The sequence below is a fragment of the Schistocerca serialis genome, chromosome 5 (genome assembly GCF_023864345.2).
Source record: "Schistocerca serialis cubense isolate TAMUIC-IGC-003099 chromosome 5, iqSchSeri2.2, whole genome shotgun sequence".
In the NCBI taxonomy this organism is placed as follows: Eukaryota; Metazoa; Arthropoda; class Insecta; order Orthoptera; family Acrididae; genus Schistocerca; species Schistocerca serialis.
In genome coordinates, this window is record NC_064642.1 from 50,645,528 (window position 1) to 50,717,616 (window position 72,089).

Sequence of the window (72,089 nt, forward strand, 5' to 3'; positions counted from 1 at the left end):
CCAGATACTGTAGTCCAGTTACAGCAGCACCTTCGAAGAAAAAGGGACCAAAAACTTTATTGGCTGAAATGGCGAACAAATGTACAACGAAATGAAACTTTATAGCTCCCTTAATTTGCCGACAGATAGTGCTTAGCTCTGCCTTTTGTCGTTGCAGAGTTTTAAATTCCTAAAGTTGTGGTATTCTTTTTGAATCACCCTGTATTTCGCAGCACACGGTTCATCGTACATTGTTCAACATGGAGCTCCGTAGCAGACTACCCCTACTTGTTCACATGCTGACCCAACGACGTCGTCAATTAACACTGGAGTGCGCACGGGACAATCGGGATTCGAACGTCGATCAATGTAAACGTGTCGGCTCATCGAGTGAACCACATTTTTGCTACACTAATTCGATGGTCGTCTCCACAAACGCCGTCATCCAGGTCAACAGCAGCTCGAAACGTGCAGCGTGCAACGGACGCAGACTGATGGCAGCAGTATTATGCTACGGGAGACATTCTCCTGCGCTTTCACGTGACCTGCGGTAGTAATCGAAGACACGCTGACAGCTGCGAACCACCTGCACCCCTTCATGCTTGATATCTTCCTCGATGCCAAAGTCATCCTTGAGCAGTATAATTGTTTGTGTCTCGGAGCCAGAACCGTGCTACAGCGATATGAGTAGTAGTATAGCGCAGTCACTCCAATGTTTCGGCGACCAGATTCGCCCGATGTAAATCCTATAGAAGCCATTTGGGACGATTTCGCAAATCGGCGTCCAGTTATTTACGCGAATTAATCACCTGTGCGTAGAAATCTAATGCCACATACTTCCACAAATCTATCAACAAACTGTCGGGTCTGCGATACGCAAAAAATGGTTCAAATGACTCTGAGCGCTATGGGACCTAACATCTGAGGTCATTAGTCCCCTAGAACTTAGAACTACTTAAACCTAACTAACCTAAGGACATCACACACATCCATGCCCGAGGCAGGATTCGAACCTGCGACCGTAGCGGTCGCGCGGTTCCAGACTGAAGCGCCTAGAACCTCTCGGCCACACCGGCCGGCCCGCGATACGCAAAATCAGTGATGTATTTCGCTCTAAAGACGGACAATGTTTTGGTTTATCAGTGTATGTACAAATAAAAATTGCTCTGTGTGTGTGTACATGCAACAAATTGACTGGTGGCACACTACCGAACTTGCCAAGGACATGACTCGCAACATGTGGCCATACAGTTGACGTTGCAGTATTTACTTTCTGTTGCAGTAAACATTACATCATCTCCAGCCTCAACGTACGCCCTCTTCAGCCGGCCACGGTGGCGGAGCGGTTCTAGGCGCTTCAGTCCGGAACCACACGACTGCTACGGTCGCAGGTTCGAGCCTCCCTCTGGGATGGATGTGTGTGATGTCCTTAGGTTAGTAAGGTTTAAGTAGTTCTAAGTTCTAGGGGACTGATGACCTCAGATGTTAAGTCCTATAGTGCTCAGAGCCATTTTTTGAATCAACGCCCTCTTCGCACTGCCCTCGACGCCCCACATAGTTTGAAAGAACTAAAGCTCGTCGGAAGATGCAGATAAGACCATCCAGTTACTGTGCTGTTTGGTCCCTTACAGACATGTTCCACTGTGAGGAAAGACCTTTTTCCTCCAATTCGTCACTGCATCAAGTTTCTTTTGTAATGTTACCTCGGAAACAAGTTGAGATGGAGCTGTCTTCACTGACAGTGGCATACACGTTAGTGTGTAACACCCCCTTTTGCCCTGATGACTGCGGCGACGCGTCTGGCACTGATTCTATATGATGGTGAAAGAACCGCTAAACCATTCTGATTTATAAATTGACGTCCATGTTGCGCTCAGTGGGACTGAATTCATGTGATGTGGGAGCGACATACGCGCTCTCATGCCCGTGGAGCTTTCCTAAAACCATTCTGACATAATTAGTGGCCAATGGGATCACTCACTTCTTGCTGAAAAAACAGAATAGTTGATGGGTGCCACAGATGAACAAACGAATGTACATTATCAGACAACGAAACACACAAAATCTCAGCGCACAACAAACGATTCCCAGGACAGTAAGTTGCCCCCAGGCTTAAGCACATACAATTTAGACACTTACGTAAGGACGAAGAAATAGCTTTTGTGGAAACCTGGTGGTATGTCCAGTGTTTCGTGCACATTGAACATTGTACAACATACAAGAGCCTGCTGAAAAGTAGTGCGTCCGCACTGTTAATCTGAAAATTGTTAAGCCTTTTTAAATAGACTAAACCTTATTAACATTCTACATCTTTATTCTTCACGTCCAAATATTTATTTCTCAGCATATTCACCCCGGCGACGGAACACGTTTCCCCCAAACGAGAGACCGGCTTGTTGATACCGTGACTACAAAATGTTTAGAATCATCATGGAAGCATTTGTCTGCCCCGATAGCAGTCTGCCTTCGGCAGTGACACAGTGCGGACCGTGTTGCCTGCCGGCCGCGCTGTGGTGCGCGCGCCTGTTTGTTTACGCCGGAGCAGCTTCGCGTGTGCGGTGTTGTGAGTCTAGAACGAGATGGCACACTCGTACAGAAAAACGACTTTGAAGTTCAGTTTGGCGAACGACTATACACGACCAAAGGCACACGAGATTGAACGTTTCTTCAGAGAAGAAGTAAAAATCGATCCACAGGAAATCGTGGGAATCAATTTATCGCTCGTTTCAAGCGTCGTCTATGTCAAGCTTGTTGACGAGGCTGCTTGCGAAAGACTTCTACAACGATCACCGAACGGGTATCGTTTCTGTCATGCCGACGGGAATGTTGGTGCGGTTACAGTCGATCACGCGGGAATGGGGATCCGCACTATACGAGTCTTCGAACTTCCGTTTGAGGTCCCGTCTGAACTTGTTACCGACGCCTTTCGACCATACGGTACAGTTCTATCCCATGTGGCCGAAAAATGGACGAGTTTTACCACGTACCCCGTTTTAAATGGGGTGAGACAAATACGGATAGAACTGCGCAAGCACGTCCCCTCTTATTTGTACATAGGAGGTTGTCGAGCGATTATAATCTATGATGGGCAACCTCGCACTTGCTCGGGGTGCGGGAAAGAAGGTCACGTCCGCTCGGAATGCCTCCAGCGACGTTTAGTGCAAACTCCACGGGATGACGTTCAGGCGCCACAACCGACGACTGTCTTACCGTTGACCTTTGTGGAAGCCCTGAGAGGCGACGTGAGGGAGACTTCCGGTGGGCACCAGCAGCTGCCCCCTATAGAGAACATGGACACCAACGGGCTGGAACTCCGACCACCGGTTCCACCACAGCAGACACAGGACACCACAGAAGAGATGCAGCTGACGGCCGCTCCAGGCTCATCCGTGGTGGCTGCCAGTGCTTCCACCGAGAGCGTGATAGGCCAGACCCAAGATGGAGGATACGCAACCCCAACAGCCGATGCGGAAGCAAGGCAACGGAAACAGCGTTCGCCGAAGAGAAGAAAGAAGCGTCGACTGACTTCTGCTGACGATAGCCATAGTCCCGAGGGGAAAGTGGACGACAACGACAGTTTCGACCTGAGACCAGTGGATTCAACAGATACCGAGATGACGATGCAGGAACTACATAGCGACGATAACTTGAACTCTCCTTCTGGTGACCGGAAGGCGGAAGTGGAGATGACAACTGTCCAACATCAGAGCGATGACAACGTTACCTCCCATCCTTCGACCAGTTCCGGATATATGCTGGGGGACTGGGCGCAAGAAATGGACCAACAGGAACAGGATGAAAATACGAACGCGACGATTGAGGACAGTCCTGGCCAGAGGCCGGGAGGGGTTGGGAAATGTTGACCAACTTAGTGTGTTGAGGAGCGCCGGGGGTGCAGATGGACGCTTAATGACACCGCCCTACAACTGATGAACACAAGCCAGGCGTACCGAATTGCCACGATAAACATTAATGGCATACGGACACCGCTTAAAATTCAAATGCTGAAAGATATGTTACGCGCTGCGGACGTGGATATTGTACTCCTACAAGAAGTGCGTTTCACATCGCCGCCAGAGTTCTACGGTTACGAGGCACATTATTCAGTGCACGATGAAAGTGGATGCGGTGTGGCGATTCTCACCAGGGAAGGAATAGGAGTGGAGGACGTCAGGTCTCTCCCTTCGGCACGCGGCATAGCGATCACTGTCGACGGCGTTCGTTTCATCAATTTATACGCACCATCTGGCTCCACAAAACGAAGAGAAAGGGCGACTTTTTACACCGAAGAGATAGCACCGTTGTTCGCTGGACGCTTTGATAACTATATAGTGGGCGGCGACTTTAATTGTGTCGTCGACAAAAAGGACCAAGTACCTCATTATGTGCCATGCATGGAACTGCGTGCGTTGATTACCGAAATGGCGCTTCTGGATACCTGGGAACTGCAGCATGGTGACAGACCGGGTTATACGTTTGTCACGGGACACTCGGCGAGTAGACTTGATAGAGCGTACGTGACACGAGCTCTACGGACGACGATACTGGATGCCGAAATCTGGCCAGCGGCTTTTACGGATCATATGGCGTACGTCTGTACGATTTCACTAACGCGTCAGAAGATATGGCGGAGTAAAGGTCACTGGAAAATGAATTGTGAACTTTTACGTGACACTGAATGTCACCGGTCGATAGAGGCGGCCTGGGAGACCTGCGTTCGCCGCCAACGAGCATACACCTCGGTTCACCAGTGGTGGATTAAATGCGCAAAACCAACGTTACGGAGAACATTGATACGATACGGGCAGGACAAATCGCAGTGGAACCGCACAACGGCTGATTTTTATTTTACAGCGCTGAGGGAGCTGATGACCCAACAACCATCGCCGGAAAGGCACACGGCCATGCGCAAGATAAAAGCCAAGTTATTACAGCTGACGAGACTAAGAATGGAAGGTATAATGGTCCGGGCGAGATTGGCGGACACAGTTGCTGCCGAAACCCCCTCCATGCACCACGTGGTACGTGAACGCCAACGACGACGCAGGACATTGATCAGGGACCTAATCTTTGAAACTGGCCAGCAAGTTGTGCACCAGCGTGATATTGCGCATGTGTTTAACGACTATTTCCGCCAGTTATATGGACCTGTACATGTGAACCACGAGACACTACATGATGTCATCTCGGAAATGCCAGATAGAGGACCACCACTGGATGCAGAGACTTTCATCACAGCGATAACAGAGGACGAGCTGACAGACGCAATTGCCAGGGGGGCTCCGAACAAGTCCCAGGACAGGACGGCTTCCCAATTGAATTTTACCGCGCCTTTGCATACCTCATGGGACGGACCTGGACTCAGATGTACAACGAACTCCTGTTACCGCAGACTGAGATACCTGCCGAATTCACGGAGGGTATCATCATCCCAATACCCAAACCACGCGGTGGCAGAAATCCAGGAGATTATAGACCACTCACTCTCTTGAACTGCGACTATAAGATTTTCGCGCGCATCCTTGGGGCTCGCCTGCGGTCTTCACTTTCTGATAGACTCCTCATAGATCAAACTTGCCTCGGCGGTAAGAGCAACGTACATACGGCGCTCAGTGACTACCGAGATATCATCGCATTAGCAGCGGCATGCCGAGTGCGTGGAGCACTCGTCGCTGTTGACTTCGATCATGCATTCGACAGAGTGGATCATACCTTTTTGCATGCGGTGATGGGCAGATTGGGAATCCCACAGGCCTTCATCCTAGTGATCATGCGACTGTTACACGGCGTACGGTCAAAGGTCTCGGTGAATGGGCGGGGCACTGACTACATTGTTATTTCAAGGTCAGTTCGTCAAGGTTGCCCCCTTTCGATATTTTTGTATGCAATGGCTTTGGAACCCTGTCTATATGGTCTCCGAAGACGGTTGGAGGGAGTGCCGTTGCCACAACTGACCTTTTATTGCCGCGCTTATGCTGACGATATGTTGCTGGTGGCACGGACAGGCGAAGAAGTACGTACGGCGTTGGCATGGATACAGCGATATGGGATGGCGGCAGGAAGCGTGCTTAATCTACACAAAACACGCTGCATGAATGTCGGTCGAGGATTACAACCGGGGGAGGAAGGCCCGCTCATCTTGGTTAAGACCATAAAATGCCTAGGTATTACGTTCCACACGGATGTACAGCGGACAGCAGCGGATAACTACCGACGCATATTGAAGCTGATGCGGACAATGGTGCTGTTACAGAAATTAAGAGCGTTGAATATGATTCAGAGGGTGACCTATGTTAACGCATACCTAGCACCGAGACTCACTCACGTAGCGCATGTCCTGCCTTTAACGCGCACAATGGCATCACGGATACAAGCAACTTTCGGACCCTACGTGAGTGTGGGACACCTGTTTAAGATCCGATACACAACGCTTACGCTACCACCTGGAGAGGGTGGACTTGGTCTAATGAACGTATATGAAAAGGCACGGGCGTTATTCGTCAGTACGATTTTCCGACAGTGGCGCGGTCAATTTCGCAATATCTCGGGTGCGTTGGCCGATGTACTAGCGCCCACTTCAATGCTGCCCCCAGTCGATGTGGGCCATATTTCACCGAAGCTGTCACATTTCAGGTCTTTTTTTTTTTTTTTTTTTTTTTTTTTTGGAGCTTAGCTATGTCAGAGATTCCTTCCCAACAACACGACTACCGACGACGCGAGACGTATACCAACTCTTACTGCGCCGGTGCCCCAGGAATACCCTGGAAAATAAGTACCCAGACAAGAACTGGCGACAGATATGGCGCGTTATACGGAACGTTTACCTCCCAACGTCGGTACGCTCAACATGGTATGTGGTGATAAATAGGAAGTTCGCAACGAATCAACGGCTGCACGCGATTCATTTGGCAGACACTCCACTATGTTTAGGCTGCGCAACAGTGGACACTGATGAACATCGTTTAACATGTAGTGGGACGGCTCCAGTATGGCACTTGGCACAACAGATATTGGCGTTCCTGTTACGCTCCGCCCCTCACACAATTTCATCAGACACACTTTTTTTCCCCCAAGAATATTATTTCCCGCTCCAAAAAACCAATGCAGTGACATGGGTGCGGGGAATGGTGGTGGGCTACGTGTATAACGAATCGGAAAAGGACAAAATTGATTTTTGGCATTTTCTCCTGGATGGACACACGAAGCTGCAACAGCATAAGAAATATAGACAAGACTTCGCTAATTACTTGCGACTTACATTTACCGACCCGCCGGCCAGATGGGGTGTGACGGGTGAGAGATGAGATAGAAGAAGAAGCCGAGACAGACATCGATCACACTTACGGACCCTTAGTTAATTTCGAGAAGACGACCCAGTCTTACACCAACGTCTGGAGAACGAGTCGATAGATGGCTCTCTTGCTCTATCGAACGTCGGGTCGTGAGCAGGTGTCGCCCCCGACACGAATTTCATTTCATTGCTACAGGAGCATGTTTCTTTTGTATTTGTACTATCCGCAATGTCTTCATGTCTTTCATTTGGGAATTTTCAGTTTTATTCATTTCCTTAATTAATTAATTTTCTAATTAGCCACTATTTGTCAACATATGGACTTTGTAGACACTATTTATGCGATAGTACAACAACATTAAAAAAAAAAAAAAAAAAAAAAGATAGCTGAGTGGTCAGCGTGACGGATTGCCGTCCTACGGGCCCGTGTTCGATTCCCGGCTGAGCCGGAGATTTTCTACGCTCAGGGACTGGGTGTTGTGTTGTTTTCATCATCATTTCATCCCCATCCGGCGCTCAGGTCGCCCAATGTGGCGTCGAATGTAATAAGACCTGCAGCAAGGTGGCCGGACCTGCCCCGCAAGGGGCCTCCCGGCCAATGACGCTAAATGCTCATTTCCATTTTTATAGAAGCATTTGTAGAAAGAGCGCTCCAGTCAGCACCACTACACGCAGAATGTTGGCTCCGATATGTTGACGATACTTTCGGTATCTGGCCACATGGAGAGGAAGAGATGCGAAATTTCCACCAACACCTCAACCAGCAGCACAGCAGAATGCAATTCACTACGGAGATACAAGAGAATGCCTTTCCTCGGCGTGGAAGTTTACAGAAAGCCTGATGGTAAACTGGGCCATAGAGTATATAGGAAGCCAATCAGTACTGACACGTACGTACACGCCTCCTCTCGCCACCACCCAACGCAGAAGAAATCCGCCCTGCACAGTTTAACTAAGAAGGCTGACAGGATCAGAGATAAGGAACACCTAAAGAGTGAACTACAAAAACTCACATCCATTTCTGGTGCCAATGGTTCTGGGATGAAACTAATAGATAAAACTACGGTAACAAAGAATGAAAGCAATAGAGGAGAGCGGAAGGAAGCACAAAGCATCGCTCTATTGCCATACGGTCAAGGTGTCGCTGAACGGCTGGGAAAAATCCTCCACCGAGCAGGCATCAAGCCGACTTTCCGAAGCAGCAGCAGAATAAAAGATGTTCTCTGCACAACGAAAGATGCAATTGACAAACTACATGGTCTAAGGCGCTGCAGTCATGGACTGTGCTGCTGGTCCCGGCGGAGGTTCGAGTCGTCCATCGGGCATGGGTGTGTGTGTTTGTCCCTAGGACAATTTAGGTTAAGTAGTGTGTAAGCTTAGGGACTGATGACCTTAGCAGTTAAGTCCCATAAGATTTCACAAGCATTTGAACATTTTTGAACAAACTACATGCTGCTAGAGTTTACGAAATCAGGTGCGAATGTGGAATAGTGAATGTAGGCGAGACGGGGCGACCCTTCAGCACACGGATATCTTAACAGGAAAGATATATCCGACTAAGACAACACACCAAGTCATGTGTGGCAGAACACCAGAATGAGTGCGGCAAACAGATTCATTTTGGTGAAGTTCGCACACTGGCGAAACAGCTCAAAAATGTTCAAATGTGTGTGAAATCTTATGGGACTTAACTGCTAAGGTCATCAGTCCATAAGCTTACACACTACTGAACCTAAATTATCCTAAGGACAAACACACACACCCATGCCCGAGGGACAACTCGAACCTCCGCCGGGACCAGCCCCACAGTCCATCACTGCAGCGCCTCAGACCGCTCGGCTAATCCCGCGCGGCGCGAAACAGCTCAAATGGCTCTAAGCACTATGGGACTTAACATCTGAGGTCATCAGTCCCCTAGACTTAGAACTACTTAAACCTAACTAACATAAGGACATCACACACATCCACGCCCGACGCAGGATTCGAACCTGCGACCGTAGCAGCAGCGCGGTTCCGGACTGAAGCGCCTAGAACCGCTCGGCCACAGTGGCGAAACAGCCTCTTACTTCCAAGAGCAAGATAAAAGAGGCAATCGAAATTGCCATGCGACCCGCCGACATGAACAGAGAAGACGGGTACAGATTGCGACGCCTTGGCTGCCAGCAAACACAGCGTTACGGGACGACAGGCGCGCCTCAGCCGGCGCGCTAGAAAGCAGGAAAACAACGCCACGTCACAACTGCCGCCTGGTTTTCCATTCGCCGGTTACCACCAATCACGAGCAGTAATGCAAACACCAATCAAAACGTCGGGTTCCACCACTGACAAGAAATAATAGAAATACCAATAAAGAACTTTTAACATCCCTCCCCTTCATTCTTAACAGCCTATAAGAATTAGATAACAGCCACGTCTGCAGCTATATAAAAAACAAAGTTTTCTTATTCCGCAGTAAACGAAAAACACCCTGAAGAAGGTCACTTCGAACAGTGACCGAAACGTCGATAGTTTTCCATATTGACAATGCGGTCACAATACCCAGAAAAATTTTATTGACTGTGGCAGTGGCCACGGAAGCCTACGTTTATGTATAACTTTGTTGACAGAGCCACAACCCCGTCTCTGCCTGCACCGCTGAAAGGTCTCTGTTGGATTCCTTTCATGTTAATTTCTTAAATCTGTTGTCATTTACGGCATAAATTCCTCTCCTAAATTTACTGTGGCGTTTCTGACTATCTGGGAGGAGACTGAGTAGTGGAACGTGTTACTTTTACACATAAAGAAGAACGATCTGTCACACTACTACACTTTAAAACACAGTTTATATGTAATTCATGTCACACAGTCTCATACGGAACCTACATCCGCTTTCTTTTATATACTGTATATAATAAGATACTGTCATCCCCCTTCCCTTCTGTGTGAGAGGATGAATGAGCAAATGTATTTCTAGTTGCATGCTTGAGGGTAGCAGACAAGCCTGTCTGCTAGAGAACAGTAGGACCAACGTCGGAACAGGTAGCTACGCTTTCTAAAAGCAGAGAGGTTTCTATCCTTAGTATGGTCCTGTCCGTCCCTTGTCACGTTGGTATAGGAAGCTGCCCCTCTGGCCACTTCCGTTTGTATTTGTGAGCCACCCTCAGGAAGGGACCAGGTCAGTCTGTCCGTGGCGAGCGCCTGAAGTGGTAAGATCTCCGGCTAAGCGCGTGTCTGCTAAGTCCGTAGGACAATGGATTTCTTAAGTTCGGCCTAACTGAATATTTAATCGCCTTTATTTCAGGTTTAGCTCTAAAATATCTAATGTTATCTTAAATTGCAACGCAGTGTGATTCGAGTGTGAAGTTCAGAATATATTCCGGTAGTTGCTTTGTCACTACTTTGTGAGTAAAGTGGAACCACGTGTTGATCAGTAACTCTAACTAGCATCATCAATCTTCAATGCGAATGTGCGTGAGATTATAACGTCTCGTCCTGACAATATTTTTCAATATAGCTACTTTTCTTTATGTTCAACCCACGTGGGGTGCACTTTGTGAGATCAGTACCACATGCTTATACAATTGTTTGACCCATCAGGTTAATAGTAAGACGTTAGTAACCAGTTCGAGGTTTTTCTTTTGTAAATTGCTTTTCGATCTAATTTATTTTAATTATCAAAATTATTGTGGAGTTACACGTTTTGTGTAAACCAAGTTGACCACGTGAAGCATGTGGTGTAATCATCAAAGTAGCCCTCAGCTATTCTTTTTGGGAAGATTTCACAGAGAGTTAGTATGAATTTAGCACACCAGTGTGTGGTAATTACATGACGGACAGGATTGTGCTACGAACGTAACTTCTTTGGGTGAAAATTGAATCGGTTGGTTGTGGTTAATTTCCTCTTGCATATGTTTCAACGTTCTTCGTGTGTTGTTTTATGAATGCAGTGTTGTATGCAGTCTCCCAATCTTGGCTCCATATTTGATGTGTTCCGTAAGATTACAAACTCACATTTTCCACAATCCTAAATAAGGCACCAGTTTAGTTATGAATCAAATTTAATATGCTGAAATTTCAGTGATCAATGTTAAAATAAATTTCCAAATATAAACTGATTTATTTCTTTTTATTTAAATTCTCTTTTTTATATATATATATCACCGGTTGTCGTATGACTATTAAAAGATTATAATTAATGTTAGTCTGGTTGGGAATTTGGTAAGCTAGACTGGATACCTGGTGAAACAGTTGCGCAGTAATGCAAGGTTAACTTCCCCAGACAGCTCACAGCTTTTAACCCGCTTTTATTGTCTATCAGTTCCGCTTACACCACAAAATAAAGCAACAACGTTATACCGCTTCGTCACTGTCAAAGTGAAGCAGTCGAAGGTGTTCTTTAAGATAGGGAAACAGATGAAAATCTGGTGGGGCCATGTCGGGACTGTGTGGAGGATGATGATCGATGACAGTGAACCAAAAGCGTCGGATTGCTGTAGATGTCGCAGAGCTCGTGCGTCGTCCGCCACTGTCATACTAAAAGGACCGGGTGCTCCATGTGTGGGCGAATTCTAAATCGATTACAACACGCTGTTTCTTATTCACCGGCATCGTTACGTTACACAGCACCATGTTACGCGCTACAATTCGAAGCCCCTTACTGAAAGATGGCTGCAAACACGTTGTCATGAAGAATAAATACGGACAGTGTTGAAACTTCCTGGCAGATTAAAACTGTGTGCCGGGCCGAGACTCGAAGTCGGGTTCCGAGTTCGAGTCTCAGTCCGGCACACAGTTTTAATCTGCCAGAAAGTTTAATTTCAGCACACACTCCGCTGGCGACTGAAAATTTCACTCACGTGCAATTTTAATGAAGTTTGTTTTATTAAAAAAAACTTCAAGAGTTTTCACCTGACAGTTCGGTGGCATTACTTTTCAGCAAGCTCTCGTATGTGGTCGTTCCAATTGCAACGTCCCGTTCGAAAAATTATGAATGACTGTGCTGGTACACCTCTTACGTTATTTGAATTTCAAACAGCTGATCAAAAACTGAACGTGCTCAGACATTTCTCTCTTTACTTATTCTGATTATCACTAAACTGACACACAATATTTTTAGCGCAACGCAATCTGACTTTCAATAATCCCTACAAAAGAATGGCCCTGACTAACAATAACCTATACCTTTCATGAATCACTTAACTCACAAAAATCTCCGTTACTCGAATTACTGCAATACAGCGAGCGCCAATACTACCAGCTAAATAAAAGATTCTAACTATTTAAGGCACTAACTACTGATACGCGCAGTTAGCAAATGAAAGATTTTCATAGAGAACAAACAATATATTTACCTTAATAGAGTTCAAAAGTCATTATATATATATATATATATATATATATATATATATATATATACAGGGATGAGCTGAGAAGGTATGCAAGACCTTTGCCTCTGAGGAAGCTACGTCCAAGACCGTCCGTGCGTGGTGAAGAGCCACATCCTACACGAGGTGACCCTGTTAACGCAGAACACGGTGGATCTATAGGAGAAAACCTTGAAAAAAAATCTCACATTCCAAATCCTCAATGCGTCTGTACTCGAGTCGAGCGGCAGCGAGGTCAGCGTTGTCCATCTAGTAGGTGCGGCTGTATTATATGCTCCAGGAACTGACAATCCCTGGTTCTAAACACCCAGTGGAAACACTGGACCAAAACTTACAAGCTATCATGATTCGTGAGAGTAATGACAGAATTACCCCAGGTGGTAACCAATCCACTCGTCGACAGACGACAACTGGGTTTTCGGATTCTGGGGAACCCGGGCCATCACGATCAGAGTTCTCAAGCAAACTTCGTCCCAAGATTCCCATGTACATTGGTACATTTAACATTAAGACCCTAATTCAACCTGGAAAATTACACAACTTAGTAACAGAGCTAGACCAACAAAAAATTAAGATCTTAGCGTTACAAGAAACTAGATTCACGGATGAAAATACAATAGACTATGGAAACTATCGCATCTTCAAGAGCAAGACTGACAAACGAATTGCCAATGGTACGCCACTCCTGGGCATGGCATTTGCGGTGCACAGAAATATATTAGGCTCAATTAGAGAGGTCTCTTCCATAAATAATCGCCTCATGACCATGCGTATCCAGTGCGCCAACAAGAAATACACATTGATAAATGTTCATGCACCCACAAACATAGACAACAAAAAACGCCAACTACAAACTGAAAAATTCTGGACTAAACTTGAAGATGTCATGGCCAAAATTCCCCGGGATGATATCAAAATCTTAATGGGAGATTTCAATGCACAAATTGGCAGAGAGAAAGAACACCAAAAAACTGTAGGAAAATATCCAGCACACAGATTCACCAACAGAAACGGACTGAGATTTATTGAACTATGCCAACAAAATAATCTAAAAATAATGTCTACATCTTTGAGAAAAAAAACCTAGAAAACAAAAGACCAGGAGGTCCCCCATACAAGAGATCGGCGAATATCAGATTGACCACATTGCCATCTCCTGTTTCGTACAGAAATAGATCCATGATGTCCAAGTCCGCAGAGGGGCGAACATTGACTCAGACCACTACTTAACACGCATTAAAGTGAAATTCACCCCAAAAAAATTCTATCCGAAGAAAACACACATGATGAAATTTGACACACGAACAATCAAAGAAACCAATCTGAAGGAGGAGTGGGAAAAGGAGCCAGCTGACTCTTGGGAAAAATTTCGAACAAAAATTACAAAGAAGGCAAAAGAACTGATCGCATTGAAAAAGAACACAAAACACCCCTGGTGGGACTCTGGATGTGAAAAAGCGCTGGAAGAAAGAAAGAAAGCCTTTCTGAAGTATAACAGTAAAAAATCCCCAGAAAATCTAGATCACTTCCACAACACCAGAAGACAAGTGGCAAAAACAATCAGACAAGTCAAGAGGAAGTACCTCAAGGAACAGTGTGAGTCTATTGAAGAAAATTTCCGTAACTATAATGTACGAGACTTCTATAAGACCTTTGCTGGGAGAATCAATGGATACGGCTCACGAAATCTATGTTTCAGAAAACTAGATGGAAAACTAGCGCTCACAAATCGGGAAAATTGTGAGGAGCTGGCAAGATACTTTTCCGGACTCCTCAATTGCCCTAAACCTTCTTCAAGATTCCCTCAAGAAACTGCTATCTACACAAATCCAGAATCCCCACCACCTACACTAGAGGAGATCCAAAGACATATTCATAGACTGAAAAACAACAAGGCATCCGGAGAAGATAATATCACTGCAGAACTACTTTAAAATCTTGGACCAAATTCCCTCAAAGAACTCACTCAAATCATCACAGACATTTGGCAGACAGAAAAACTACCAGAAGATTGGAAATGCGCCCTAATTCATCCACTGCACAAAAAGGGAGACATGGCAGATATAAACAACTATCGAGGAATCTCCCTTCTCCAAGTGACTTATAAAATCCTCTCAGCTTGTCTTCTTCAACGAACACAAGAACAACTCGAACACAGTATTGGTGAATACCAAGCTGGCTTTCGCCCTCACCGTTCCTGTGCAGAACAAATTTTCAATTTGAAGACAACACTAAAATACAAAGCAGTCAGAAACAGTCCGATCATTTGTTCCTTTGTTGATTTCGCAAAGGCTTATGATTCAATCGATAGGCAATCTCTCTTTATTATCCTTGAGGAGCTAGGACTCGATCCGAAAACCCTAAACCTTATCAAAGAAACGCTCACAAACACAACTTCTAAGATAAAATTCCTGGGTGAAATATCAGAGCCCTTCCTGATCAAAACCGACGTCAGACAAGGTGACGGCTTGTCTCCACTCCTCTTCAACCTTGTCTTAGACAAAGTCATCCGAGAATGGGAAAAAGAACTGAAGAATCAAAATTACTGGAAGCCTATACAACTAGGAAGATCTAAAGATGGTATTAAAATTTCATGCTTGGCATTTGCAGATGACGTGGCCATTCTAGCAGAGAACGAGACCACAGCAATTAAACAGATAGACATTCTCAAAGAATGCGCCGAAAAAGTTGGGCTACAAATTTACTTCCAAAAAACCAAATTCATCTGCTCAAAATTTGAAACTCAAAAACTGACTACAAAATATGGACAAATTGAGAGAGTTCCATTCTTTAAATACTTAGGCGAGGTCCTAGAACCCACAGGGGGAGAGAAAACTGCACAAAAAGTTCGACTGCAAAAACTGAAAAGAGCATACTGGAAAACCCACAACATCTACAATAAAAAGTGTCTCTCCATTCACTCAAAAATACGACACTACAATACAGTAATCAAGCCCGAAGCACTATATGCCAGCGAAACACTCACACTCCATAGAAAAGGCGACCTGGAAGGCATCCTGAAAGAGGAACGCAAAATTATCAGAAAGATTCTTTGCCCAAAAAGAACGGAAGATGGATACAGGTTACAGTCTCGGAAAACTACAGAAAAATTATCTAACCTCGCCGCAGACATCCGGAAAAGAAGACTAAAGTTTTACGGTCATATCCACAGACTCCCAACACCCAGACTCTCCCACAAAATTGTAATATACATTGAAAAATTGAAAACCATACCCTGGATACAAGAAACCAAAACAGATCTAGCAAATGCACAAATAAATTCTTCAGAAGTTATAAACAGAAATGTATACAGGCAAAAACTCAATAGTTGGAGAGTACAACCCGAGAATGAAGTTTGCAAGAGACAGGGGACAAAATGGACAGAGGAAAGAAAGAGAATTCATGGGGAAAGAATGAGAGAAGTTTGGAGAATTAAAAAATTGAATCGGAAAAGCTTTGCGTGATCCGTATGGGTCCAATCGCACATTATATATATATATATATATATATATATATATATATATATATATATATATATATATATATATATATATCAGTTCATGACATCCAGTCTTACAAATTTCCTTTTTCTGACGGACACACGTCCAGATCGTCCGCTCTCAAAACTCTGGCATCTCTCTCCCCGCACCCACCACTGCTGGCGGCTCACCTCCAACTGACCAACGCTATGTGCTGTTCACCTTCAACTGCCCAACAATACACAAGCGAATATTCCAACAATGAGTCCAACGAGCCACAGACTGCACACAGCACAGTCAGTGATTTTCAAACAGAGCGCTACGTGACGTTACCAACATAAAACACAGCCTACTTACACAATTTAAACCGCACCGTACACATACTCCCAGATATGTTATGGGTATGACTACCTGCAGTGCTTCTTCTGCTGTTGGTGATCATATAACGGTAGGAATTTGCGCAAATTATGGGCAATAAGTAACATTTGTTTCTGTTAATGGTCAGCTGCACGTTCCTACACTTACCATCGCTCCATGCTGTTATTCCTGCATTTCCATACGATTTCTCAACTCTTGTGACTTCCCTGTAAGCAACAGCATCACCCGCGAACGTCCACATGAGAGTTTCCGGTGTTGTCCAATAGCTCATATTTTGAACATTAATGGTCCTATAATTCTCCCTTAGCGTGCACCGAAATTACATTTAAGTCCGGAAATTTCTCTCCGCTAAGAATGGCGTGTTACATTCTATTTGCTAGAAACTCTTCAGTGGATTCACAGTCTGATACTCCGTACGCGCGTACTTCGTTCACTAGGTCTGGAAATGTATGGAACGCCTTCCGCATGCCACAGTACACAGCATCAGTCAGGGCACCTGCACCCAATGCCTTGTGGGTCTTGTGGAGGAACAGAGCGAGCTGGGTTTCACACGATCGTTGTTCGCAGAATCCATTTTAACTTCTGTTGAGGAGACTTTCAGTCTCCATAAAGGTCCTAAAACGCGTGTCTGTTTCAGCGCTTCATCAAATGCAGTTGACACCAAACTCAGATAACATTTAATCAGTCTTCTGTCAGACTACTGGACCGTTCTCGTCTGTCATATTACTTCGTTATATTCTCTACGATGTTATGTTTATGCTTTCGTTCATAACAGTGGCTTGCCATCGGCAACTTTCAGATTAAAGATTTTTCTTCTCGGTTTTCAGGAACTTCCTTTCACTTACTTCACCCTCGCCCAATTTATCATGTACCGTATATCCACGAAAGATCAGGAACGAAGTTTTTGGCGAAGACTCTGAACCACATCGTACAAACGAGAAGCAAGAACGCATGCGGATATATGAATGGAATACGGCACAAGCGAGTAACGTTTGGTGACAGAAACTGGGCAGTTCTATGTAAAATGCGACAGCATTCAATTTGAGGAAATTACAGCGCTGCCCACAAGACTAATAGAAGACTCTACAACAAAAAGAGTACGAGACTCAGCGCCATTTCGTAAAGGAAACCAACACATACCACAGAGAAGTAGGCAGTGGAACAGAACAGATCCACTACATGTTTATGAAAACATAAACACCGTAATGCAGCCCGCCAGGCTGGAAAAACCGATGTCTCTTAATACAGCGTTAAGACATCTGGTAAGGAATATGAACCCTACAGTACAGTGTATTACTTTTACTGTACCTGATTTCGTAGACAGCATTCATCTCAAAGTGAGTGGATAATCTGCCAACAAAAGCTAAGAAATTGCTTCGTCATCATCATCATCATCATTTAAGACTGATTATGCCTTTCAGCGTTCAGTCTGGAGCATAGCCCCTTTATAAAATTCCTCCATGATCCCCTATTCAGTGCTAACATTGGTGCCTCTTCTGATGTTAAACCTATTACTTCAAAATCATTCTTAATCGAATCCAGGTACCTTCTCCTTGGTCTGCCCCGACTCCTCCTACCCTCTACTGCTGAACCCATGAGTCTCTTGGGTAACCTTGCTTACATGCGTGTAACATGACCCCACCATCTAAGCCTGTTCGCCCTGACTGCTACATCTATAGAGTTCATTCCCAGTTTTTCTTTGATTTCCTCATTGTGGACACCCCCCTGCCATTGTTCCCATCTACTAGTACCTGCAATCATCCTAGCTACTTTCATATCCGTAACCTCAACCTTGTTGATAAGGTGACCTGAATCCACCCAGCTTTCACTCCCATACAGCAAAGTTGGTCGAAAGATTGAACGGTGCACAGATAACTTAGTCTTGGTACCGACTTCCTTCTTGCAGAAGAGAGTAGATCGTAGCTGAGCGCTCACTGCATTAGCTTTGCTACACCTCGCTTCCAGTTCTTTCACTATGTTGCCATCCTGTGAGAATATGCATCCTAAGTACTTGAAACCGTCCACCTGTTCTAACATTGTTCCTCTTATTTGGCACTCAATCCGTTTATATTTCTTTCCCACTGACATTACTTTCGATTTGGAGATGCTAATCTTCATACCATAGTCCTTACATTTCTGATCTAGCTCTGAAATATTACTCTGCAAACTTTCAATCGAATCTGCCATCACAACTAAGTCATCCGCATATGCAAGACTGCTTATTTTGTGTTCACATATCTTAATCTCACCCAGCCAGTCTATTGTTTTCAACATATGATCCATAAATAATATGAACAACAGTGGAGACAGGTTGCAGCCTTGTCTTACCCCTGAAACTACTCTGAACCATGAACTCAATTTACCGTCAACTCTAACTGCTGCCTGACTATCCATATAAAGACCTTTAATTGCTTGCAAAAGTTTGCCTCCTATTCCATAATCTCGTAGAACAGACAATAACTTCCACCTAGAAACCCGGTCATATGCCTTTTCTAGGTCTATAAAGGATAGATACAATTCCCTGTTCCACTCATAACACTTTTCCATTATTTGCCGTAAGCTAAAGATCTGGTCCTGGCAACCTCTAAGAGGCCTAAACCCACACTGATTTTCATCCAATTGGTCCTCAACTAATACTCGCACTTTCCTTTCAACAATACCTGAGAAGATTTTACCCACAACGCTGATTAAAGAGATACCTCTGTAGTTGTTACAATCTTTTCTGTTTCCATGTTTAAAGATTGGTGTGATTACTGCTTTTGTCCAGTCTGATGGAACCTGTCCCGACTCCCAGGCCATTTCAGTTATCCTGTGTAGCCATTTAAGACCTGACATTCCATTGTATTTGATGAGTTCCGACTTAATTTCATCCACCCCAGCTGCTTTATTGCATTGCAATCTATTGACCATTTTCTCCACTTCCTCAAATGTGATGCTATTTGCATCATCTTTCCTATCCCGTTCTACCTCGAAATCTGAAACATTACTGATTGTATTTTCACCTACATTGAGCAACTCTTCAAAATATTCCCTCCATCTGCCCAAGGCATCCACAGGATTCACCAGCAGTTTTCCTGACCTGTCCAAAATACTTGTCATTTCCTTCTTACCTCCCTTTCGAAGACTGCTAATTACACTCCAGAATGGTTTTCCAGCAGCTTGACCCATAGTCTCCAACCTGTTTCCAAAGTCTTCCCACGATTTCTTCTTGGATGCTGCAATTATCTGTTTGGCTTTGTTTCTTTCTTCAACATAACTCTCTCTGTCTACCTGAGTTCTAGTGTGTAGCCATTTTTGATACGCCTTCTTTTTCCTTTTACAGGCTGCCGTAACTGTGTCATTCCACCAAGCTATTTGCTTCATCCTACTTTTACACACTACTGTTCCAAGACATTCTTTAGCCACTTCCAGTACTGTGTCCCTGTACCTTGTCCATTCCTTTTCCAATGACTGTAATTGACTACATTCAAATAACTGGTACCTTTCTGAGATCGCTGTTATGAACTTGTGTCTGACTTACTGAAATAGGTTTTTGCCAGAAGAAATGAATTATTTTCCTTAGACACGTTATGTGAGCATTTTGGGTGATTGTAAGTTCCTGTGAGACCGAACTGCTGAGGTCATCGGTCCTAAGACTTACACACTACTTAACCTAATTTAAACTAACTTACGCCAAGGAGAACACACACAAACACACACTCATGCCCGGGGAAAGACTCGAACCTCCGACGGGGGAAGCCAAGCAAACCGAGGCAACGCGCCTGAGACGAAGCGGCCACCTTGCGAGCACTTTGATGACGCGTCTTCGTATAGCATGGGATTACAGACTTTAGTGGCCAGATTGTCTAATATATACCCATCATCCCTAATGGACATAAAAAGAGGACAGTTACAGAAGAGCTGCCGTATTCAAATGGTTCAAGTGGCTCTGACAAGGGAACCTCCCCATCGCACCCCCCTCAGATTTAGTTGTAAATTGGCACAGTGGATAGGCCTTCAAAAACTGAACACAGATCATTCGATAAAACAGGAAGAAGTTGTGTGGAACTTTGAAAAAAATAAGCAAAATATACAAACTGAGTAGTCCATGTGCAAGATAAGCAACATCAAGGACAATGTGAGCTCAGGAGCGTCGTGGTCCCGTGGTTAGCTTGAGCAGCTGCGGAACGAGAGGTCCTTGGTTCAAGTCTTTCCTAGAGTGAAAATTTTAATTTCTTTATTTTCGCAAAGTTATGATCTGTCCGTTCGTTCATTGACGTCGCTGTTCACTGTAATAAGTTTAGTGCCTGTGTTTTGCGACCTCACCGCAAAACCATGCGATTAGTAAACGAAAGGACGTGCCTCTCCAATGGGAACCGAAAACATTTGATCGCAAGGTCATATGTCAACCGATTCCTCCACAGGAAAACACGTCTGATATATTCTATACGACACTGGTGACGGCATGTGCTTCACATGACAGGAATATGTTGTCGACCTACCTAACTTGTACACTTGGCGAATGGGTAAAAAGATTCTTCTACCTTGCCCGATTTAGGTTTTCTTGTGGATGTGATAATCACTCCCAAAAAAGTGATGAAAACATAAGAGTTTGTCACATAAACTGCAACAAATGAATGCAACAGTTTCACAGTCGCACAGTTTTGCCTGTGCTCTATCAAAACATATGTTTTTAATGTTTTCAAATTTTTCCGTGTGTACACCGTCAAATCCTGCATATGTTCAAGCAAATCTGAAAATGTCCTGGAATTTTGGAGAGCGAAGTTGATTATGTGTGAGTGCCTGAACTTTGATAATTGTCTGAAAACAAAAAATTAAACTTTTCACTCGAGGGTAGACTTGAACCAAGGACCTCTTTTTTTTTAATCTCATTTTTGTTCGGTTTTGTTCGTTGCATCTGCTCGGGGCGGACGTCGTAAGACATCCATTGAAGTTCGCTGTTGATCGATTAACTCAGTTTTTTTTTTATTACAGAGGGCAGCTAACCCTCTGACCGAACACGCTGAGCTACCGTGCCGCCTTACCTCTCGTTCCGCAGGTGCTCACGCTAACCACGGGACCACAGCGCTCTTGAGCTCAGACTATCCCAGATGTTGCCTATCCTGCGCATGGACTACACAGATGTATATTTTGCTTATTTTTTCATAGTTCCACACAACTTCTTCCTGTTTTCTCGATTGATCTGTGTTCAGTTTTTCAAGGCCTATTCACTGTGCCAACGTATAACTAAATCTGAGAGGGGTGCGATGGGGAGGTTCCCTTGTGAGCACTATGGGACTTAACAGCTATGGTCATCAGTCCCCTAGAACTTAGAACTACTTAATCCCAACTAACCTAAGGACAGCACACAACACCCAGTCATCACGAGGCAGAGAAAATCCCTGACCCCTCCGGGATTCGAACCCGGGCGTGGGAGGTGAGAACGCTACCGCACGACCACGAGCTGCGGACAGCTGCCGTATTGCATGAGGCTACAAGAGTGACAGAAGAGTTGAAGTTATAGTTCGTATACTAAGTGAGGTAACGTCCCCAGTTACCCAATATGTTCCCAGACAGTAATCTAAGGGTGACATTGTATCGCAGCAACAATGGTGTTCAACAAGGCCAAAACAGTGAAAAAAATATAAATTTTAGAGAGAACACATAATCTGTGTGGAAATTTTTTGTACACGTGCTTCTGGAAAGAAATGAACTATACATGTGTATTTTACTGTGAAGACTAGTGGTTAGAAAATTAATCGTAGTTTTTGTTGTCGCGTTAGTCTTGTGAATATCCTTGTTTAGGGCGGCTTGCAAGTGTAAATTTTCGGTGTAGAGAAATTTATTTCTGTTTCATAACTAGCGGTCTCAGAGTACGGTGGTCCGGCCCCGGTAGCTGAGTGGTCAGCGTGACGGAATGTCAATCCCAAGGTCCCGGGTTCGATTCCCGGCTGGGTCGGAGATTTTCTCTGCTCAGGGACTGGCTGTTGTGTTGTCCTAATCATCATCATTTCATCCCCATGGACGGGCAGGTCGCCGAAATGACGTCAAATCGAAAGACCTGCACCAGGCGAACGGTCTACATGACGGGAGGCCTTAGCCACACGACATTTCATTTCAGAGTACAGTGAGAAATCTGCACACCAACTTTTAGTGTTACCTCATTCTTCTTTTTTGGTATATTTTCAAACTCAATAACGCCATTTGAGACCTCATGTCTGTTTTATACACAGTACGATATGGCTAGGGACTGTGCTTGTTGTGGGCGGACACAAAGAGAGTTGGCTATGTCCATAAACAGCTGGAAGCTGTGTTGAGTACCGTCGACAAGCTTCTAGCTAATGCTCGAAGTTGCAGTGACGTCGGGGCGCCATTGACGAGACCTGCGACACCTTCGGTGCCACTGGAATCCCCTGGTGACCCGGACGTCGCTGCGGCTTCCGATACGCAACATCTGACTGGTCCGTCCTCACTCCAGAGTGAGTGGCAGACAGTGGTGGGTTGGCGTGTCACTGGGCGGAAGACGAAAGAGGGAGCAGGCAACACGGCTGGCTCCCTGCGTCTTAGCAACAGGTACGAGGTGCTACCCAGAGTTGATGATAACTCTGAGCAGGCACGGGATGTCTCTCCTGTTGGGCCAGCGTCGATTTTCCTTCCCAGTCCCGACAAGTACAGAGGGTGGGTATGCTAGTCATTGGGAGCCCCTCAGGGAGCTAGCAGGCAAGGCGGGAAAGAATTCCACTGTGCATTCGGTATGTTTGGCGGTAGATCTCATCTGTGACGTGAAGGAGGCCCTGCCGGCGGCTATCGAGCTCATTGGGCGCAACCGACTGCATGTGGTAGCACATGTCGGCACGAATGACGCCTGCCGCTTGGGTTCTGGGGCCATCCTCGGCTCCTTTCGGCAGCAGGCTGATTTTGTGAAGGCAACTAGCAACGCACGCGTGGTGTAGGCTAAGCTGTCTATTTGTAGCAACGTAATCTGGGTTGATCGCAGTTATCTGGTTTGGAGCAGAGTGGAAAGTCAAAACCAGAGACTCAGACAGTATCGGATGCGACTTTCTCGACCTCCGCTATCGGGTGTAAAATCGTAGGGTTCTCCTTAATAGGTCAGACGTGCACTACACGCAGGAAGCGGCTAATAGGGTATCGGAGTACGTGTGGCGTGCACGTGGTATTTTTTTAGGTTAGAGGACCACTCCCTTGGGAGCAAAGACGAGTTGCCTGTTAATTCAGCCACAGAGACCTCAGAGAATTTTGGTCCTCCCAGATGAGAGAGCAGAAAAGGAAAGGTCCCAGAATTAGTATCTCTTACTGAAGGTTATAATGCACAGATATTATTGGGAACAGAAAGCTGGTTGAAGCCAGACGTCAATGACAACGAAATCCTAAGTTCAGACTGGAATGTTTATCGTGAAGATATGTTAGTCGCCAATGGTGGCGGCGTGTTTCAAAAAAATTTGTGTGAAATCTTATGGGACTTAATTGCTAAGGTCATCAGTCCCTAAGCTTAGCCGGCCGGAGTGGTCGCGCGGTTCTAGGCGCTACTGTCTGTAACCGAGTGATCGCTACGGTCGCAGGTTCGAATCCTGCCTCGGGTATGGATGTGTGTGATGTCCTTAGGTTAGTTAGGTTTAATTAGTTCTAAGTTCTAGGCGACTGATGACCTCAGAAGTTAAGTCGCATAGTGCTCAGAGCCATTTCAACCATTTCAACCCTAAGCGTACACACTACTTAACCTAAATTATCCTAAGGACAAACATACACACCCATGCCCAAAGGAGGACTCGAACCTCCGCCGGGACCAGCCGCACAGGCCATGACTGCAGCGCCTTAGACCGCTCAGCTAATCCCGCGCGGCGGCGGCGTGTTTATTGCAGTAAAAAATTCGACAAAATCTAGCGATGTTACCACGGATTCAGAATGTGAATTAATCTGGGTGAAATTTAGTATCAAAGCACGGTCAAAAATGGTGATCGGATTCTTTTATAGACCACCTGGGTCAGGATCTGTAGTTGTAGAGTGCTTCAAAGAGAACTTTCAGAATATCATTAGTAATTTTCCTGATCATGCCGTTGTAATAGTAGGTTACTTCAACTTGCCAGGTATAGATCGGGAGTGTTATGGCATCAAAACTGGTGCCAGAGACAAGGAATCGTGTGGCACTGTTCTGGATGTCTTGTCCGAAAATTACCTTGAGTAGCTCGTGAGCGTAACGTCTTAGACCTCCTGGCAACAAACAGACCTGAACTTATCGAATCAGTTAACATAGAGGAAGTGATAAGTGATCATAAGGTTGTGACAGCCTCTATGACGGCGGTTGCTACAAGGAATGTTAGGAAAGGTAGGAAGATACATTTGCTCAGCAAGGGTGACAGCATACAAATTTCAGAATATCTCAGCAGTCAGCATCAAATATTAGGTGATGAGGACGAAGATGTGAAGAACAAATAGAAAAAATTCAAAGGTATCGTTCAATATGCCCTAGACTAGTATGTTCCGAGTAAGGTTTTAAACGATGGGAAAGGTTCACCATGGTTTAATACCGGTGTTAGAAAAGCGCTACGTAAACATAGAGCACTTCATCTCAGTTCAATAGAAGTAAAAACTACACTGACAAAAAAAGGGTGAACGAAGCGAATATGAGCGTAAGGAGAGAAATGAGACAAGCGTTCAATGATTTTGAAAGTAGTATGTTCTCAACCGACGTGAGTAAAAACTCTAAGAGATTTTGGTGGTATTGAAAATCAGTAAGAGGGTCAAAATCATCTATTAATTCTCTCAGCGACCACACCGGCACCGAAACGGAAGATAACAGAGTGAAGGCCAAAATACTGAATTCGGTCTTCCGAAGTTGTTTCACTGCCGAAGATCGTAACTCTGTCCCTCCTTTCAAACGTCGTGCGAACGTCGAAATGGCGGATATTGAGATAACCGATCGCTGAATTGAAAAGCAGCTACACTCGCTTATTAATGGAAGTGCTTCAGGACCGGGTGAGATACCTATAAGATTCTATAAAGATCATACTAAAGAACTTGCTTCTCTTCTGGCAGTAATTTACCGTAGATCGTTTCAGCAACGAAAGGTACCTAACGACTGGAAAAAAAGCGCAGGTCATCCCCGTTTTTAAGAAAGCCCGTAAGACACATCCACACAATTATAGGCCTATATCGTTGACGTCAATCTGTTGTAGAATTGCCGGCCGAAGTGGCCGTGCGGTTAAAGGCGCTGCAGTCTGGAACCGCAAGACCGCTACGGTCGCAGGTTCGAATCCTGCCTCGGGCATGGATGTTTGTGATGTCCTTAGGTTAGTTAGTTTTAGCTAGTTCTAAGTTCTAGGGGACTAATGACCTCAGCAGTTGAGTCCCATAGTGCTCAGAGCCATTAGAACCATTTGTTGTAGAATTATGGAACTTGTTTTATGCTCAAGAATTATGACATTCTTGGAAAATGATCATCTCCTTTATAAAAATCAACGTGGATTCTGCAAACAGAGATCCTGCGGAACTCAGCTCGCTCTGTTCCTCCATGAGATCCACAGCGCACTGGACAACGGCGCTCAGGTTGATGCCGCGTTCCTTGACTTCAGTAAGGCATTTGACACCGTCCCGCACTGCCGTTTAAAGAAATAAATACGAGCTGACGAAGTATCGGAGCAGACCTGCGATTGGATTGAAGGCTTTCTTGCAACTAGTACTCACCACGTCGCTCTTAAAGGAACTAAATCGACAGATGTAATCTCCGGAGTACCACAGGGAAGTTTGATAGGACCGCTGCTGTTTACAATATATATAAATGATCTAGTAGAAAGCGTCGGATGCTCTTTAAGGCTATTCGGAGATGATGCAGTTGTTTATACCAAAGCAGCAACGCCTGAAGATAGTAAGAATTTTCATAACGACGTGCAGAGAATTGATGAATGGTGGAGACGCTGGAAGTTGGCCCTGAACGTAAATAAGTGTAACATATTGCGCATACACAGGAAAAGAAATTCACTACTGTACAGCTACACTATTCATGACAAACAGCGTCTGCCGTAAAATATCTAGGCGTAACTATCCAGAGCGGCCTTAAGTGGAATGGCGATATAAAGCAGATAGTGGGAAAAGCAGACACCAGACTCAGATTCATTGGAGGAATCGCAAGGAAATGTAACTCATCCACGAAAGAAGTGACCAATAAGGCGCTCGTTCGCTCGATTCTTGAGTATTGTTCATCTATCTGGGATCCCTATCAGGTGGGACTGAGAGAGGAGATAGAGAAGATCGAACGAATAGCGGCGCATTTCGTTTATCTGGCGAGAGAGCGTTACCGAGATGCTAAACGAACTCCACTGGCAGACGTTACAAGAGAGGCGTTGCACGTCACGGAGAGATTTACAACTGAAATTTCGGGACAGCACTTTTCAGGAGGAGACAGACAGCATATTACTTCCCCCCAAATATATCTCACGTATTGACCACGAGGAGAAGAATCGAAAAACTGGAGCCAATACAGAGGGTTACCGACAACCATTCTTCCAACAGAGTTGGAGGGATCAGATAGTGGTACCGGAAGTACATTCCGCCACACACCATTAGCTGGCTTGCTGAGTATGATGTAGATGTAGATGAAATATCAACCGAAAAAGAGAGTTGTATCCTGTTTTCCATGTATTTTCAATTTAGTGACGAGATCGACGAGTTCCTGCTAAGGCTAAAAGATACTAGTCGCCTAGGACGAATTAATCCTCTGTCTGTTGGTCCATTATGGACAGGGGACATCGGCTGGTTAAGTAACTGTCAACGTCAATGAAATTTACCAACAGCCGTGTATCTTGAGATGTTTCTTGCTGAAGAAATCACGGGCTTGTCCCAATCCTTGGTAAGGTACATTTAGTCTCTGTTGGTCCATTATGGACAGGGGATATTGGCTGGTTAAGTAGCTGTCAAAGGCAATGAAACTCACCAACAGCCGCGTAGCTTAATATGTTTGTTGCTGATGAATTCAATGGCTTGTCCCAACACTTGCCATTCAGTCTCTGTTGGTCCATCTTGTATATTCCGCAGAGGGAAATTCATCGACGGCTCATGAGGCGTTTAAAGCACAGTGTGGGAAGACTGTAGTGTAATTCAGTTCGAAGACGGTTCTGTGATTTTTTTTTCCAAGGATGTTACGTAGCATCAGTAGGGCCAAGTAATTTAGGTTATTGTGAATGTGAGCCAGGATGTATGACGGGCTTTCAGTAACCTCACCAGTCCTCTAACTCATGTGGTGTTAATCCCACAGAAAATGCCAGAGACTATTTGCAACAGTGGCTGAAACGAAGCTGTAAATAGCCGTACAGTCTGGTAGCTGTAGGGGATGTAGTCTTCATTTTGGGGCTTCAGATGGCTATGCCACACCTGAAGATACTTGTGGACTCTCCTCTGCCATTATCGAGGCTAGCCAGCGTTACACGGTATTAGCGCGATTCCTCCTTGGGGTGACCAACTTTTTGTGCGGTGTGCTTATAATCCGAGTGCCGCGAGGCCTGTTTACAGGAGTCTGGTTTTTCGGGCTGCGACTAGGTGGCTGGCGAGCCGCTGAGCCGCGCGCTTTGAAGGGAGAGAGACTTAAAGGCGAGCAGAGAAAGGCAGCCGCGTGTCGCCGCGGGTATTAATGGGCCGGCCGGACAAGGGAGGCCCCGGCTCTGGGGGCGTCCACGGCGGCACACGCCCCATTGTGCGCGGCCACAATGGGCCAGGTGCCGGCGGCCGGGCTGCCCCAGTGGACAGGAGCGGCTACCGCACTCCGCACACTTATCGCGGGACGCATCTGCGCGGACCGTGGCCGATCCGGAGGGAAGTGGCTCCGAGCCGAGGTCTGCCACTCAAGTTGTAATGCTATTGCAAATATAATACTGCCATTAATCTGTATACTTTTAAAAAAATTTTCCACAATAATTTTGAAAAATTAAGAAAATACAATAACGAGAGTAAACTTTTGTTAACTGTCGTTTATCTATTTAAAATAATCTCTTTGACGTAGATGGAATAGATGTATTAAAACATATTTTGTAAATAATTAGGTAATATTGAAAGACACGTAACGTGTATCCACAGGACATGTGGCCTGTAATTGAAGAAGTGCCATGATGATCTCTCCATTGGCAAAAGATTCCGGAATAGTCCCCCATTCGGATCTCCGGGAGGGGACTGCCAAGGGGGAGGTTACCATGAGAAAAAGATTGAATAATCAACGAAAGGATAAAGGTCTACGAGTCGGGACGTGGAATGTCAGAGGCTTCAATGCGGTAGGGAAACAAGAAAATCTGAAAAGGGAAATGCAAAGGCTCAATCTAGATATAGTAGGGGTCAGTGAAGTGAAGTGGAAGGAAGACAAGGATTTCTGGTCAGATGAGTATCGTGTAATATCAACAGCAGCAGAAAATGGTATAACAGGTGTGGGATTCGTTATGAATAGGAAGGTAGGGCAGAGGGTTTGTTACTGTGAACAGTTCAATGACCGGGTTCTTCTAATCAGAATCGACATCAGACCAACACCGACAACGATAGTTTAGGTATACATGCCGACGTCGCAAGCTGAAGATGAACAGATAGAGAAAGTGTATGAGGATATTGAAAGAGTAATGCAATATGTAAAGGGGGACGAAAATCTAATAGTCATGGGCGACTGGAATGCAGTTGTAGGGGGAGGAGTAGAAGAAAAGATTACAGGAGAATATGGGCTTGGGACAAGGAATGAAAGAGGAGAAAGACTAATTGAGTTCTGTAATAAGTTTCAGCTAGTAATAGCGAATACCCTGTTCAAGAATCACAAGAGGAGGAGGTATACTTGGAAAAGGCCGGGAGATACGGGAAGATTTCAATTAGATTACATCATAGTCAGACAGAGATTCCGAAATCAGATACTGGATTGTAAGGCGTACCCTGGAGCAGATATAGACTCAGATCACAATATAGTAGTGATGAAGAGTAGGCTGAAGTTCAAGACATTAGTCAGGAAGAATCAATACGCAAAGAAGTGGGATACGGAAGTACTAAGGAATGACGAGATACGTTTGAAGTTCTCTAACGCCATAGATTCAGCAATAAGGACTAGCGCAGTAGGCAGTACAGTTGAAGAGGAATGGACATCTCTAAAAAGGGCCATCACAGAAGTTGGGAAGGAAAACGTAGGTACAAAGAAGGTAGCTGCGAAGAAACCATGGGTAACAGAAGAAATACTTCAGTTGATTGATGAAAGGAGGAAGTACAAACATATTCCGGGAAAATCAGGAATACAGAAATACAAGTTGCTGAGGAATGAAATAAATAGGAAGTGCAGGGAAGCTAAGACGAAATGGCTGCAGGAAAAATGTGAAGACGTCCAAAAAGATATGATTGTCGGAAGGACAGACTCAGCAAACAGGAAAGTCAAAACAGCCTTTGGTGACATTAAAAGCAACGGTGGTAACATTAAGAGTGCAACGGGAATTCCACTGTTGAATGCAGAGGAGAGAGCAGATAGGTGGAAAGAATACATTGAAAGCCTCTATGAGGGTGAAGACTTGTTTGATGTGATAGAAGAAGAAACAGGAGTCGATTTAGAAGAGAGAGGGGATCCAGTATTAGAATCGGAATTTAAAAGAGCTTACGGTCAAATAAGGCAGAAGGGATAGATAACATTCCATCAGAATTTCTAAAATCATTGGGGGAAGTGGCAACAAAACGACTATTCACGTTGGTGTGTAGAATATATGAGTCTGGCGACATACCATCTGACTTTCGGAAAAGCATCATCCACACAATTCCGAAGACGGCAAGAGCTGACAAGTGCGAGAATTATCGCACAATCAGCTTAACAGCTCATGCATCGAAGCTGCTTACAAGAATAATATACAGAAGAATAGAAAAGAAAATTGAGAATGCGCTAGGTGACGATCAGTTTGGCTTTAGGAATAGTAAAGGGACGAGAGAGGCAATTCTGACGTTACGGCTAATAATGGAAGCAAGGCTAAAGAAAAATCAAGACACTTTCATAGGATTTGTCGACCTGGAAAAAGCGTTCGACAATATAAAATGGTGCAAGCTGTTCGAGATTCTGAAAAAAGTAGGGGTAAACTTTAGGGAGAGACGGGTCATATACAATATGTACAACAACCAAGATGGAATAATAAGAGTGGACGATCAAGAACGAAGTGCTCGTATTAAGAAGGGTGTAAGACAAGGCTGTAGCCTTTCGCCCCTACTCTTCAATCTGTACATCGAGGAAGCAATGATGGAAATAAAAGAAAGGTTCAGGAGTGGAATTAAAATACAAGGTGAAAGGATATCAATGATACGATTCGCTGATGACATTGCTATCCTGAGTGAAAGTGAAGAAGAATTAAATGATCTGCTGAACGGAATGAACAGTGTAATGAGTACACAGTATGGTTTGAGAGTAAATCGGAGAAAGACGAAGGTAATGAGAAGTAGTAGAAATGAGAACAGTGAGAAACTTAACATCAGGATTGATGGTCACGAAGTCAATGAAGTTAAGGAATTCTGCTACCTAGGCAGTAAAATAACCAATGACGGACGGAGCAAGGAGGACATCAAAAGCAGACTCGCTATGGCAAAAAAGGCATTCCTGGCCAAGAGAAGTCTACTAATATCAAATACCGGCCTTAATTTGAGGAAGAAATTTCTGAGGATGTACGTCTGGAGTACAGCATTGTATGGTAGTGAAACATGGACTGTGGGAAAACCGGAACAGAAGAGAATCGAAGCATTTGAGATGTGGTGCTATAGACGAATGTTGAAAATTAGGTGGACTGATAAGGTTCAAAAATGGCTCTGAGCACTATGGGACTCAACTGCTGAGGTCATTAGTCCCCTAGAACTTGGAACTAGTTAAACCTAACTAACCTAAGGACATCACAAACACCCATGCCCGAGGCAGGATTCGAACCTGCGACCGTAGCAGTCTTGCGGTTCCAGACTGCAGCGCCTTTAACCGCACGGCCACTTCGGCCGGCAGGACTGATAAGGTAAGGAATGAGGAGGTTCTACGCAGAATCGGAGAGGAAAGGAATATGTGGAAAACACTGATAACGAGAAGGGACAGGATGATAGGACATCTGCTAAGACATTAGGGAATGACTTCCATGGTACTAGAGGGAGCTGTAGAGGGCAAAAACTGTAGAGGAAGACAGAGATTGGAATACGTCAAGCATATAATTGAGGACGTAGGTTGCAAGTGCTACTCTGAGATGAAGAGGTTAGCACAGGAAAGGAATTCGTTGCGGGCCGCATCAAACCAGTCAGTAGACTGATGACAAAAAAATTAATAAAATAAAATAAAATAAAATTTGAAAGTTTACCGTCTAACCTCCTTGCCTAGGGACGCCAGATGAAAGTTGATGTCGTCAAGCCCTGAATCAAAATTGCGCAACGGATAACTGGGGAGGAGTGCTTGAGAGCGTTACCTAGAGAGCGTGGCCTTTCTGTACTACCGAGCGAGGTGGCGCAGTGGTTAGCACACTAGACTCGCGACGGTTCAATCCCGTCTCCGGTCATCCTGATTTAGGTTTTCCGTGATTTCCCTAAATCGCTTCAGGCAAATAGCGGGATGGTTCCTTTGAAAGGGCGCGGCCGATTTCCTTCGCCATACTTCCCTCACCCGAGCTTGCGCTCCGTCTCTAATGACCTCGTTGTCGACGGGACGTTAAACACTAACCTCCTCCTCCTTTCTGTACTATGCTAGGCAATGGGCTGGAGGGCTCCGATGCTGATGTGTGGGTCCCTGCATTCTATAGCTTTTATTTTAAATAAATTCCTTTAACTTGACTTCTTTGTGATTTTTAAGGTATGTTAGAGATTGATGACAATTGATTACGTATTTATTTTAAATATTATCACTCGATTTTACAGCGATTGCAGCAATTGTTCCAGTTTACAGATATTACAATTTTACAACTTATAGCTCGGGTATATTATATACCAATCTGCACGCACTTTTCTACGGGCAAGACGGAATTGCGTTGGCCAAATGTGTACCACTAAAGCCTCCCAATATTTTACATAGGACCTCCACTACGTCAGGAGGATAACAGGCAAACTGGGGACCAGATACATTAACACAGGGGGTCAAATTTCCTAAATTAACGACATCATTCATTTCCTTACACAATCCGAAGCTGGAAATAGAACAATTAGCACAAATATTCAAATACCTCTCTTCCATGCGTGAACATTGAGACAGACGCACTGAGGGCACGTCTGCTCACTTACCCGTCTTCTGTAACACTGCACGAATGTGGCGGGCACCCGGGGGTATTCCTGGGCCGTGGTGCAGGGGCTGGTCGAACCACTTGGCCGTGACCAACCTCTCCACCCCAAATCTTGTGACACTGGAAAGTCTTTGACTTTTACCTGCCTGTGCTGTCTCTCTGATCCCCTACCCAGGAGCAAGGTTGGCACTACTATACTACAGAACTACTTCCCAACAAAGATTTGGCCTCGCTTTACGGAAAGGTGTGAGGAGGATTACGAAAGTTCATGTGCAGATTCACATTCACGTACAAGAAATGCATAATACACGACACATATAAATACGTATTATGAAGCCTGACACATTTCTTTCCACCCGTCCACATGGGTTCTGTTGCACCCGCGGCCGGCCGCGTCGCGTAATAAAATTGGCTGCTAAGCCGCCTCTGTTTCTATTTCCCGGTGCGAGCGAGCAGCGAAACCTGCTGCTTATAGAGCGGAAACTACTGTACCGTTTCAGTATGTCAAGTACAACTGTAATTAATTATGTCGATTTTGTATGTGTATGCTGGAATGCAATTGTAAGCAAAAGTGTAAATTGAAAAGGTGTAGGGATCATAGGTGGGGCGGAACTCCGTTCTGTGGTGGAATGGAAAAGGTGGTGGGGCGCGCGATTCAGAATTGGCGCGCAAGGGGCTCAGTCAGTCGGTAGCTGGAATGCAAGCGGTGAAGACGCATTACGTTGGTCAAGCACTAGAGGCCCCGAATTTAACTGCAAGACTGGGTTTTTGGCCTCGGTCGTGTTCTACATGATTGGCGCAGTACGGCAATAAATTAATATCTCATAATTTGTAATTTTATCGTCGCCACCAAGAGGAAGACAGAGCTATGTGCATCAAGAGCCGTGCCTGCATAATGTTAGTACGCAGCACCGCCTCATGTCACCTTCGACATCAGTAACAGGCAAAGTACTTTATTTAGAAGTGTATCACAGTATTAACCATCCATCTTCAATCAGTGGAATATACAGGATGTTTCAAAAATTACCGGTATATTTGAAACGGCAATAAAAACTAAACCAGCAGCGATAGAAATACACCGTTTGTTGCAATATGCTTGGGACAACAGTACATTTTCAGGCAGACAAACTTTCGAAATTACAGTAGTTACAATTTTCAACAACAGATGGCGCTGCGGTCTGGGAAACTCTATAGTACGATATTTTCCACATATCCACCATGCGTAGCAATAATATGGCGTAGTCTCTGAATGAAATTACCCGAAACCTTTGATAACGTGTCTGGCGGAATGGCTTCACATGCAGATGAGATGTACTGCTTCAGCTGTTCAATTGTTTCTGGATTCTGGCGGTACACCTGGTCTTTCAAGTGTACCCACAGAAAGAAGTCACAGGGGTTCATGTCTGGCGAATAGGGAGGCCAATCCACGCCGCCTCCTGTATGTTTCGGATAGCCCAAAGCAATCACACGATCATCGAAATATTCATTCAGGAAATTAAAGACGTCGGCCGTGCGATGTGGCCGGGCACCATCTTGCATAAACCACGACGTGTTCGCAGTGTCGTCTAAGGCAGTTTGTACCGCCACAAATTCACGAAGAATGTCCAGATAGCGTGATGCAGTAATCGTTTCGGATCTGAAAAATGGGCCAATGATTCCTTTGGAAGAAATGGCGGCCCAGACCAGTACTTTTTGAGGATGCAGGGACGATGGGACTGCAACATGGGGCTTTTCGGTTCCCCATATGCGCCAGTTCTGTTTATTGACGAAGCCGTCCAGGTAAAAATAAGCTTCGTCAGTAAACCAAATGCTGCCCACATGCATATCGCCGTCATCAATCCTGTGCACTATATCGTTAGCGAATGTCTCTCGTGCAGCAATGGTAGCGGCGCTGAGGGGTTGCCGCGTTTGAATTTTGTACGGATAGAGGTGTAAACTCTGGCGCATGAGACGATACGTGGACGTTGGCGTCATTTGGACCGCAGCTGCAACACGGCGAACGGAAACCCGAGGCCACTGTTGGATCACCTGCTGTACTAGCTGCGCGTTGCCCTCTGTGATTGCCGTACGCGGTCGCCCTACCTTTCCAGCACGTTCATCCGTCACGTTCCAAGTCCGTTGAAATTTTTCAAACAGATCCTTTATTGTATCGCTTTTCGGTCCTTTGGTTACATTAAACCTCCGTTGAAAACTTCGTCTGGTTGCAACAACACTGTGTTCTAGGTGGTGGAATTCCAACACCAGAAAAATCCTCTGTTCTAAGGAATAAACCATGTTGTCTACAGCACACTTGCACGTTGTGAACAGCACACGCTTACAGCAGAAAGACGACGTACAGAATGGCGCACCCACAGACTGCGTTGTCTTCTACATCTTTCACATCACCTGCAGCGCCATCTGTTGTTGAAAATTGTAACTACTGTAATTTCGAAAGTTTGTCCGCCTGAAAATGTACTGTTGTCCCAAGCATATTGCAATAAACGGTGTATTTCTATCGCTGCTCGTTTAGTTTTTATTGCCGTTTCAAATATATTGGTCATTTTTGAAACACCCTGTAAGTGTTAAATGTACCTTTGTGTTTAACCGTGATCTTCCTATGTCATTTACCTCAGTAGGGTCCTTACCTAAACGAATTTATTCCGAGTATCCTGATGCTTATTGAAGCTTGAATAATAGTAAATCACTGGCAAGAGTACTGTTTTGGTAGTAAATTCTGAAAATCATTATTAAATACTAAAGTTTGCACGTATCAGTTTAAGGGCCACCGCTTTGCGTGGCCATGAGGATAAGTTTTCAATAGTATTTCTGAAACTAAAGTAACATAATTGTTTAACTGCAACAATCTTAACAGTAATTGTTCATGTTGCTTCTCCATGTCAAAGAAAGCCAGACAAATGTTGATGTTAGTAAAACGTTAACAAATAACAGTCCTAAATAAATGAAATTTAATCGTGTTAAATAATAGTTTTGGTCATATGAATGTTAGATGTAAGTTTAATTTTTTTTTGTATCCTTGCTGAAACATATGTGTGTCTTCTTTAAATAATTACTGAAGTATAGTGATAAACTCCATAAGTAACAGAAAGTGGGAGTAATAGTACTTACTGCCAAGTGACCGTAGTAAATGAAAGTAGTTATTGATTCAGTGTCGAAAATTGACTTCATCTTTTTGTGTACACACTGTGCCCGATTTGGGCTGGCGGCCGTTTCATTAAGCGAAACAGTTTATTGTTATAACAGGCTTTGTCTGATAAAAGGTTTCCAAAAGTAATTATTCTCACTGCTTTTTCGGAGGAAAATAGTTCGATACTTTACCATTGGGTTGAACACTGTTAAAATCTCTCTCCGACAGTCGATGGTTTGGAGTGTTGGTGCAGCGTGATTTTGTGGTGGTGTTTCTGGAGCTACTTACTGCACAGTTCTGACATTCCGAATCGCGGACCTTCCGTCTTTACAGTAGAACTTAAACGTTCTGGTACCGTATTGACGAGAAAGCGAAAGTAACGTTGCAAAGTCGAGTCCCACCTTCCTTTATTGAGGGCTCGGATGTGGATCGAGCAGTCAAGCTGTGTGTTTACGTGCCCGTATCGAAATGTAGACTGGCTGCAAATTCAAACGAAACATTCGGATCGGCAGAAATAGCTTGGAATGCATTTGGAAAGCTGAACAGGATTTACTGAACTAACAAGGGAAACCATCGCAATATACGAATACATAGTTCCGCGGCGATATGTACTGATAAAATTTTCTCGGGCCTCCACCTGCGTCCACGAGCTTTCGGCCGAGTTCTCCTAGGCCGTTGTCAAGTGGTGACTGTCGAATGATTGCTGCTGTCGTCCTTATATAGCCGGGCTGACGTCACTAGTACACGCTCCAGCGCCACTTGACAATGGCCGAGGAGACCTCTGCTGAAAAAGATAGTGGATTTTAAACGACTGGACGCGGTTGGAAGCCTGAGAAAATTTTATCCTCATCGCAACCCCTCAGATTTGGTGGTAAAATGGCCCACTGGATAGCCTGTCAAAAGCTGAATGTAGATCAAACGTCAAAACAAGAAGAGGGTATACTGAACTGTGGGAAAAAAACCAAAACTGAAAAACAGTGAACGCTCTAAGCTCAAGATCTGCTACATCGAGCGACTTGCAAGAACCATGGCGTCATAGTTCTGTTGGTCTGCAAACCGAGATTTTTCACAAATTTATGAACTGTCACTGACGTGTCTGTCCTCGTTCTCTAGTCTTGGTAATTGTCACACTGTACATTGTTTATACACGGAAGAGCCAAAGAAAGTGACATACCTCCCTAATATCGTGCTGGGCCCCCGCAAGCACGCAGACGACATGACACGGACTCGACTAACGTCTGAAATAGTGCTGGAGAGAACTGACACCATGAATGCTCCAGGGCTCTCCGTAAATCTGTAAAAGTACGAGGGGATGGAGAGCTCTTTTGGACAGCACGTTGCAAGGCGTCCCAGATATGCTCAATAGTGTTCATGTCTGGGGAGTTTGGTCACCAACGAAGGGTGTTCCTGGAGCCACTCTGTAGCAATTCTGAACGTGTGAGGTGTCACATTGTCCTGCTGGATTTGCCCAAGTCCGTCGGAATGCATAATGGACATGAAGGGATGCAGATGATCAGACAGAATGCTTACCTGTGTGTCACATGTCAGAGATGTATCTATCACTCCAACTGCACACGACCACACCATTACAGAGCCTCCACCAGCTTGAACAGTCCTCTGCTGACATGCACGGTTCATGGATTCATGAGGTTGTCTCCACACCCATACACGTCCATCCGCTCGATAAAATTTGAAACGAGAGTCGCCCGACCAGGCAATATGTTTCCAGTCATCAACAGTCCGATGTCGGTGTTGACGGGGCCAGGCGAGGCGTAAGTAATCAAGGGTACATGAGTGGGCCTTCGGCTCCGGAAGCCCATGTCGATGATGTTTCGTTAAATGGTTCGCACGCTGACGCTTGTTGATGACCCAGCATTGAAATCTGCAGCAATTTGCGAAAGGGTTCTACGTCATTTGATGTTTTGCCGGTTTCCTGATATTCATGGGACACTCGTGAAATGGTCGTATGGGAAAATCATCACGTCATCACTATATCGGAGATGCTGTGTCCCATCGCTCGTGCGCTGACTATAATGTTGATAAATGACTTAAATGTTGATAACCTGCCACTGTAGCAGCAGTAACCGATCCAACATCTGCGCCGGGTATTTGATGTCTTATATAGGCGTTGCCGACCGCATCGCCGTATTCTGTCTGTTTACATATCTCTGTCTTTGAATACGCATGCCAGTACCAGTTTCTTTGGTGCTTCAGTGTAGAATATGAGTCGTGTAGTAAGAATATATTACCGTCGCAAGTGAATATGATGAATAGGAAGATGCCGCCCAGACAGCTCACACGCCGCGAGGAATTAGCCGAACGCCGGCACGGTAACTTAGCGTGCTCGGTCAGTGGGCTAGCTGCCATCTGTAATAAAAAAAACTGAGTTAATGGATCAATAACAAACTGAACCGGTGTCTTTCGACGTCCGCACCGAGGCAGATACAACCACCGAAAACGAACAAAGTGATTTTTTTTTAAAAAAAGCTGTCTAAAGCGCTGCAGTCACGGACTGTGCGGCTGCTCCCGGCGGAGGTTCGTGTCCTCCCTCGGGCATGAGTGTGTGTGTTTGACTTTAGGATAATTTAGGTTAAGTAGTGTTGTGACTTGGCAAGACAGCCAAGCCACTATGAGAGGAAGCCGAAAGGCACGCGTTTAAGCTCACGCAGGCTAGCGTGAGGTCTGGAACAGTTAAAGGAGTTGAGTCTAATAAAAAAAGTACGTAGCTTCTGGAATACTTAACTTTAATCCATAATTGGTGAACATAGGTCTGACGGTACATGCATCACAAGATAAATAGCAAATGATAATGGCGCCTTGCCAGGTCGTAGCAAATGACGTAGCTGAAGGCTATGCTAACTATCGTCTCAGCAAATGAGAGCGTAATTTGTCAGTGAACCATCGCTAGCAAAGTCGGCTGTACAACTGGGGCGAGTGCTAGGAAGTCTCTCTAGACCTGCCGTGTGGCGACGCTCGGTCTGCAATCACTGACAGTGGCGACACGCGGGTCCGACGTATACTAACGGACCGCGGCCGATTTAAAGGCTACCACCTAGCAAGTGTGGTGTCTGGCGGTGACACCACAAGTAGTGTGTAAGCTTAGGGACTGATGACCTTAGCAGTTAAGTCCCATAAGATTTCACACACATTTGAACATTTTTGAGACCTCTCACACAAATGAAAACAAATAAACGAGAGTGAACTATGTTACAACAAAGAAATTCAAGTGACAAAACTTCCAAAACGGAACACAGAAGCCGTAATAATATGTGATACTTGTGTAGCACAAATATGAGATACAAACGTCTGGAGGTCCCTTCGTTACACGTCGCCGTTGTAGATGAACATTACAACACGATGGAGGGACAAATTTGAATACAAGGAACAGACATATCAATGACCAGACGGATATAATTTTGTGAGAAAAAAGAGGAATGAGTGCGGGAGGGAGATTTGAACCCAGCTGTTTAGCATGTTGTTCTTAACCATTCACTGTTTCTATTTTGCTTCTTTTTCTACAGTTTAGTGCATCTCCTTCCTGTTTTGATGTTTGATCTGGGTGTGTGTGGGTGTGCGGGGGGGGGGGGGGGGGCGGGGGGATCGACTGGGAGTTTCTCTTGTAAGCTTCGAGTGTTTATGAAAGCAAAAGCTTACTTACGAATAGTCCCCTTCACCAGTTTTGACTTAGGCAATTTCAGAACATGTAGTTTGGGCAGTAAGCAATGTAGAAACCCATTCTGGGACTTACTGGGAAAGAAAAGGAAAACAAACATATCAGTCAGGGAACAGACAAGAATGGGAGATGTGACTGTCGGCAATGTATTTGAAAATGGAGGTGGGCAGGGTACATAGACATAAGTGTAACACAGCGTAATGGAAGTTGAGTAAATTTCTTTAGAAATATGCCTTTAGCTTACGACAGAAGTGGGGGAGAAACTCTAGTGCTGCCCTTCATCCAGCAGGATATGTCAAAAATCTTTCGAAGATTCTAACCGCCATTTCCCACAGTTTTTCAATACTTCTCACAATGAGTTCCATTCTATTGCTTCATATTTTCTGTAATTATTCATTTTGGTGTGATTGTCTGTGTACTCCCGTATATTCTGTTGTACAACATTACAAAATGGTTCAAATGGCTCTGAGCACTATGGGACTTAACATCTGAAGTCATCAGTCCCCTAGAACTTAGAGCTACTTAAACCTAACTAACCTAAGCACATCACACTCATCCATGCCCGAGGCAGGATTCGAAACTGCGACCGTAGCAGTCACACGGTTCCGGACTGAAGCGCCTAGAACCGCACGGCCACCGCGGCCGGCTGTCCATTACACCTTTTAGTCTGTTTCTGTATCGTCTTCCACATGTTATATCTCCTCAAACTGTTCTTTAGTACTCTTGTCACGTACTAATTTTAAGTTACTCTGATTGTTAATTTAAATGATTAAATAGGCATTCAATTTCCAGTTCATTGTTAATCTATTCACTTTGTACTCGTTTACTGTTTAACTTTGCCATTTTAGTGGTATTATCACTGCACTTTCAAAGATGAATTTCACTCTGTGTGCGTACGTCACTGTCGACGTGTTACATCTTTCTCAGTGTTGTTCATGAATGTTTCACTCTATTTGACGACGACAGTCGGTTGAAAGCCTGATGGTAGCCTTGTAAGCCCAAAACCGGTTAATATAATAAATGAGTGCCGTTGAAAATTCACAGCTTTGTGCCTTTAATTCATAATTATGAAGTAGTTCAACGAAGAAGCTACAGAACAATCAGCATGATACAAAATACTGGTTTTTTATACCCTACTATTTACTAGACAGAAAAAAGACTGCGGAGTTTCAGGAATTTCATACTCCAAAGAAAAGCCCGACAAGTACCGAACACAAACAGATTTTTATTCAAAGCCAAGGTAGCGTATTGTACAATACAGTGAGTTAAAATTAACTTCACTATAATACGCTGCGATGTCTCTGTCATGCTGAACTCTACAAGGCAGTTCAATACATACTACACGAAGCAGTGGCGACACACATCGCTGACGTATGGTAAATGAAACATCTGTGACTTGACCACAGACTTTCTGTCCAAACAGAACATCCGTGTACTTTTTACCGTGTAAATACTCGTGCAGTAAAGATTTATTATCGTTCCGTACTGTGCGTTACCGTATTTACATCGTACTCGCATAGTACATTCAATACAGACTATCTTTTTGGCAGCAACACACCAAGCCACCATTTTAAAAACTTATAGCAGTGATAAGACTAATGTTGTTGTTGTTGTGGTCTTCAGTCCTGAGACTGGTTCGATGCAGCCCTCCATGCTACTCTATCCTGTGCAAGCTTCCTCATCTCCCAGTACCTACTGCAGCCTACATCCTTCTGAATCTGCTTACTGTGCTCATCTCTTCGTCTCCCTCTACGATTTTTACCCTCCACGCTGCCCTCCAGTACTAAATTGGTGATCCCTTGATGCCTCAGAACATTCCCTACCAACCGATCCCTTCTTCTAGTCAAGTTGTGCCACAAACTCCTCTTCTTCCCAATTCTAATCAATGTCTCCTCATTAGTTACGTGATCTACCCATCTAATCTTCAGCATTCTTCTGTAGCACCACATTTCGAAACCTTCTATTCTCTTCTTGTCTAAACTATTTATCGTCCACGTTTCACTTCCATACATGGCTACACTCCATAGAAATTCTTTCAGAAACGACTTCCTAACACTTAAATCGATACTCGATGTTAACAAATTTTTATTCTTCACAAACGCTTTCCTTTCCATTGCCAGTCTACATTTTATATCCTCTCTACTTCGACCATTATCAGTTATATTGCTCCCCCAAATAGCACCGAGCGAGGTGGCGCAGTGGTAGCACACTGGACTCGCATTCGGGAGGACGACGGTTCAATCCCGCGTCCGGCCATCCTGAGTTAGGTTTTCCGTGATTTCCCTAAATCGGGCCAGGCAAATGCTGGGATGGTTCCTTTGAAAGGGCACGGCCGACTTCCTTCCCCATCCTTCCCTTATCCGATGAGACCGATGACCTCGCTGTTTGGTCTCTTCCCCCAAACAACCCCAACCCAACCCCCAAATAGCAAAACTCCTTTACTACTTTAAGTGTCTCATTTCCTAATCTAATTCCCTCAGCATCACCCTACTTCATTCGACTACATTCCATTATCCTCGTTTTGCTTTTGTTGATGTTTATCTTATACCCTCCATTCAAGACACTATCCATTCCATTCAACTGCTCTTCCAAGTCCTTTGCTGTTTCTGACAGAATTGCAGTCATCGGCGAACCTCAAAGTTTTTATTTCTTCTCCATGGATTTTAATACCTACTCCGAACTTTCCTTTTGTTTCCTTTACTGCTTGCTCAATATACAGATTGAATAACATCGGGGAGAGGCTACAACCCTGTCCCTTCCCAACCACTGCTTCCCTTTCATGTCCCTCGACTCTTATAACTGCCATCTGGTTTCTGTACAAATTATAAATAGCCTTACGCTCCCTGTATTTAACCCCTGCCACCTTCAGAATTTGAAAGAGAGTATTCCAGTTAACGTTGTTAAAAGCTTTCTCTACGTCTATAAATGCTAGAAACGTAGGTTTGCCTTTCCTTAATCTAGCTTCTAAGATAAGTCGTAGGGTCAGTATTGCCTCACGTGTTCCAATATTTCTACGGAATCCAAACTGATCTTCCCCAAGGTCGGCTTCTACTACTTTTTCCATTCGTCTGTAAAGAATTCGCGTTAGTATTTTGCAGCTGTGAGTTATTAAACTGATAGTTCGGTAATTTTCACATCTGTCAACACCTGCTTTCTTTGGGATTGGAATTATTATATTCTTCTTGAAGTCTGAGGGAATTCCGCCTGCCTCATACATCTTGCTCACCAGATCGTAGAGTTTTGTCAGGACTGGCTGTACCAAGGCTGTCAGTAGTTCTAATGGAATGTTGTCTATTCCCGGGGCCTTGTTTCGAATCAGGTCTTTCAGTGCTCAGTCAAACTCTTCACGCAGTATCGTATCTCCCATTTTATCTTCATCTACATACTCTTCCATTTCCATAAAATTGTCCTCGATTACATCGTCCCTGTAGAGACCCTCTATATACTTCCACCTTTCTGCTTTCACTTCTTTGCTTAGAACTGGGTTTCCATCTGAGTTCTTGATATTCATGCAAGTGGTTCTCTTTTCTCCAAAGGTCTCTTTAATTTTCCTGTAGGCAGTATCTATCTTACCCCTCGTGAGATAAGCCTCTACATCCTTACATTTGTCCTCTACCCATTCGCCGCCTAGCCATTTTGCACTTCCTGTCGATCTCATTTTTGAGACGTTTGTATTCCTTTTTCTCTGCTTCAATTACTGCATTTTTGTATTTTCTCCTTTCATCGATTAAATAAGACTAAGCAAATCGTAAATTTGAATTCTTATTTACAGAAAGCTTGAGACATCTTGTATATTTTATAAAAATTGGTAATATAAACATAGGAAAGAGAACTTTTTTTTTTTTTTTAGTGTTACTAAATATCTGGTACACTTAACCAAAGATATCTCTTCCACCCTATTTCGTTCACAAGCAGCGGTCTTCGCCATCAGTACCTACGGTATTACTACTACAAAGTCACAACAATTAGAGACGATGTCGCGGTGGCTGTCGAGAAAGAAAGAGGCGTGCCTTGCCCCCGCATCAGGAGTGTCGAGTGGAGAGAAGTCGCGATCTGAAGGCAACATAGGCTGCTTGCCCCAACCCTGCCACCATTACCCCTAACAATGTGCACGTCAATAATTCGCGAATAGCGGCAGTTTAAAGCTGGCAGAGCTCAGAGATAAATGAATATCTTTGAACTAGAACTGATTATCTGCACCTCTGGCAGCACCGATGAAAACATAAAGTTACCGTAACTATTCCTACTAAAAGGACGACGACGATCGCACCACATTGGCCTTGCTAAAGCCAACTGAAGTAGTATGGTTGTTGGAGAAAATACGACGGAGATAGCGTTGCTTGTGGGTTCCCTCACCATCTTTCTCAAATGCTAGTCCCTCCTATGTACAGTGGATATAGTCACTCGACGCACTCACATATCTCGTATTCGTCATGAGGGAGTAACTGCACTGAACGGTTTTCAAACGTCACTTTTTAATGTGTTTCTTCCGCTAAATAAGCAGACTTGTTTCAGTTACACAGAGATTTCCTGTTCACCAATCAGAACAAAACCCACATTCATCACCATTTATTTGTCAAATGATAAAAGATCGTGGAACGCAAGTAATTCCCGACGAAACACAATGCCAGAGAGAGCGAGGGAGGATTCTGAAACAACTCAACTGTGGTGCGTGAGCGCCTGGTGAACACTTGGAAGGTCAGGAACTGGGAGCAGCCGGCTGTTGGCTGTGAAGAACGATGGCAAAGTGGCCTGTCGGATCTTCCTCCAGCCTCATCTTGATAAAGTCAGTGATAACGGAAGAGCGTGCAAGAACAAGCTGAGAGCTTCCCTGCCGGATACACGGGGCTCTGAACGCCGCTATCAAGGACAGTAGATCTGCAGGCGCGGCTCGCTTCCAAATCTTGATCTACGATTAATATTTTGAAAAAAGCTGCCTCAACTCCTGTCACTGCGCTTGTACGCTATTCGTGGCCGACTTTCTCTGCTTCATCTTACTGCAGGTAAAGGCTTTGACTGTTGACGCTATCATTCTCATCTCGCTAGTTCATCAAAACAGATGAGAAGTGTTTCTAGTTTTAAATCATATACCTGTCCGCTTTATTTTCCTGCATGTAACACGGCTTTATTTGTTCGGATACTATGAAACTCATTTGGATAATTTTCCAAAACTACCGTAGTTTCCTTGTGATTCATACTATTATTAATTACTTTGCTTCTCCAGTCCAGCTTTTGTCATCGTAATGTGTCACTGAACTCCGAACTACTCTTCTTGAGGTCTGAAACGTTGTATTCTGCAATCCCGATATAAAAGAGTACCAGAGGAGATTTAGTTTTCACTCTGTCTGCGTCGCTTTCGTGTGTCGAGTTCTGGTTGCTTTGAAAAATTAAATTTTTGCTCGAACCGAGAGAAACTAGCTTAGACATTTTACACATGTAGAAATATGTTGTTGCATGAACAAAACCGCAAACTTACCTACTTCGAATTGGGCCCATCACCAACCGTTACGAGTGCAGTGTCGTTAAAATTGCAACATAGCAAGAAAAGATATTTCTTGTGTTGGAATATGCGAGATGAGATATTTACCTGTTTAACAGTGCAGCATGCATTCTGGAGAAATTATGGAAAATAACCCACCATTTAAACATAGAATATATGGTTGCTGTCAACAATTTAGTGACTCTGGTTGTCCCTGTAAACGGGAAACTATGGTCGACCAAGCGTGCCACATGAGGGAAAGTTTCGTATGCAGTCCAAAAAAAATCAACGGTACCTGCAAGCCACTAACTTTAAATGGTTAAAATGGCTCTGACCACTATAGGACTTAATATCTGAGGTCATCAGTCTCATCAGCCGCCTAGAACTTAGAACCACTGAAACCTAACTAACCTAAGAACATCACACACATCCATGCCCGACGCGGGATTCGAACCTGCGACCGCACGTTCCAGACTGAAGCGCCTAGAACCGCTCGGCCACACAAGCCGGCTGAACTTTAAATACGGCAGAAAAGTGTGTGGAAGATATCTCAATGGCGGTTACGTTTTAAACTGTACCGTCTGCAACTCTTGCAACAATTAAAACAAGACGATTATTGGTGGCGCCCTCAACTACGCATCCCAATGCAAGAAGCACTTGCGGATGAACGTTTCGCCTCCGGAATAGTATTCAGCAACCTTCTGGGAAGGTTAATCGCCACAATGTGAGTGTGGGCACCGAAAATCCTCATGAAATTGTGGTGCATGAACGAGATTCGCCGAAGGTTAATGTTTCCTATGCAATGTCGCAAGGCTACGGCCTTGCCGCAGTGGAGAGCCTGGTTCCTGTCAGATCACCGAAGTTAAGCGCTGTCGGGCGTGGCCGGCATTTGGATGGGTGCCCATCCGGGCCGCCATGCGCTGTTGCCATTTTTCGGGGTGCACTAAGTCTCGCGATGCCAATTGAGGAGCTACTCGACCAAACACTAGCGGCTCCCGGGAGAGCGGTATGCTGACCACACGCCCCTCAGCTGAGGATGACACGGCGGCGGGATGGTCCCAATGGGGCACTTGTGGCCTGAAGACGCAGTGCATGAAATGACGCAGGTGAGTCTGTATCGGCCGTTTGTCTTCGCACTGAAGACCGTGACGGGTACCTCTTACGCTGATATGTTGCAGATTTGGTTTTCTCCGCAACTGACAGCTGATTCCAACAAGACGCAGAACCTCCCCATTAGAGTACCGCCACCTAAACGGTCAACTTCCGCACCACTGAATGGACTAGATGATGTGACTCCCTTCCTCCCCCAAAAATGGTTCAAATGGCTCTGAGCACTATGGGACTTAACATCTACGGTCATCAGTCCCTAGAACTTAGAACTACTTAAACCTAACTTACCTAAGGACATCACACAACACCCAGACATCACGAGGCTCCAGTGTTGTTCACATTTTGTACGTGAACAGCATCCATCCACATCATCTGCCACTGCACCGGCAAATTAAGCAGTGGTGCTGCAGAAGACACCTGGAATTTGTGAGGGGGCCACGATCCCTTACTCAGAGATAAACACATTTTCGCCACACAAGCCGATGGTAACCAAGTACCGTGAGTGCGAAGTGAGTGGATGTAGTAATAGGTGAGCGCAGCCTTCTGTCAGTGAGCCTGTCGAGGGTGAAATGGTTGGAGAAACTGCCCCGTGATGTCGTGTCTACTGAGAGTGTCCCAACCGGCACGTGACAGCCCTCAGTAAAGCATTGTAGCAAAAGCGTGACAAGTGATACCACTGACAAGTGCCCAGAAAGTTTATGGAGTACCGAAAATGAAACGCGCCGGCCAGTAAGAACTGTATGTACTAACCATTGTTACAGCGTGTGACGATATACAGGGTTATTACAAATGATTGAAGCGATTTCACAGCTCTACAATAACTTTATTATTTGAGATATTTTCACAATCCTTTGCACACACATACAAAAACTCAAAAAGTTTTCTTAGGCATTCACAAATGTTCGATATGTGCCCCTTTACTGATTCGGCAGACACCAAGCCGATAATCAAGTTCCTCCCACACTCGGCGCAGCATGTCCCCATCGAAGAGTTCGAAAGCATCGTTGATGCGAGCTCGCAGTTCTGGCACGTTTCTTGGTAGAGGAGGTTTAAACAATGAATCTTTCACATAACCCCACAGAAAGAAGTCGCATGGGGTTAAGTCGGGAGAGCGTGGAGGCCATGACATGAATTGCTGATCGTGATCTCCAACACGACCGATCCATCGGTTTTCCAATCTTCTGTTTAAGAAATGCCGAACATCGTGATGGAAGTGCGGTGGAGCACCATCCTGTTGAAAGATGAAGTCGGCGCTGTCTGTCTCCAGTTGTGGCGTGAGCCAATTTTCCAGCTTGTCCAGATACACGTGTCCTGTAACGTTTTTTTCGCAGAAGAAAAAGGGGCCGTAAACTTTAAACCGTGAGATTGCACAAAACACGTTAACTTTTGGTGAATTGCGAATTAGCTGCACGAATGCGTGAGGATTCTCTACCGCCCGGATTCGCACATTCTGTCTGTTCACTTCACCATTGAGAAAAAATGTTGGTTCATCATTGAAGACAAGTTTCGCACTGAACGCATCCTCTTCCATGAGCTGTTGCAACCGCGCCGAAAATTCAAAGCGTTTGACTTTGTCATCGGGTGTCAGGGCTTGTAGCAATTGTAAACGGTAAGGCTTCTGCTTTAGCCTTTTCCGTAAGATTTTCCAAACCGTCGGCTGTGGTACGTTTAGCTCCCTGCTTGCTTTATTCGTCGACTTCCGCGGGCTACGCGTGAAACTTGCCCGCACGCGTTCAACCGTTTCTTCGCTCACTGCAGGCCGACCCGTTGATTTCCCCTTACAGAGGCATCCAGAAGCTTTAAACTGCGCATACCATCGCCGAATGGAGTTAGCAATTGGTGGATCTTTGTTGAACTTCGTCCTGAAGTGTCGTTGCACTGTTATGTTCTCGGTTCCTGTCGCCACTTTGTCTCAGTGCGCTCTCGAGCGCTCTGGCGGCAGAAACCTGAAGTGCGGCTTCAGCCGAACAAAACTTTATGAGTTTTTCTACGTATCTGTAGTGTGTCGTGACCATATGTCAATGAATGGAGCTACAGTGAATTTATGAAATCGCTTCAATCACTTGTAATAGCCCTGTACGAAAGTAGTGTATAACCACAATGTGTTGCTGAAATAGCGTAAAATATCATGATATCGATTATTGCAGAAACCCCTCTCCATTGTGTTTGACACAAACTTCCTGGCAGATTAAAACAGTGTGCCGGATCAAGACTCGAGCTCGGGACGATTGTCTTTCGCGGGCAAATGCTCTACTTGGGTGAGCACTTGCCCGAGAAAGGCAAAGGTCCCGAGTTCGAGTCTTAGTCCGGCACACTGTTTTAATCTGCCAGGAAGTTTCATAACAGCGCACACTCCGCTGCAGAGTGAAAATCTCATTCTGGAAACATCCCTCAGGCTGTGGCTAAGTCATGTCACAGCAATATCCTTTTTTCCAGGACTGCTAGTTCTGTCAGGTTCGCAGAAGAGATTCTGTGAAGTTTGGAACGTAGGAGACGAGGTACTGGCAGAATTGAAGCTGTGAGGATGGGTTGTGAGTCGTGCTTGGATAGCTCGGATGGAAAAACACTTGCCCGCGAAAGGCAAAGGTCCCGAGTTCGAGTCTCAGTCCGGCACCAGTTTTAATCTGCCAACAAGTTTCATAACAGCGCATACTCCGTTGCAGAGTGAAAAACTCTTTCTGGTGTTTAACATTGTTCAGCAGCAGCATTCTGATTAGAAACGATTCCCAAATCAGCTTAAGCCAGTTAGTGTTTATCTCTTGCGACACGGTCTCAGAAAAATTAGAACTCAGGCTGAAATTCGGTTTTAATAACCAACGAAATTTAATCGAAAGAGTTTCGGATTCTGTCACTCTGTTCCAATAGGTTGTTTGTTCAAACATAACGTTATCATTATAAGCAGTGGAAAGACGAATGTAAGAAAGATGCATTACTGGGCTGCTAAGAATCCGCATTCACTGATGCAGGCTAAACATGAGAGGCACGGATTGTGGACGTTTAGCGCATGATTCATGCTTCTTACTTCATAGAAACATACCGTTATTTCACCATCGGACGGATTCCCGTACGGACTACACTGTAATAAGCATCCACTGAGCGAGGTGGCACAGTGGTTTGCACTCTGGACTCGCGTACCGGACGACGGTTAAAACCCGCGTCCTGCCAGCCAGGTTTATGTCTCCCGTAATTTTCCTAAATCACTTCAGGCAAATGCCGGGATGGTTCCTTCGAAAGAGCTCTGCCGAGTCCCTTTCCCGCCCTTCCCTAATCCGATGCGACCGATGACCTCGCTGTTTGGTCCCCTCCGCAAAATCAACCAACCAAACAACCAATAAGCATTCCAAGCGTAGGGATCTAACATTCTGCGTGGTGTCTGTTTGTTCTAAGTCGTGTCTCCCTACCACTTTCGCGCAACGACCCTCTGAGCGTGTTTTTTTAGGGAATTGACTAGTTTGAACCTGGGACCTGTTGCTGGTAAGGAGACGCCAGACCACACATGACATGTAGAGTTCAGAAGAGTTCAGTGAGACTAGCGATGATATAACCAAATACTTAATGATTTCTGCGTCAGCTCCACTGCACTCCCTGCAAAAGAATCTTAATACTAACCAAATTTAGTGGAAGGGGTTCAAGGCTTCCTATTTTTAGTTAGCTGGTAAAATAACGTCGAAAAAGCAGTTAAGTTTACCATTGGAAATTTTATTCTACTCACAAAACATTGTTTATAAATTGCACTATTGATAAAAGGAAATGTTTTAATACAGGATGATAAAAACGAACTGCGTTCAACAAAAATGTGAACGAATATTCCCTGAATGGGTTTCCAAGTTCTTCAATGGATCGAAGGATGACCTATGCCATATCACATCTATAATCTAGGTTTAAATTAAGTTTCACAAAAGAGAAAACTATCAAAATTATCTACAGTGACCCTCAATTATCTTTAATTAATTATCTAACTTGTCGTAAATTACAGTGGCTGATGTGGCTTCTCAATAATTATATAACAGAAAAATCATCGCGTTTCAGATTTTAACTTACGTAGCAAATGTGAATACTATGAGCTTTAATTGACGATCGAAACTAGTATTACGCAAAACGGGGATGTAACCGATGAGACTTCTGCAGTTCTGAGTGAAGCCTTATGCGCCCATCACGCGCGGCATCACATGCGTTCATTACCCTGTCGGTGATCGTCAGGGGGCGGAGGCCGGCGCAGCTCCGCTCACCTCGCCGGCTCGAAAGCAACTCTGTCCTAACTTCTCCTTACTACAATTTTACCGAAGTTGGTTTAAAAAAAACTGTCTGGCTGTGTTTTCATCTGACCAATAAGGGTCTCAATGTTAACCTTAAGCTCCGCCTACAAAAATTCTGTCTATCCAATGAGAAGCGTTATAATTTTCGTGGTGGGGCAATGTTTTCAAAGTTTGCAACGTAACGGAGACGCGAAAAAGACTAACGCTAAAACTTGCAGCTGGTGTGGCCCTTTTAGTGTTATCGTAAGATCTATACTGTTCTTCTGGAGGGCTCTAGCTTTTAACATGGGCTGGGGGGTGGTCCTGTCGGTTAGCTGGCAACGTGGGTGTCCGTCCCTTATCGTAGGGCCTTCTAGCTTAACACGGTTCTGCTCTCGGATTCTGTTCTCGTTTCTCCCCTCGGAACTGCGTCTGTCTCACGGTGGGAAGGTATGACATGCATTTAGGCATTCTTGTGTTAGTCTGTGGCATTCCATTTACTCACTCGTTACTCGTATTACTTTGGTTAATTTAATGTCACGATTTATTCGGAGCTATGTGACATACTACTGGATTTGCTTATCATGTCAGGGTTTTCATGGAAGGTGTTGGATTTGCCTGACACCTTACAGGGAAGCAACTAAAAGATGAGAAAACAAATAAGTCACTATGTCCGATGGAATCCCAGTTCGGTTCTACAAACGCTCTACGGTACTGGACCCTTGCCTACCTTGCATTTATCGCGAATCTCTCGCCCACCGCAAAGTCTCAAGCGACTTGAAAAAAGCGCAGGTGACCCCAGTATATAAAAAGGGTAAAAGAACTGAGCCGCAAAATTACAGACCACTATGCTTAACATCGGTTTGCTGCAGAATCCTAGAACATATTCTCAGTTCGAATACAATGCATTTTTCTGAGATTGAGAAACCTATGTTCACGAATGAGCATGGTTTTAAAAATGATCGCTTGTGCGACACTTCAGCTTGCCCTTTTCTCATACGATAGACTGGGGGAACTATGGATGAAGGTCAACAGGCAGATAGCATATTTCTAGATTTCCGGAAAGGGTCTGACCCGGTGCCCCATTTCAGGCTGTTAACGGAGGTACGAGCACATCGATATGCGAGTGGCTCGAAGACATCTTAAGTGATAGAACCCAGTATCTTCTCCTCGACGGTGAATATTCATCAGAGACAGTGATATCGTCAGGAGTGCACCAGGGAAGTGTGATAGGACCGCTGTTGTTCTCTATACACATAAATGATACGGCGGACACGGCGGGAAGGAGTCTGCGGTTGTTTGCTGATGATGTTGCGGTGTACAGCAAGGTGTCGAAGTTGAGTGGCTGTAAAAAGATACAAGACGACTTAGACAAAATTTCTAGTTGATGTGATGAATAGCAGCTAGGTGTAAATATGGTAAATATATGCTAATTCGGATGAGTAGCAAGTTGAAACCTGTAATGTTCGGATACAGCACTAGAAGTAGTCTGCTTGACACAGTCACGTCGTGTAAGTATTATTCGTAACGGTGCAAAGTGATATGAAATGGAAGAAGCGTGTGAGAACTGTGGTAGGGAAGGCTAATGGTCGACTGTGGTTCATTGCGAGAGTTTTAGCAAAGTGTGGTTCATGTGTACAGGAGACCGCTGATGCGACCTTCTCTTGAATACTGCTGAGTGTTTGGGGTTCGTACCAGGTCGGTTTGAAGGAGGACATCGAAGTATTTCACAGGTGGCTGTTAGTTTTGTTACCGTTAAGTTGTAACAACAGAAGAGAAAAATAGAGACAAGAGAAGAGTATCAGGCAAGAAAGAAAGAAGCAAAAAGAGTGGTGGCGGAGGAAAGAAAAAAGTGGATGGAACAGTGGACCAGAATGGTGGAGGAGGATAGTGAAGGTTTAAAAAAGGTGTTATATGGGATGATTAAAAGTAAGACGAAGAACGGTATGACAGATTACGGTAGAATGATGAACAAAACTGGACAAGACGTAGAGAATAAGGAGGAACTTAACAATATATGGAAAGAGTATTTTGAAGAACTCCTGAACCCGAATGGAGGTCTGGATGACGAGGAACAAGCCGATGAGAAAAAAGAAGAGGAACAGCAAATAGAAAAAGACCTTACATGGGGAGAAGTGGAAGAGGCATTGGGCAAGATGAAGTGAGGGAAGTCACCACGTCTGGATGAGCTTAGTGTAGAGATGGTGAGAGCAGCAGGAGACATGGGGATACAATGGCTATATCGAGTAATGAAAATTGTGTGGAGACAGAAGATGATCACAGAAGACTGGAAGAAGGGAATAATTCTCCCGATCTTTAAGAAGCGAAATACAAAAGAGTGCAAGAACTATTGGGGGATAATATTGATGAGTCATTGTGCTAAGATTTTTGATAAAATTTTGGAAGCAGGAATTCGGACAAAATTAGAACGAAGAATGAGAGAAGAGCAACATGACTTCAGAACAGGAAAGTCCACGGTGGATCTAAGTTTTGCTGCAAGACAACTGCAGGAGCAACACTATGAATATGGAATAGATCTACCAATGACCTTCCTGGACATTGAAAAAGCGTATTATAGTGTACGTAGAAGCAAAGTGTGGAAATCCCTGGAGAACAGAGGAGTAGCAAAACAGATGATTTGGAGGATAAGAGAAATGTACCGTGGAAGTGTGAGTTGTGTGAAAGTGGGGGGAGAGAGATCAGCTTGGGTTGAACAGAAGAATGGCTTGAGGCAGGGAAGTGCAATTCTACCATTACTCTTCATTGTGGTGATGGATGATATATAATGAGTACAGAGCACAATAAATTGGTGAAGGAAAGATGAAACATATGGTGTTCGTAGATGATCTGCTGATTTGGGGAAATAAAGAAGAGGAAGTAAAAGAGCACTTGGGCGTATGGGAACGAACAGTACAAGAATATGGGATGAAATTTAGTGTAAGAGTGAGATGATTTTTACAACAAGAAAGAAGGAGAGAGGAACAACTGGAATAACAATTGGTGGGGAACAATTGAGGAGAGTGGAGAGTTTCAAGCCTGAGACAGGAAGATGGAAAAAACGACAGAGAAATAAACGAGCTGGGTAGAAAAGCAGAAGCATTTCGGAAGAGTGTCAGAAGCCTGATACGGAGCAAGGATGTACCCCAAATCAGTGAAAAGGTTATATACCGGGCATACTATGTCCCGATCCTGACATATGCATCAGAAACCTGGGCTATGAAAGGAAGAGAGAAAAGCAAAGTACAAGCTAGTGAGATGAAATTCTTGAGAAACAGTATTGGAGTGACAGATTACCAAATGAATCAGAGAGATAATGAAGGTGGAACCATTACAGGAGGAGATAGATAAATCAAGGCTGAAATGGTATGGATACGTTAAGAGAATGGAGGAGAAGAGGATACCCAGGAGGATACACGAGATGCCGCGCGAGATTAGCCGAGCGGTCTGAGGCGCTGCAGTCATGGACTGTGCGGCTGGTCCTCCCTCGGGCATGGGTGTGTGTGTTTGTCCTTAGGATAATTTAGGTTTAGTGTGTAAGCTTAGGAACTGATGACCTTAAGTTCCATAAGATTTCACACACATTTGAACTTTTTTTTATATACAGGGTGAGTCACCTAACATTACCCCTGGATATATTTCGTAAACCACATCAAATACTGACGAATCGATTCCACAGCCCGACCGTGAGGAGAGGGCTAGTGTAACTGGTTAATACAAACCATAAAAAAATGCACGGAAGTATGTTTCTTAACAGAAACCTACGTTTTTTTAAATGGAACCCCTTTAGTTTTGTTAGCACATCTGAACATATAAACAAATACGTAATCAGTGCCGTTTGTTCCATTGTAAAATGTTAATTACATCCGGAGATATTGTAACCTAAAGTTGACGCTTCAGTACCACTCCTGCGCTGTTCGATCGTGTGTATCGGAGAGCACCGAATTACGTAGGGATCCAAACGGAACGGTGATGGACCTTAGGTACAGAGGAGACTGGAACAGCACACTACGTCCACATGATAACACCTTTTTATCGGTCTGTTTCACTGACGCACATGTACATTACCATGAGGGGTGAGGTACATGTTCGACGGGCGTTTCATAGGACGTGGAGGACGCATAAATTGGCCAGCCCGTTCTCCTGATCTTACACCTCTGAACTTCTTTCTGTGGGGTACGTTAAAGGAGAATGTGTACCGTGATGTCCCTACAACCCCAGAGGATATGAAACAACGTATTGTGGCAGCCTGCGGCGACATTGCACCAGATGTAGTGCGGCGTGTACGACATTCATTACGCCAGAGATTGCAATTGTGTACAGCAAATGATGGCCACCACATTGAACATCTATTGGCCTGACATGTCGGGACACACTCTATTCCACTCCGTAATTGAAAACGGAAACCACGTGTGTACGTGTACCTCAGCCCTCATGGTAATGTACATGTGCGTCAGTGAAAAAGACCAATAAAAAGGTGTTAGCATGTGGACGTAATGAGCTGTTCCAGTCTCTTCTGTACCTAAGGTCCATCACCGTTCCCTTTGGATCCCTACGTAATTCGGTGCTCTCCGATACACACGATCGAACAGCGGAGGAGTGGTACTCAAGCGTCAACTTTAGGTTACAATATCTCCGGATGTAATTAACATTTTACAATGGAACAAACGGCACTGATTATGTATTTGTTTATATGTTCAGATGTGCTAACAAAACTAAAGGGGTTCCATTTAAAAAAACGTAGGTTTGTGTTAAAAAAAATACTTCCGTGCATTTTTTATGGTTTGTATTAACCAATTACACTAGCCCCTCTCCTCACGTTCGGTCTGAGGAATCGATTCGCCAGTATTTGATGTGGTTTACGAAATATATCCAGCGGTAACGTTAGGTGACTCACCCTGTATACACGAGATGAAACTGGACGGAAAGAGACCAGGAGGAAGAGCGAGAGACAGATGGCTGAAAGGAGTAGAGGAATGTGTACAGAAGAAAGGAGAAGGCTGGACCAAGGTGAAGACGGTGTCAAGACAGAAGACGATGGAGAGGCCTATGTTCAATACAGACCCGACCAGAGGCTGGAAACTGTCCAAGACGATGATGATGATGAGGTTGTAACAACACACAATTGTTACGGAGAATCTTTGGGAACTCAGATGGGAATCCCTGGAGGGAAGGCAACGTTCTTTTCGAGGTACACTATTGAGAATATTTAGTGAGGCTCACTCCCGAATGATTCTGCTGCCACCAGCATACATTGCGCGTAAGAACCACGAAGGTAAGATGCGAGGAAGGAGGGCCCATACGGAGACATATACACAGTCTTTTTTCCATCGCTCTCTTTGTGAGTGGAACAGAAAAGGAAATGACTAGTAGTGGTACCGGGTACCCTCCGCCACGCACCGTTCGGTGTCTTGCGGGGTATTGATGTAGATGTAAATGTAGAGTGAATAAACCTTAATCGAAATGAACGGTTTCTTATCTAAGTGCTACCGCCTCTCCGAAGGGAAGTACTACAGTCACAACATAATTACGTGGTACCAGCACGATGGGTGTTCGGCTCATTGCTCGCTTGTGGCTCGCAAAGCGGTCATCCATAACTGTCCTGATTCCTGTATGGGACGTGAAAGCATTGTCTGCTGGCCTCCACGCTCGCTTTATTTGACACCAAAGGGAGGTTTTTCTGTGAGATAAACTCAAAGACAGTCTATGAACAAGTTCCGACGACTCAGGAATCTTTAAAACATCGCATAAATGCAAACAGACTCTCCAGAAATCCTCGTAGCTGTGACTGAAAACGTATATAGCAGTGGATGGTGGGAATTCGTAACACCTGATGACATTAATGGAATTTTAAGAAAACATTTACGACCACATTCATTTGCGCTACCCCTTTTGTTGCTGTTGCTGATGTAATATTGCAATGTCAGTGTGTGTGTGGAGACGTTACATAGGTATCTGAAGTTATTATTTAAATTACTTTATACTTCAGTTTTTACAAATCCATCCAGTTTGTGACACGCCCTAATCTTTCACGTCTCTGGAAGAACCAAGAGCAGAACTATTGCTGCAGGTAAGTAGACTCATCTTGGAGCCCAATATCTCTTGCATTCCAGCTGTCATATCGGTCCAACTACATGCTGTGCAATTAATATCAGATTCAAATTAACTTTTGTCCACCGTAATGGCTTAAGCCATGGCCAGACCAAGTGCTACATCTGGAATGCCAGCAGCCGTGGTCAGCGGCCTGCAGTCAGAAGCACTGTCAATCAATTTGCCCATATCTTTGTCATGACACTTCCATGCGCCAATCACCCGCAGGCTTTCCTGTCTGTGATGCAGCGTCAAGGGTAACCGCAGCCGTGGTCTCCGAGCTGATAGTCCATGCTGCTGCAAACGTCGTCGAACTGTTCGTGCTGATGGTTGTTGTCTTGCAAACGTCGCCATCTGTTGACTCAGGGATCGAGACGTGGCTGCACGATCCGTTACAGCCGTGCGGGTAAGATGCCTGTCATCTCGAATGCTAGTAATACGAGGCCGTTGGGATCCAGCACGGCGTTCCGTATTACCCTCCTGAACCCACCGATTCCATATTCTGCTAACAGTCTTTGGATCTCGACCAACGCAAGCAGCAATGTCGCGATACGATAAACCGCAATCGCGATAGGCTACAATCCGACCTTTATCAAAGTCAGAAACGTGATGGTACGCATTTCTCCTCCTTACACGAGGCATCACAACAACGTTTCACCAGGCAACGCCGGTCAACTGCTGCTTGTGTATGAGAATCCGGTTGGAAACTTTCCTCATGTCAGCACGTTGTAGGTGTCGCCACCGGCGCCAAACTTGTGTGAATGCTCTGAAAAGCTAATCACTTGCATATGACAGCATCTTCTTCCTGTCGGTTAAATTTCGCGTCTGTAGCGCGTCATCTTCGTGGTGCAGCAATTTTAATGGCCAGTAGTGTATAGAAATTTATTATTTTAACAATTCATTTTGCTTTTTTTTTTCATATATACATCACAAAATGTGATTTTTCCTGTCACAAATAAATGACTTTAACTCTCAAAGAATACACACTCCATAATTGCAGATACAGATTTACATAATTTAAACTTACTTCTAATCGATATAAGAGTTACACGTCTCCAGGAAGCTTTTGCAGTTTGACAACAAATGGACGCCGGTCACCAATCACATTCCAGAATTTTTTGCAGCGACACACAACGTCGTCCATCCACGTGGTCAAGGCCGGTTAATGTCATTTACACCCCGAGTCAGCCGAGTACGGCAAGACTGGCACGGCGTTTGCCATTGTGTCAGTCGTCGTTATGAGTCGACAGACCCAACCTTGGAGTCCATACTGTAACTCTGTAGCATCGCGCCGCGATGCATCGAAGCCCCACGTGTCTGTCCAGTTCAGGAAGCCACTTCGCTGGCAGCCACTCGCACCCGCTATTCAGCGTTGGTCAAGACTCGCAAGTCGGGCAACACCACCTCCATGCTGCTGGGACACCACGCCCCACCACACTGCCTGCGGACACCGCCTGGATGCTGCGCAGCGGCAAAGCCATGTGCAGATGCCCAGGCCGTGGCTGTAGAGTCAGCAAGCCGAGTCAGCACACCACGTTACAAGCTGCTCGCTTTCCTGCACTCTGGTTACTGCAATGCCTGTCGCTAGAACACCAGGTTATTATGTGAGGACGAAAACACCCTCGAATGAATGTACAAGCTGGAAGGATTAATTAAAGACTTGTTTGTGTTCATTGTCCAACTTGTACACAGCTGACGAGCTGTGTGGTGGAGTTAAGATGAATAAATTACTAAAAATGGTTCAAATGGCTCTGAGCACTATGGGACTTAACTTCTAAGCTCATCAGTCCCCCAGAACTTAGAACTACTTAAACCTAACTAACCTAAGGACATCACACACATCCATGCCCGAGGCAGTGATTTTATCTTCGCCTATAATCTTTGATTACCTACGAACCAGTGTCTCTTGCAGACGCTACTCAGTTTTTTCCCGAAGACGGCCTAACACGCTGAAAAGTAGCTCGAAATCAGCAAAAATTGACAGAACAAACACAGTGTACTTGTTATTAAATGGAATTGTTCTTCCAAGAAATAACGGAAGGACCCATAAATAACATTCCTAATAAGTTACATTTGAAAAAGAGAAGTTGATATCGATATCTCTGTAATTCATATAGCTATGAAAAGTAACTATATGCCATTTAGAGCCTATCTTTAGACGCTTCATTTGGTTGGAGACAGAATTTCGACATCTTAAACGGATCAGAAAATATCTGAGAGGAATAGCTTGTCTGATTCAAGCTGTATATTGTAAACAGTAATGGCCCTATAGCATTTTTGGAGTGCTATTCAAATTGCCTTTAAGCCGAAACTAAGAAATGTAGTGCAGTTGGACGCTCCGATCTCGAGAGAGGTTTCCGTTCTAACAAATCTCAAAGGTGTTCGAGTGGATTTAGGTCGGGTCTCTGGTCAGGCCATTCAAGAATGTTATTGTCTACAGACTCTTGTCTCACAGATGCTGCTTTATAACAGTTTGCAGAGTCGTGTCGATAAAAACAATCGCCGTCTCTGAATTGTTCCCCTACTGTAGGCAGTACACAATACTGCAAAATGTGGTCACAGTTAAACGTTTTCTTAAATTCAATAAGGGAACCACACTCTTACGAAAAATACCGCCATACCCCAACACTACGTCATCTGTACTTCCCTGATGCCAAGCAACGCACTGCAGGCATTCGTCACACCCAAATCCTTACATCTGAATCCCACAGAGTATAGCATGATTCATCACCACAAATCACTGGTTTCTAGTTATCCATTCTCCAGTGACATCGCTCCTTACACCATCCCAAGTACCGTTTAATGTTGACTATAGAAAAGTGCACACGAAATACTTGAAATGTACTCGTAGTTGCGAATATGGGCCACCATCGGCTGAGTAATGAAATAACGGCCATGAAAATTTGTCCCAGGGCGGGATTCGAACCTGGATTTCCCGCTCATCACGAGCGATCGCCTTAACCATAGGCTACCTGAGCACACTTCAGGGCCAGACCGAAAGTTGCAGATGTCTCATCCATGTTTGGATCTGGCTGTAAAGTGTGCTCGGATAGCCTAACGATAAGGGTGACAGCCCATGATGAACGGGAAATCCAGATTGGAGCCTCGGTCTGGCACAAATTATACGAGGTGCATTCAAGTTCTAAGGCATCCCGATTTTTTTTCTCCGGACTGGAAAGAGATAGAAACATGCGCATTGTTTTAAAATGAGGCCGCGTTTATTGTCAATACGTCCCAGAGATGGCAGCACCGTACGGCAGATGGAATTTTACCGCCAGCGGCGAGAATGAGAACTGTTTTAAATACTTAAAATGGCGACGTTTTCCTTACTTGAACAGCGTGCAATCATTCGTTTTCTGAATTTGTGTGGTGTGAAACCAATTGAAATTCATCGACAGTTGAAGGAGACACGTGGTGATGGAGTTATGGATGTGTCGAAAGTGCGTTCGTGGATGCGACAGTTTAATGAAGGCAGAACATCGTGTGACAACAAACCGAAACAACCTCGGGCTCGCACAAGCCGGTCTGACGACATGATCGAGAAAGTGGAGAGAATTGTTTTGGGGGATCGCCGAATGACTGTTGAACAGATCGCCTCAAGAGTTGGCATTTCTGTGGGTTCTGTGCACACAATCCTGCATGACGACCTGAAAATGCGAAAAGTGTCATCCAGGTGGGTGCTACAAATACTGACAGACGACCACATGGCTGCCCGTGTGGCATGTTGCCAAGCAATGTTGACACACTACGACAGCATGAATGGGACTTTCTTTTCGTCGGTTGTGACAATGGATGATACGTGGATGCCATTTTTCAATCCAGAAAAAATGCGCCAGTCAGCTCAATGGAAGCACACAGATTCACCGCCACCAAAAAAATTTCGGGTAACCGCCAGTGATGAAAACATGATGGTGTCCATGTTCTGGGACAGCGAAGGCGTAATCCTTACCCATTGCGTTCCAAAGGACACTACGGTAACAGGTGCATCCTACGAAAGCGTTTTGAAGAACAAATTCCTTCCTGCACTGCAACAAAAACGTCCAGGAAGGGCTGCACGTGTGCTGTTTCACCAAGACAACGCACCCGCACATCGAGCTAACGTTACACAACAGTTTCTTCGTGATAACTCTGAAGTGATTCCTCATGCTCCCTACTCACCTGACCTGGCTCCTAGTGACTTTTGGCTTTTTCCAACAATGAAAGACACTCTACGTGGCCGCACATTCAACAGCCGTGCTGCTATTGCCTCAGCGATTTTCCAGTGGTCAAAACAGACTCCTAAAGAAGCCGTCGCCGGTGTCATGGAATAATGGCGTCAGCATCGTGAAAAATGTGTACGTCTGCAGGGCGATTACGTCGAGAAGTAACGTCAGTTTCATCGATTTCGGGTGAGTAGTTAATTAGAAAAAAAATCGGAGGCCTTAGAACTTGAATGCACCTCGTAGTTGTCATTGTACAGCCGATGGTTGTTCATATTCGCAACTGCGAATATATTTCACGCATTTCATAATGGCTGTAGTCGCCACAGTGCTTGCTCCGCCTGAAGGGACACAGCATCCTACTTCTGACCAACACAGGCGCTGCAACATCGTATAGAAATGTACGGCTGAGCAACTGCTCGACCGTTGTGTCCCGTGTTTTTCTTTTTCCCACGCACAGTTAATGATGCTAGCTGGTCTGTTAGCAGCACAATGCGACACACGAGTGAATCTTTGCGCTGATTGCACGTCACTGTTTACAACGCCCTCTGAAATCCTCGACGGTCCCTTTCTGTCCATGAGGTGTGCACGGTGTTGATTTAGCTACGGTTGTGCCTTCGCGTTTCAAATTCACAATCACGCCACTTACCTTCGTCTCGTGCTGCTTTAGAAGCGTTGAAATGCGCCTGGTAGATCTGTTACACCGAGCGAGGTAGCATAGTCGTTAGGACACTGGACTCGCATTCGGGAGGGTGACGGTTCAAACCCGCCTCCGGCAGTCCTTAATTTAGGTTTTCCGTTCAAATGGTGCAAATGGCTCTGAGCGCTATGGGACTTAACTTCTGAGGTCATCAGTCGCCTAGAATTCAGAACTACTTAAACCTAACTAACCTAAGGACATCACACACACCCGTGCCCGAGGCAGGATTCGAACCTGCGACCGTAGCGGTCCCGCGGTTCCAGACTGTAGCGCCTAGAACCGCACGACCAGGTTTCCCGTGATTTCCCTAAATCGCTACAGGCAAATGCCGGGATAGTTCCTTTGAAGGGGTGCGGCCGACCTCCTTCTCCTTCCTTCCTTAGCCCGAAGGGACCGATGATGTCGCTGTTCGGTCTCCCAAAACCAACCAACCAGCCAAGATGTGTTCCTCAGGTGACATCCAATGACTTCCATAACTGTGCTGACAGACGCATTCTGTTGCTAATGGTTCTCTGCTGACAGCATAATACTTCTCGCGTCGTTTTACGCTGACCTGTCATGACATCTAATGGTTAATTCCAAGTCATACTGGGTGTTCAAAAAGTCTCTTCACAGTGCCGTATGGTTGTTTGCCGCGCGTGCCGTATGCCACATTGAATATACCGAAATGGAACTCAGTGAAATACAAGTTATTAATTTATTGAATATTCATTTTTACTTGCAAATTTTCACATTAAATGGTGAAGTGTCTCCCCTGTTGTTGAATACACAGTTCAATTCGTCTAATCATGTATCCAAACACAAGCTGTATCATTTCTTCTGTAACAGAAGCAGTGAAAGTGGATATTGCAGTTTTCAATTCATCGATGGATTTTGGACGGTTTCTATAGACAATTGCCTTCGCTGCACCCCAGAAGAAAAAGTCAGGTGGTGTTAGCTCAGGCGATCGTGGAGGCCAAAGTCCCTGTGAAATTGTGCTATCACCAAAAACATCACCAAGCAGTGACATTGAAACGCGAGCTGTATGCGCGGTTGCACCATCTTGTTGAAAATAACCGTTCAGTATTTCACCTAACACGAGTTCTCCTATGAATGGATGCGGAATAACACTACAGTATCGTTGTGCGTTTATTGTTTCGTTGAAAAATACGGGACCCACAAGCCGAAGTCTAGAAATTGCAATCCAAACTCCTGCTTTCACACAATGAAGTGGTTCCTCATGAATACGCAATGGATTTGCAGAGCTCCACATACGGGATTTTTGCGAGTTCATGTACCCGGATAAATGAAACCACGGCTCATCAGTGAGAAACGTTTCATTAAGAATATCCCTTCCATTTTGTTGAACGAAATTTTTGAACCATTCACAATAATGCAGCCTCCTGCTATGATCGCCGGCCGCGGTGGCCGAGCGGTTCTAGGCGCTTCAGTCCGGAACCGCGCGACTGCTACGGCCGCATGTTCGAATCCTGCCTCGGTCATGGATGTGTGTGATGTCCTTAGGTTAGTTAGGTTTAAGTAGTAGTAAGTTCTAGGGGACTGATGACCTCAAATGTTAAGTCCCATAGTGCTCAGAGCCACTTGAACTTAGAACTACTTAAACCTAACTAACGTAAGGACATCACACACATCCATGCCCGAGGCAGGATTCGAACCTGCGACCGTCGCGAACATCGATTTCCTGGGCGAGTTTTCTTAATGATTTGTTCGGACTCACGGACACTTATCGGAAATATCGATTAGTTTATCCTCAGACAAAACGCTAGGACGACCACTTCTCGGTGCATCTGTCGCTGAACCCGTACTTCGAAATTTGTTAATCAAATCTCGCACAGTATCGCGATGTGGGAGTGCTGTCTCCGGGAGAACTGAATTAAATGTTTGACGAACTGAAAGTGTGTATTTTATTCGGCAGCTTTGGAAACTGCGTATTTACCGCCAGCTTTGAACACTTGTTCGACTAAAAACACGCGTTATTCAATGGCTAGCATTTTAACAGTGACAGACACGAAACAAACGAACAAAGGAACTAAACTTAAACGTTTACGCCAACACGTAACGACACACACCAACGATACTACTGACGCTGGCTGAGATAAACGATACAGTGGAATGTTGGGAGAGTCCATCCACTTGAAGGGAAGTAACCCAGGCAGGCGAACAACCATACGGCACCCGCGGCTAACAATCATACGTCACTGCGGAGAGACATTTCGAACACCCCGTATAAGGAGTCCGGATATTTCTGATAAGGATATGTGGATAACCCGTGTTTTCATGGTTAGATTAGATAGATTAGATTAGTTTTTCGTTCCATAGATCCGTGCTGAGGAGATCCTCGTGGATATGGAACATGTCAATTTTTTAAAGCTGAAATAACAATACTAATAGTATGAGTATATACACCATTTTTTAAGCTGAAATAACAATACAAATGGTATGAGTATACACAATAGATCATTTGTTTCTATTAAAAAATTCGTCAATGGAGTAGAACGAGTTGGCCACTAGTAAGTCTTTCAGACTCCTTTTAAACTGATCTTTATTTGCAACTAAATTTTTTATGTGTGCTGGCAAATTATTGAAGATAAGTGTTCCTGAGTAGTGGAACCCTTTTTGAACTAAAGTAAGTGCTTTTAAGTCCCTGTGCAGATCATTTTTGTTCCTGGTATCGTATGTATGGACTGAGCTGTTTGCTGGAAAAAGATATATGTTATTTAGGACAGATTTCATTAAGGAGTAAATATACTGAGAGGCAGTAGTTAGTATACCCAGTTCTTTGAAGAGGTTTCTACAGGACATCCGTGAATTTACTCCACAAATAATACGTATTACATGCTTTTGGACTCTGAAAACTTTTGGTTGACTTGTAAAGTTACCATATGACATTATGGAATGAAAGCAGGCAAAGTATGCAAGCTTTTTCATTTTTATGTCGCCTATGTCTGATAACACTCGAACTGCAAATACAGATTTGTTAAGGCCTTTCTGCAGTTCTGTGGTGTGCTCATGAATGCGAATAGTTGTCATTTCACTCTGGTGGAAAGAACTCTACCGAAAAGTGGTGTGTTTTACAAGAGCTGACATGGGTTAAGTTCCAGATATTCCATGTAATGGACACAGCCTGCGAGTGAAGTTTTTAAGTTCTTAGCGGACAAGAACTTAGCAAACAGTCTAACCCCTAGGTAAGTGGGGACAAACACTGTGCTACGCTGCCGACAGTGGTGTGAAATTTCGCTGAGAGAGGAGAGAGCTCGCAGCCAACCGCCTCGGCGGCGACGCCTTTGTCGGTGCACGTGCCCCCAGCGGCCAGTGGCCAGCGGGCTCGGCGGACGGGGACCAAAGAGGCGACCGGCCGGCCGGACCCCGCGGCCAGCTGCCGGTCACTCGCCATTGTCCGGCAGACACAGACGTAAACGCCGGATTTACGAGCCGCCGCCGCCGCGGCCGCCCGCCGTTCGCGCCTCCCCCGCACGCCTGTTTGCGGCCACCGGCTCAGCCGATTATCCGCTCGAATGTTCCTTTCACAGCCGGCTTCCGGCACGGGGTTAGCACTGTCAAAAGCGCTCGAGGAGGGTCATTTGTAATGCTTCCTCGGCGCTGTTACACTTCTATTTGCGCTAAAGACCTGGACGGACTGCTCTGCCCAACTCACTCCTCCTCGAGAGCGTTGGGCGGTTCCTTTTTCCAGCAGCGCGACCAGCCCACATTCGCTCGATTTCCAGTCGTGTCCAGGGCGCCTATTCTGTATCTTTCCGCTATTGTGCCGATCGTTTCGGTACTCAAGAGCATCGAACGGCCTAGTACTCGAATTAGAGCCCCAGCATTATTCAGTATGCATTTCGGTAGCGATACAGTTCGGGTCTAGAGAACCGAAGCGCTGTTGTCGGTTCGCGTCGCGCAAGCCAACCAAAAGCAAGCTGCCGCAGATCCGCGCATGCGCACTGCAGCGCGCACAGCGCCACGAACCAACAGCGACTCAAAGGAAGGCCTCGGCGCTTGTTCGTGACGCCACGTCAGCTAGGCACGGCGAACGCCTGGTCTGTTGCAGGCATACTCATAATGGTGATGTCTCCCTCTCTGACAATGTGAAACTATTGGCGGTAGTTCAACACACATTGTTCTGAGAGATTTCTGCAATCAATTAATTGCGCAATTCATTACACTTCTTAACAAATAGTGTACTCCTGAACTTAAATTTCCACCTGTTTTAAGGGTTGACATACAAAAACAACTTCATGGTCCAGCAGCAACCGAATTCGTGCTTCTTTACCTTATTTGTAAATCTGAGGAAGGTACGTTGGTACTGGGTTGCTTTTACAAGAAACTGTTAACATGTTGGTGCTCTTCTTTAGGTACCTTGGTTGACTATGGGGTGAGGAGCACTGAATGTTAATGAAATATCTTTCGATTGTACACGTTCGGGGAGGGGGTGGGGGACAGAAGAAGAGGCAAAAGAGAGATACTTGTTTTATCAAATAAAATTTTTTTATCTTATAAAGTTTCGCCTTTCAGTTGCAAGAGGGGAGTATTTATCTTTTCTAATGTTCATGTTTAAAAAAGTTTAAGCTCAGCAGTATTTTCGATGTATGAAGCTATTTTGTTTCCTGTTTAGAATTCCTTTCGGGATGGGGGAAGTTTCGATAACAAAATGGATCAAGTAAATATAGTTATTTGAATGTAAAATTTCCGAAGCTTGCAATGAGGCAAAGCATCTTCTCATATTGATCTACGTTTGTTTCGACAGGATTCAGTAATACGGAACTATGATCTTCATTTGTAGCTTTACGATAGTAAGAAAATCTTTCATCTAAATAAAACTGAAGAATTCAAAACAATACCAAACATTTTGTCCAAAAATAAGGGATTTATAGTGATAAGCGCACCCAGGCGTTTCTGCCTGCAACAGACCTGGCGTTCGCCGTGCCTAGCTGACGTGACATCACCAACAAGCGCCGAGGCCTTCCTTTGGGTCGGTGTTGCACGAACACAAGGCGACTAGCAGGCGGCACAGACGCGCCGTTCTTCCAAGTACCGAAAATTGTGTTTAACGCATGACGCCGCATTCCACCGAGCTGACGTGCTCACCTTCATCGCTCTTGCCTCCTCCTTAACAGTATCAGACGCAGTATATCCATTTCCATGATTCTCAGCTGGAACGCATAGAAATTTTTAGTTTCCCTGACCGTATGTTTCCAAGCATGCATAATAACGACAGCGTATTTGACTGTATTCTGCAGATTGTCGTAAATGCCGCAATATGTCATCTTATTCTCATTCACACTGTTTTGGATTTTACGTTTCGGAAAATGAGTTAGGAATAGTGTGTAGTACCACATTGCACTAATACATCTATAAAAACACCCTAAAAATTGACTCTGAGAGTTTCAAAGAATAAGAAGATAAACAGAATGTGGTTACGACTCGCTCCTAGAGATCAAGACGATTAAGTAGCCCACTTCCCTATATGATACTTCAACGATTTGGGTCTTAAAAACAAAATTGAAAAAACGCATTTTCGAGAGCTCCTGCAGTTCGTCGAAGTTTATAACATGCATCTCATGTATGAAAATGTTTCGTATATGGTGCTACAGTCTAAAAATATTACGGCGGAGATCTTTCATCTCTGTCTACTGCTGCTGAGGATTCGATCGCAGATAAATACTTGTGACCAGCAAGATGACTGTTGCTAGTTACATTCCCAGTAATTTAAGTCGCGCTCTTAGAGTCCTGTCTAACCGCATACTCGGAAATCGCTACGTATTCGGAAAAAATTGTGAATTATTTCTGACAAGAAAAAATATAAAGGTCACTGTCGGTTGTTTCACTCACAGCAATTTCTTCTCCAGAAATTTCATATTTCGTTTTCTAAACACACAGAAATCACGAAATCATTACGGAGGAAGTGCGCTCTTACATGTAAGGAATAATGAATATTGCAGAAACATGTTAACTTACACGAATAACAATGTCTCAGAACGTGTTACTTATATGAAGAGGAAAAAATAATAATTTTTGTACCCATCCGTACGCGAACCCGCGTCCTGTCGCGTCGCATTCCAGCGCGCTAACCACTTGCCGACGCCAAACAACAAACACACGTTCCTCAAATCTCTTACTATTGCGCCGGGGAACGTAGTCTGACTTCGCTGCCAAACGGTGCTGCGTAAGTCATAAATGCGTGATAATTTGGAAGTTTTCCAATATCAGGCTTCACATAATTGCTTTGCATTGTTACTTGAAAGTTGTAAACACGTTTAGATAGTTACTAACTAAACGATTTTTGGGAAAAAGTACACAAAGTCACTAGAAACGTCAATTCACACTCATGTAATATACGTAAGCAGAGCTTATGTCTTGATATTTAATGATCTTTAAATTCTTATTTGCATAAAAATAACACGTATTTTGAGAGAATATTGACCGAAAACTTTTTCTGACGTAATCATTCACAGTAACAACCTAACCTAACCATATTTCTAACAAAGGAAAATAGTCTATTATGAACTCACTTTCCAACCGGATGCATCCTCCGGTGATTCTTTAGTAACACAATCACTAAATCCAAAGCTAAAACCGCTAAATATCTTTAAAATAACAAATTATAGGTGTACATAAACCACAGCTCACCGATCGACAGGGCTACACCGAAATCCAAAACCTCTCGGTACAATTGTCATAAAAACGGTAAGAGGATCGTTCGGTAACAGGTCTCAGAAGCTCACTGAATAGGATATTTCAATAAAGAACTGAAAATGACGTCACTACCGAAACCAACCTACTACACCGATATGAACGAGACAGGATAGGGCCCCAGGTAACGGCTTGCTTCTCCATACAAACCTAGCGACCGGCGCATGTGACTTAAAACTACACAAAGCTGTGAAGCTTAGAATTCGTGGCAACATCGCGCAGTAACGTGCAATGTCCATCGTTCCGGCGATTTGAATTCGCGTGCACTTGGGGGCGCTGCTCTGCAAGTAGCTCCTAGGCTTTTGAGTGAGCGCCTTCTGTGGAAGATACGCTGTGCGCGGCTGAGGGAGTAGGTTGTCTGTCGGCTCTGTGACTTGGTGCGGGGCAGTGAGATGAACTTGTGACGTCACACCATTGGCGGATACAGAAAAACCTCGGGGAGGGGACGCTAAAAATATCTTGAGCTACCTTTACAGCTGAGATTTTACGAATTTGTTATCCTCTTCCCTAGTCTTTGTTCAGTGAAACTTTCCACGTATTCAATATACATCCACATGAGTTCTCTCGCCGGCCAGGGTGGCCGAGCGGTTCTAGGCGCTACAGTCTGGAACCGCGCGACCGCTACGGTCGCAGGTTCGAACCTGCCTCGGGCATGGATGTGTGTGATGTCCTTAGGTTAGTTAGCTTTAAGTAGTTCTAAGTTCTAGGGGACTGATGACCTCAGAAGTTAAGTCCCATAGTGCTCAGAGCCATTTGATTTATTTATTTATTTTTTTGAGTTCACTCAAGAACTAGGTTCACCAGACGTACCCCATTCATTCTGAAAATATTTAAAGCTGGAATGAAACAGTCTTAATTAATCAATGCTCACAGTTATACGACGTAACAATTTCCAGCTACATAAGTAAATATACGATGCTGTGGAACTTAGACAGTCGTGACGATAACTTCTAATATCACACAAGTTCGATTTATTTCCAGATTACTACGTAGTATATGATATAGATGATAAAAACATTTGTCTGGCACGAATTGTGTCAATAAGATACATTTACTTTACACTCATATTCAGTAGACTCTTGAGGTCTGCAGTAAGGAGTCTAATTTCAGTTTTGTTTTGGCTAACTCTGGTTAACCCCATTTGTTCCGTTGAAGTCCTTGCCGCTCTGAAATTTTAGTCCTCTCAGATTCCATTTACTTACTTGTGGGGCAGACTTAACGTAACTGGGCAACATTGCAGGGTGTTAAACCAGGGTCATAATCCCATAAGAACTCCCAGGTTAAAGGTAAATAAAGGAGGGTAGTGTGGTATCGACAGCTACGATGCTACGGATTATTGTGCACATTCTTAGGTTGGCACTCCGACACCGACACCGACGACAGCACCCTCTCGCCGGCGGCGCTGTGCAGCTCAACGAGCGCCGCTTCAGATTCTACCCATTTGATGCCGAGCCGACGACCAAGCAACTTAGCTTCTACTTCATAGACTTTGTTACTTCAGTTACTTCAATGATAGTTTGGCCAACTACTAGTAGCTGTTAGCGTTGATACCTGTACGGCTTTGCACCTACGTGCTCATTTCAGCCAAAGTTAAGTAACCATTATGTAATCATAATTTTGACTATAGTAAACTTGTAAAATCTACAAGCAGACCGAAGTACTTCACCTTTTCCTGCTCCTATTCGCTTCCTACATTCGGCCTACCTTTCAGTTGAGAGGCACCCACATGCCTTGCTCATACTGTGGCATCAAGCAGTCAGGCCTGCAAGATGAGTGGTCTGCCAAGCGAGTGGATTCATTCTTATTTATCGAGTAACATGAACTCTCGTACTCACAATTAAGTCACTAATCAACCTCCTGTATGAATAATACGCAACGGAAACGCATATCTGACTATCAGTAATTTACAGAACTCTGACTGTTCACTACGCACTGGCAATACCACATTTTCTTTTTTCTTTTATTTAACGGCTTTTATCAATACGTGGCCACCGCACTGAATATGAATGGCGCACACATTATAAATTCGGGACATCATGACAACATACAATTCGAAGGAAAAGTCCACCAATCTTTTTCTTTTCACTATCTTATTTATTCTGATAAATTCTACAACCTAAACACACAAATTCTATAACCTACAACAATTGTGCGGTTAAAGGCGCTGCAGTCTGGAACCGCAAGACCGCTACGGTCGCAGGTTCGAATCCTGCCTCGGGCATGGATGTTTGTGATGTCCTTAGGTTAGTTAGGTTTAACTAGTTCTAAGTTCTAGGGCACTAATGACCTCAGCAGTTGAGTCCCATAGTGCTCAGAGCCATTTTGAACCTACAACAATAACACATGAGAAATTCCGCCCAGTGGGCATGGCTTTACATTGGTGATTCTCTACCTTATGGTCTCGTAATTATTTAACGCTACGGTGCACTTTCTGGATAGGATGGTGGATCTTTTATTATACCTCACACTTCCACTCTCACAATCATCATCACGAAACTTTCCTCCAGACCGAGCGGTACAGAAGGAACAAGCGTAACCCACTAATCTTTTGAAACTACCTTGCTACTCTCCCCTGCAAACCACACATACCCAAATTACATGACATACACCACACTACAACATGGAATACAATACAATAAATAGTCACAACACTATCACTTTCAGCTTTCCCACTTCAATTAGTATTTATCCCAGTTTCACACGACACTGCCCCACTTTGTAATTCTACTTTCCTACTACGAACTCTGGAGATACATGCACGTCTTCCTGTGCAATGCAAGCCAAGTGGCATTGCTGGATAGACGGCCGACTCACCTTGCTCCTCTCTCAGAGTTTGAATCTAGCGTCACACGGAATCATATAACGCAAAATAATATTAAGAACATATTCATCACACACGGGAGTCCTCAACTGATACCATGGACGAGTACTTCTCTTTATCCTTTGTCTCGTACACAGATTGAGACTCACACAGTACTCACCACGTGGAAGTACTCGTCTCTAATTTCAAGTCCTGCACACGCCATTTCTTAAATATTTCAACTTATGGTACACACGCTATTTCTTAAATATTTCAACTTATTGTACACACGCTAGTAATTCAGCTTAACTTAAGCACACGGAAGTATTTCAACTTATTGTTACACGTGGTTTCATTGTGACCGTTGGTCACTTTCGAAGATTACTACGATCCCATTAATATTACCTGCCTGACATTTAATTCTCCCCACAAAAGTTCCTGAAATATGGAAATTATTATTTCAAACTACTCTTAAATATTCCACATGCATACCATGTCTCCACTCTTTTGTCTTTACAGAGCACAGCTAAGACAGGTCTTAACAGCACAAGATCCAGCGGCAGAGTGCCGAAACATGGCCGTTCTTCAGGTCCTCTCGCACCTCTGCTGAAGTGGGGGAGCACCTTGCTACCGTATTGGTCAGCCACATTTCAGGCGCTCAAAGCTCAGGTAAATTTCATCTCTTTGGTCCTAGCAAAGGTGGCCAAAGGATCGTCTCAAAGATGATCATATATTCACATTCAGTATCTGCGGTTAGCAGACGACCATACATTCATTGATTTCACAGATCTCACCAAACTGGATGTAGGTATTTATTCTGTGGGAGTGCACATGTGATCAATTAAATAAATTAATTGTCATTCTTTTCCACACTGGTATCCGGCTTCGCTGTATTAATTGAAATTGAGTTATTTTACAAAAAAATGTGTTGTTCTGACAAAAATAATGAAGTATGTTGTACCTATTTTCAATGTCGGGCGGTACTGTACCCTTTCACAGTTTACAGGAGCAGAACCACGCGCCGCCTATCCATGAGGGGTTACAAAAGGTGGTTTTTCAAGTATTATGTTTAATGTATCCGGCATCGGAATACTGTACACCTGTTTAACTCCAAATCAAAATACGCGCTTTACAACAGGCACAATAAAGATGACCACCAGCCATTTGGCTGTTCGGACTGGGCAGTTAGTTTCTTTCCATTTGCAACGAGATAACTCAAAAAGATCGAGAAAAAAACCCTCTTCTACAAATCCACTAAGACAACAAAAAGTGACGGAGCAGA